This window comes from Hemiscyllium ocellatum, chromosome 38, assembly GCF_020745735.1.
Source record: "Hemiscyllium ocellatum isolate sHemOce1 chromosome 38, sHemOce1.pat.X.cur, whole genome shotgun sequence".
NCBI lineage: Eukaryota > Metazoa > Chordata > Chondrichthyes > Orectolobiformes > Hemiscylliidae > Hemiscyllium > Hemiscyllium ocellatum.
In genome coordinates this window covers 33,281,472-33,353,560 of record NC_083438.1, presented here as the reverse complement: position 1 = coordinate 33,353,560, position 72,089 = coordinate 33,281,472, and the positions used below count along the sequence as shown (strand labels likewise).

The 72,089-nt window shown below is 53.2% G+C and overlaps 1 protein-coding gene across 2 annotated transcripts; it reads left to right on the top strand.

Moving 5' to 3' along the window:
* Positions 1-23,068: 23,068 nt before the first annotated feature.
* LOC132833943 (ICOS ligand-like) lies at positions 23,069-52,591 on the top strand. 2 transcript variants are annotated; one of them, XM_060852628.1, is made up of 6 exons: positions 23,069-23,162; positions 24,461-24,542; positions 29,483-29,538; positions 42,628-42,960; positions 48,146-48,445; positions 51,888-52,591. In XM_060852628.1, exons 2-6 carry the CDS (start codon positions 24,532-24,534, stop codon positions 52,001-52,003), a joined length of 816 nt encoding a protein of 271 aa, XP_060708611.1. In that variant the 5' UTR covers positions 23,069-23,162; positions 24,461-24,531; the 3' UTR covers positions 52,004-52,591. The 2 variants fall into 2 exon arrangements, with proteins under 2 accessions (XP_060708611.1, XP_060708612.1); XM_060852629.1 differs by lacking the exon at positions 24,461-24,542.
* The last annotated feature ends 19,498 nt before the right edge of the window (positions 52,592-72,089 follow it).

Here is a 72,089-nt window from a genome sequence, read left to right as displayed (position 1 = left end):
CCAGACACAGATCCGGACACAAACCCGGACACAGATCCAGACACAGACCCGGACACAGACCCAGACACAAACCCAGACACAGACCTGGACACAGACCTGGACACAGACCCAGACACAGACCCAGACACAGACTCAGACACAGACCCAGACACAAACCCAGACACAGACCCGGACACAGACCCAGACACAGATCCGGACACAAACCCTGACACAGACCCAGACACAGACCCAGACACAGACCCAGACACAAACCCGGACACAAACCCGGACACAAACACAGACACAGACCCAGACACAGACCCGGACACAAACCCGGACACAAACCCAGACACAGACACAGACACATACCCAGACACAGACCCAGACATAAACCCAGACACAGACCCGGACACAGACCCAGACACAGACCCAGACACAGACCCAGGCACAGACCCAGACACAGATCTGGACACTGTCCCGGACATAGACCCAGACACAGACCCAGACACAGACCCGGACACAGACCCAGACATAAACCCAGACACAGACCCAGACACAGATCCAGAAATAGATCCGGACACAAACCCAGACACTGACCCAGACACAAACCCAGACACAGATTTGGACACTGACCCGGACACAGACCCAGACACAAACCCGGACACAGACACAGACCCAGATACTGACCCAGACACAAACCCAGACACAGGTTTGGACACTGACGCGGACACAGACCCAGACACAAACCCGGACACAGACACAGACCCAGACACAGACCCTGACACAAACCCAGACACAGATTTGGACACTAACCCAGACACAAACCCGGACACAGACCCAGACACAGATCCGGACACAAACCCGGACACAGACCCAGACACAAACCCAGACACAGACCCATACACAGACCCAGACACAGACCCAGACACAGACCCAGACACATACCCGGACACAGACCCGGACACAGATACAGTCCCGGACACAGACACAGACACAGACCCAGACACAGACCCAGGCACAGACCCGGACACAGACCCAGGCACAGACCCGGACACATATCCGGACACAGACCCAGACACAATCCCAGACACAAACCCGGACACAAACCCAGACACAGACCCTGACACATACCTGAACACAGACCCAGACATAAACCCAGACACAAACCCAGACACAGACCCAGACACAGACCCAGGCACAGACCCGGACACAGACCCAGGCACAGACCCAGACATAAACCCAGACACAGACCCAGACACAAACCCGGACACAAACCCGGACACAAACCCGGACACAAACCCAGACACAGACCCTGACACATACCTGAACACAGACCCAGACATAAACCCAGACACAAACCCAGACACAGACCCGGACACAGACCCGGACACAGACTCAGACACAAACCCAGACACAGACCTGGGCACAGACCCAGACACAGACCTGGACACAAACCCAGACACAAACCCAGACACAGACCCAGACACAAACCTAGACACAAACCCGGACACAAACCAAGCCACAGACCCAGACACAGACACAGACCTGGACACAGACCCGGACACAGAACCGGACACGAACCCAGACACAGATCCAGACACAGACCCGGACACAGACCCAGACACAGATCCGGACACAAACCCGGACACAGACCCAGACACAGACCCGGACACAGACCCAGACACAAACCCAGACACAGACCTGGACACAGACCTGGACACAGACCCAGACACAGACCCAGACACAGACCCAGACACAGACTCAGACACAGACCCGGACACAAACCCAGACACAGACCCGGACACAGACACAGACCCAGACACAGACCCAGACACAAACCCAGACACAGATTTGGACACTAACCCAGACACAGACCCAGACACAAACCCGGACACAGACCCAGACACAGATCCGGACACAAACCCGGACACAGACCCAGACACAAACCCAGACACAGACCCATACACAGACCCAGACACAGACCCAGACACAGACCCGGACACAAACCCAGACACAGACCCAGACACAGATCTGGACACTGTCCCGGACATAGACCCAGACACAGACCCAGACACAGGCCCGGACACAGACCCGGACACATATCCGGACACAGACCCGGACACAGGCCCGGACACAGGCCCGGACACAGGCCCGGACACATATCCGGACACATATCCGGACACAGACCCGGACACAGGCCCGACACAGACCCGGACACAGGCCCGGACACAGGCCCGGACACATATCCGGACACAGACCCGGACACAGGCCCGGACACAGGCCCGGACACAGACCCGGACACATATCCGGACACAGACCCGGACACAGGCCCGGACACAGGCCCGGACACATATCCGGACACAGGCCCGGACACAGGCCCGGACACAGACCCGGACACATATCCGGACACAGACCCGGACACAGATCCGGACACAGGCCCGGACACAGGCCCGGACACAGACCCAGACACCATCCCAGACACAGACCCAGACACATACCCGGACACAGACCCGGACACAGATACAGTCCCGGACACAGACACAGACACAGACCCAGACACAGACCCAGGCACAGACCCGGACACAGACCCAGGCACAGACCCAGATACAAACCCAGACACAGACACAGACCCAGACACAAACCCGGACACAAACCCAGACACAGACCCTGACACATACCTGAACACAGACCCAGACATAAACCCAGACACAAACCCAGACACAGACCCAGACACAGACCCAGGCACAGACCCGGACACAGACCCGGGCACAGACCCAGACACAAACCCAGACACAGACCCAGACACAAACCCGGACACAAACCCGGACACAAACCCGGACACAAACCCAGACACAGACCCTGACACATACCTGAACACAGATGCACCCTCACCTTGACCTCCTTCCACCTATCCCACCTCCATCGCCCCTCCCCCTAGTCCCTCCTCCCTACCTTTTATCTCAGCCGGCTTGGCTCTCTCTCTCTTATTCCTGATGAAGGGCTTATGCTCGAAACGTCGAATTCTCTATTCCTGAGATGCTGCCTAACCTGCTGTGCTTTGACCAGCAACACATTTGCAGCTGTGATCTCCAGCATCTGCAGACCTCATTTTTTACTCGAAGATTTTAACCTACTGCGAATCCTCTTACAAGGATGCCTTCCTTGAAGAAGCTCTCTTCCTCCCTCTACAAGGATTTCAGTGAGTCCCTCTCTCACTGCACCCCCCAGGTCATCTCCTCTGCACAGAAGCTCTTATCACCCTCACCTTGACCTCCTTCCACCTATCCCACCTCCATCGCCCCTCCCCCTAGTCCCTCCTCCCTACCTTTTATCTCAGCCGGCTTGGCTCTCTCTCTCTTATTCCTGATGAAGGGCTTATGCTCGAAACGTCGAATTCTCTATTCCTGAGATGCTGCCTAACCTGCTGTGCTTTGACCAGCAACACATTTGCAGCTGTGATCTCCAGCATCTGCAGACCTCATTTTTTACTCGAAGATTTTAACCTACTGCGAATCCTCTTACAAGGATGCCTTCCTTGAAGAAGCTCTCTTCCTCCCTCTACAAGGATTTCAGTGAGTCCCTCTCTCACTGCACCCCCCAGGTCATCTCCTCTGCACAGAAGCTCTTATCACCCTCACCTTGACCTCCTTCCACCTATCCCACCTCCATCGCCCCTCCCCCTAGTCCCTCCTCCCTACCTTTTATCTCAGCCGGCTTGGCTCTCTCTCTCTTATTCCTGATGAAGGGCTTATGCTCGAAACGTCGAATTCTCTATTCCTGAGATGCTGCCTAACCTGCTGTGCTTTGACCAGCAACACATTTGCAGCTGTGATCTCCAGCATCTGCAGACCTCATTTTTTACACATACCTGAACACAGACCCAGACATAAACCCAGACACAAACCCAGACACAGACCCAGACACAGACCCGGACACAGACTCAGACACAAACCCAGACACAGACCTGGGCACAGACCCAGACACAGACCTGGACACAAACCCAGACACAAACCCAGACACAGACCCAGACACAAACCTAGACACAAACCCGGACACAAACCCAGGCACAGACCCAGACACAAACATAGACACAGACCTGGACACAGACCCGGACACAGAACCGGACACGAACCCAGACACAGATCCAGACACAGACCCAGACACAGATCCGGACACAAACCCGGACACAGATCCAGACACAGATCCGGACACAGACCCAGACACAAACCCAGACACAGACCTGGACACAGACCTGGACACAGACCCAGACACAGACCCAGACACAGACTCAGACACAGACCCGGACACAAACCCAGACACAGACCCGGACACAGACCCAGACACAAATCCGGACACAAACCCTGACACTGACCCAGACACAGACCCAGACACAGACCCAGACACAAACCCGGACACAAACCCGGACACAAACACAGACACAGACCCAGACACAGACCCGGACACAAACCCGGACACAAACCCAGACACAGACACAGACACATACCCAGACACAGACCCAGACATAAACCCAGACACAGACCCAGACACAGACCCAGACACAGACCCAGGCACAGGTCCAGGCACAGACCCGGAAACAGACCCAGACACAGATCTGGACACTGTCCCGGACATAGACCCAGACACAGACCCAGACACAGACCCGGACACAGACCCAGACATAAATCCAGACACAGACCCAGACACAGATCCAGAAATAGATCCGGACACAAACCCAGACACTGACCCAGACACAAACCCAGACACAGATTTGGACACTGACCCAGACACAGACCCAGACACAAACCCGGACACAGACACAGACCCAGATACTGACCCAGACACAAACCCAGACACAGATTTGGACACTGACGCGGACACAGACCCAGACACAAACCCGGACACAGACACAGACCCAGACACAGACCCTGACACAAACCCAGACACAGATTTGGACACTAACCCAGACACAAACCCGGACACAGACACAGACACAGATCCGGACACAAACCCGGACACAGACCCAGACACAAACCCAGACACAGACCCATACACAGACCCAGACACAGACCCAGACACAGACCCAGACACATACCCGGACACAGACCCGGACACAGATACAGTCCCGGACACAGACACAGACACAGACCCAGACACAGACCCGGACACAGATACAGTCCCGGACACAGACACAGACACAGACCCAGGCACAGACCCGGACACAGACCCAGGCACAGACCCGGACACATATCCGGACACAGACCCAGACACAATCCCAGACACAGACCCAGACACATACCCGGACACAGACCCGGACACAGATACAGTCCCGGACACGGACACAGACACAGACCCAGACACAGACCCAGGCACAGACCCGGACACAGACCCAGGCACAGACCCAGATACAAACCCAGACACAGACACAGACCCAGACACAAACCCGGACACAAACCCAGACACAGACCCTGACACATACCTGAACACAGACCCAGACATAAACCCAGACACAAACCCAGACACAGACCCAGACACAGACCCAGGCACAGACCCGGACACAGACCCAGGCACAGACCCAGACACAAACCCAGACACAGACCCAGACACAGACCCGGACACAAACCCGGACACAAACCCGGACACAAACCCAGACACAGACCCTGACACATACCTGAACACAGACCCAGACATAAACCCAGACACAAACCCAGACACAGACCCAGACACAGACCCGGACACAGACTCAGACACAAACCCAGACACAGACCTGGGCACAGACCCAGACACAGACCTGGACACAAACCCAGACACAAACCCAGACACAGACCCAGACACAAACCTAGACACAAACCCGGACACAAACCCAGGCACAGACCCAGACACAAACACAGACACAGACCTGGACACAGACCCGGACACAGAACCGGACACGAACCCAGACACAGATCCAGACACAGACCCAGACACAGATCCGGACACAAACCCGGACACAGATCCAGACACAGACCCGGACACAGACCCAGACACAAACCCAGACACAGACCTGGACACAGACCTGGACACAGACCCAGACACAGACCCAGACACAGACTCAGACACAGACCCGGACACAAACCCAGACACAGACCCGGACACAGACCCAGACACAGATCCGGACACAAACCCTGACACTGACCCAGACACAGACCCAGACACAGACCCAGACACAAACCCGGACACAAACACAGACGCAGACCCAGACACAGACCCGGACACAAACCCGGACACAAACCCAGACACAGACACAGACACATACCCAGACACAGACCCAGACATAAACCCAGACACAGACCCGGACACAGACCCAGACACAGACCCAGACACAGACCCAGGCACAGATCCAGGCACAGACCCGGAAACAGACCCAGACACAGACCCAGACACAGATCTGGACACTGTCCCGGACATAGACCCAGACACAGACCCAGACACAGACCCGGACACAGACCCAGACATAAACCCAGACACAGACCCAGACACAGATCCAGAAATAGATCCGGACACAAACCCAGACACTGACCCAGACACAAACCCAGACACAGATTTGGACACTGACCCGGACACAGACCCAGACACAAACCCGGACACAGACACAGACCCAGATACTGACCCAGACACAAACCCAGACACAGGTTTGGACACTGACGCGGACACAGACCCAGACACAAACCCGGACACAGACACAGACCCAGACACAGACCCTGACACAAACCCAGACACAGATTTGGACACTAACCCAGACACAAACCCGGACACAGACCCAGACACAGATCCGGACACAAACCCAGACACAGACCCAGACACAAACCCAGACACAGACCCATACACAGACCCAGACACAGACCCAGACACAGACCCAGACACATACCCGGACACAGACCCGGACACAGATACAGTCCCGGACACAGACACAGACACAGACCCAGACACAGACCCAGGCACAGACCCGGACACAGACCCAGGCACAGACCCGGACACATATCCGGACACAGACCCAGACACAATCCCAGACACAAACCCGGACACAAACCCAGACACAGACCCTGACACATACCTGAACACAGACCCAGACATAAACCCAGACACAAACCCAGACACAGACCCAGACACAGACCCAGGCACAGACCCGGACACAGACCCAGGCACAGACCCAGACATAAACCCAGACACAGACCCAGACACAAACCCGGACACAAACCCGGACACAAACCCGGACACAAACCCAGACACAGACCCTGACACATACCTGAACACAGACCCAGACATAAACCCAGACACAAACCCAGACACAGACCCAGACACAGACCCGGACACAGACCCGGACACAGACTCAGACACAAACCCAGACACAGACCTGGGCACAGACCCAGACACAGACCTGGACACAAACCCAGACACAAACCCAGACACAGACCCAGACACAAACCTAGACACAAACCCGGACACAAACCAAGCCACAGACCCAGACACAGACACAGACCTGGACACAGACCCGGACACAGAACCGGACACGAACCCAGACACAGATCCAGACACAGACCCGGACACAGACCCAGACACAGATCCGGACACAAACCCGGACACAGATCCAGACACAGACCCGGACACAGACCCAGACACAAACCCAGACACAGACCTGGACACAGACCTGGACACAGACCCAGACACAGACCCAGACACAGACCCAGACACAGACTCAGACACAGACCCGGACACAAACCCAGACACAGACCCGGACACAGACACAGACCCAGACACAGACCCAGACACAAACCCAGACACAGATTTGGACACTAACCCAGACACAGACCCAGACACAAACCCGGACACAGACCCAGACACAGATCCGGACACAAACCCGGACACAGACCCAGACACAAACCCAGACACAGACCCATACACAGACCCAGACACAGACCCAGACACAGACCCGGACACAAACCCAGACACAGACCCAGACACAGACCCTGACACAGACGCAGACATGGACCCAGACACAGACCCAGACACTGACCCAGACACAAACCTGGACACAAATTCAGACTCAGACCCAGACACAAACCCAGACACAAACCCAGACACAGACACATACCCGGACACAGATCCAGACATAAACCCAGACACAGACCCAGACATAAACCCGGACACAGAACCAGACACAAACCCAGACACAAACCCAGACACAAACCTGGACATAAACCCAGACACAGACCCAGACACAGATCCGGACACAAACCCAGACACTGACCCAGACACTGACCCAGACACAAACCCAGACACAGACTTGGACACAGACCCGGACACAGACCCGGACACAGACCCAGGCACAGACCCGGACACAGATCTGGACACAGACCCGGACACAGACCAAGACACAAACCCAGACACAAACCCAGACACAGACCCAGACACAGCCCCGGACCCAGACCCAGACAAAACACGGACACAGGCCCAGACACAGACACAGACCCGGACACAAACACAGACACAGACCCAGACACAGAACCGGACACAGACCCAGACACTGATCCGGACACAAACCCGGACACAGACCCAGACACAGACCCGGACACAGACCCAGACACAGACCCAGACACAAACCCAGACACAGACCTGGACACAGACCCGGACACAGAACCTGACACAGACCCAGACACAAACCCAGACACAGACCCAGACACAGATCCAGACACAAACCTGGACACAGACCCAGACACTGACCCAGACACAAACCCAGACACAGACCTGGACACAGACCTGGACACAGACCCGGACACAGAACCTGACACAGACCCAGACACAAACCCGGACACTGACCCAGACACAGATCCAGACACATACCTGGACACAAACCCGGACACAGACCCAGACACAGACCCAGACACAAACCCAGACACAGACCCAGACACAAACCTGGACACAGACCCAGACACTGACCCAGACACAAACCCAGACACAGACCTGGACACAGACCCGGACAGAGAACCTGACACAGACCCAGACACAAACCCGGACACAGACCCAGACACAGACCCAGACACATACCCGGACACAAACCCGGACACAGACCCAGACACAGACCCAGACACAAACCCAGGCACAGGTACAGGCACAGACCCGGAAACAGACCCAGACACAGACCCAGACACAGATCTGGACACTGTCCCGGACATAGATCCAGACACAGACCCGGACACAGACCCAGACATAAACCCAGACACAGACCCAGACACAGATCCAGAAATAGATCCGGACACAAACCCAGACACTGACCCAGACACAAACCCAGACACAGATTTGGACACTGACCCGGACACAGACCCAGACTCAAACCCGGACACAGACACAGACCCAGACACAGACCCAGACACAAACCCAGACACAGATTTGGACACTAACCCAGACACAGACCCAGACACAAACTCAGACACAGGCCTGGACACAGACCCGGACACAAACCCGGACACAGACCCAGACACAGATCCGGACACAAACCCGGACACAGACCCAGACACAGACCCATACACTGACCCAGACACAGACTCAGACACAGACCCGGACACAAACCCAGACACAGACCCAGACACAGACCCTGACACAGACCCAGACATGGACCCAGACACAGACCCAGACACAGACCCAGACACAAACCCAGACACAAATCCAGACTCAGACCCAGACCCAGACCCAGACACAAACCCAGACACAAATCCAGACACAGACACATACCCGGACACAGATCCAGACATAAACCCATCACAGACCCAGACATAAACCCGGACACAGGCCCAGACACAAACCCAGACACAAACCCAGACACAAACCTGGACATAAACCCAGACACAGACCCAGACACAGATCCAGAAATAGATCCGGACACAAACCCAGACACTGACCCAGACACAAACCCAGACACAGACTTGGACACAGATCCGGACACAGACCCGGACACAGACCCAGGCACAGACCCGGACACAGATCTGGACACAGACCCGGACACAGATCTGGACACAGACCCGGACACAAACCCAGACACAGACCCAGACACAGCCCCGGATCCAGACCCAGACAAAACACGGACACAGGCCCAGACACAGACACAGACCCGGACACAAACCCAGACACAGACCCAGACACAGAACCGGACACAGGCCCAGACACTGATCCGGACACAAACCCGGACACAGACCCAGACACAGACCCGGACACAGACCCAGACACAGACCCAGACACAAACCCAGACACAGACCTGGACACAGACCCGGACACAGAACCTGACACAGACCCAGACACAGACCCAGACACACACCTGGACACAGACCCGGACACAGACCCAGACACAGACCCAGACACATACCGGGACACAAACCCGGACACAGACCCAGACACAGACACAGACACAAACCCAGACACAAACCCAGACACAGACCCAGACACAGACCCATACACTGACCCAGGCACAAACCCAGACACACACCCAGATGACAAACCCGGACACAGACCCAGACATAAACTCAGACACAGACCCAGACACGGACCCAGACACAGAACCAGACCCAGACCCAGACACACACCCGGATGGTACCATCCCCTCCGTCCTCCCACCGACGCTCAGTAACAGCAGTGTGTACCATCCCCTCCCTCCCCCACCCACCCCCCCTCAGGAACAGCAGTGTGTACCATCCCCTCCCACCCCCCACCCCCACTCAGTAACTGCAATGTGTACCATCCCCTCCCTCCCCCCACCCCCCCAGTAACAGCAGTGTGTACCATCACCTGCCTCCCCCCGCCCCCCCTCAGTAACAGCAGTGTGTACCATCACCTCCCTCCCCCCCACCCCCCCTCAGTAACAGCAGTTTGTACCATCCCCTCACTCCCCCCACCCCCCTCAGTAACAGCAGTGTGTACAATCCCCTCCCTCCCCCCACCCCCCTCAGTAACAGCACGGTGTACCATCCCCTCCCTCCCCCCACCCCCCTCAGTAACAGCAGTGTGTACCACCCCTCCCTCCCTCCACACCCCCTCAGTAACAGCAGTGTGTACCATCCCCTCCCTCCCCCCACCCCCCCTCAGTAACAACAGTGTGTACCATCCCCTCCCTCCCCCCACCCCCCCTCAGTAACAACAGTGTGTACCATCCCCTCCCTCCCCCCACCCCCCCCAGTAACAGCAGTGTGTACCATCCCCTCCCTCCCCCCACCCCCCCTCAGTAACAGCAGTGTATACCATCCCCTCCCTCCCCCACCCCCCCCTCAGTAACAGCAGTGTGTACCATCCCCTCCCTCCCCCCACCCCCCCTCAGTAACAGCAGTGTGTACCATCCCCTCCCTCCCCCACCCCCCTCAGTAACAGCAGTGTGTACCATCCCCTCCCTCCCCCCACCCCCCCTCAGTAACAGCAGTGTGTACCATCCCCTCCCTCCCTCCCCCCCACCCCCCCTCAGTAACAGCAGTGTGTACCATCCCCTCCCTCCCCCCACCCCCCCTCAGTAACAGCAGTGTGTACCATCCCCTCCCTCCCCCCACCCCCCCTCAGTAACAGCAGTGTGTACCATCCCCTCCCTCCCCCACCCCCCCCCCCCAGTAACAGCAGTGTGTACCATCCCCTCCCTCCCCCCCACCCCCCCTCAGTAACAGCAGTGTGTACCATCCCCTCCCTCCCCCCACCCCCCCCCCCCTCAGTAACAGCAGTGTGTACCAGCTACAAGACCCACTGCAGAAACTCACCAAAGACCCTCAGGCAGCACCTTCCAAACCCACGGCCACTTCCATCTGGAAGGACAAGGGGCAGCAGGTACATGGGAACCCCACCCCCCTGCAAGTTCCCCTCCCCTCCCCATCCCGACTTGGAAATATATCCTGGGTCAGAATTCCCTCCCTCAGGGACATTGTGGGTCTACCCACAGCACATGGACTGCAGCGGGTCAAGGAGGCAGCTCACCCCCACCTTCTCAAGGGGGCAACTAGGGACAGGGGGCAATAAATACTGGGCTCAGCCAGCAACATCCAAATCCTACCAATGATTCGAAAACAAAGAATTCTTTCCAAGAAGAGAGAAGGAGAGGGAGAGAATTCCCCCACCTTCTCTCAGATTCGCTCATCCCAATGCTGTCATTCCCAAGGTATTTTCCCAGCCGGAGCGGAGGCAGCCTGTGTCTGTGGAAGTATGTTGCGTGGAATGAATGTTGGGTGACACCGTTGAGTGTGAACACGCGAACAGCAGTGTTCCTGCTGGCCTAGTGTGCAACATCCGTCCAACAGACAAGCCAAAGGGATTGCGAGATTTGGGGGGGCAACTCGATGAACGACGCTTCGTATCAAAACGTACGGCAGAGCCGGACAGGGGTCCAGAAAGCGAAACTGTCTCCATTGGTTCAGGAACGAGGGGACGGAGTCTAGGAAGGAGAACTGAAGATATTCCAGCGCAGTGACCTGTGAAGTTTCATCTCAAGCCCATCTCACCTCCATCATTCCATTCTCATCTGTCCAATGACCATTTCAACGCCCTTACACCTGGCGAGTCCACTCCTGTTGCATTCCTACTCTCTGAGGAAAGAATCTACCTCTGACATCTGTCCTACATCCCTCACCCCTCAACTTAAAGCTATGTCCCCTCAAGCAGCCATTACCGTGAGGAAAGAGACTCTCACGGTCCACCCCCATCTCACCCTCTAGCTTGTATGTCTCCATCAAGTCAACCTTCTTCTCTCTCATGAAAACAGCCTCAAGTCCCCTCAGCCTTCCCTCATTAGGCCTTCCCTCCAGACCAGGCAACATGCACTTGTGAGGTGTTGGGTAGCAACTTGACACAGAGAGAGAGAGAGAGACTGTGCCAGATGTGGGACTGGATCCATCGCTGAGTTGAAAGCTGAGAGAGCCCCTTCTGTGGTAGGGGATATGGTTCAGAGGCAGCTGTATGGGGTCAGGCCACAGGTCCGCCCAGATCCCACAGTACAGGCTGGAGAGGCTGAATGGCCTCATCCAGTTCCGGTCGGACATCTTTGGTCATTCCGACCGGCAGGGAGAGGTTGGAGCACCTCTCCCTCTGGGAGTCTCCCGGGAAAATGGAAAGTCCGGATCTCCCCCTCTGCATTGGCATGCCCACAGCGCTATCACTGCCTTTATGTGACTTGGCCAATATCCGAGGGTACAAAGTTCCAAGCGAGATGTTTGAATTGCTGTTCCTCTCACAGTCCACTCTCTGAGCTGTTGTAGGGAGGGGTCCGGTAACCTGCCACAGAGTCATACACCATGGAAACAGGCCATTCGGCCCGAACTGGTCCGTGCTGACCACGGTGCCCACACACCTAGTTCCTGGTTGGTCAATGGGAGGAATGGATCCAGTTGGGGGCAGGGAGCATTGGAAGGGAGGGGGAAGGGCTGGGACGGGATTCGGGGAATGGGGAGGGAGGGGATTCGAAATTGGAGAACTCAATGTTGAACCCACCAGGCTGTAGGCTGCCCAGGCAGGCAGGTGAGATATTGTTCACCCAATTTTATTGTGGCTTATTGTGGCAATGGAGGAGGCCAAGGATGGTCATGTCAGAGAGGGAGTGGGAAGGGGGGATTGAAATGGGCGGTGACTGGGAGGTCTGGTTGCCCCCCTGTGGGCCCGGCTGTGACTGGGAGGTCCTGTTGCCCCCCCCCCCCGTGGGCCCGGCTGTGATGCTCAGTGACACTTTCCCTGAGTTTACATTCGGTCACCCAATTCTCCCATTCCACCAAACCACCCTCCCCATCCACCGTCTCCCTTCCCTGCCCCTCCCCCTCCCCCTCCCTTCCACTGCTCCCTGCCACCAACCATTGACCTCCCATTGACCAACCAGGTCATACCCTCTACCTGTCGTCACCTATCACCACCACCCCACCCTGCCCCCACCCCCCCCACCTCCCCCTTTATCTGCAGCTCCCCCCTACACCCACCCCCAGTCCTGAGGAAGGGTTAAACGTCGACTTCACCACTTCCTGGTGCTGCCTGCCTTGCTGTGTTCCTCCAGCCTCCTGCCTGTCCCTCCTGCTGCTGCCTGCCTTGCTGTGTTCCCCCAGCCTCCTGCCTGTCCCTCCTGGTGCTGCCTGCCTTGCTGTGTTCCCCCAGCCTCCTGCCTGTCCCTCCTGATGCTGCCTGCCTTGCTGTGTTCCCCCAGCCTCCTGCCTGTCCCTCCCGATGCTGCCTGCCTTGCTGTGTTCCCCCAGCCTCCTGCCTGTCGACCCCTTCCTCTGACAGTCCATTCCATACACGCACCACTCTCTATGTGATGGAGATACCCCCTCAGCTCCTTCATCAGTCTTTCCCCTCTCACCTTCGACCCATGAACTCTCCTTTCCAATTCCCCATCCCTGGGGCAAAGACAGTCTGCATTCACCCTTTCAATGCCCCTTCTGGTTTCATACACCTCACCATCTGCTTCTCCCATCACAAACATCCTGGTGTTTTTAGTTTGGGATGCCCCTAATGATTCTCACATTTGGGATGCTCTGGCTCATTCTGTCCGTGAGGAAGCCAGTCTGTGAATATCGCGGCCGCATCACTGCGTCTGGCAGCCCACCGCCTTGAGGAATCCCAGTTTTCCCGCTGCGTTACGGAGCGTGATGCCTCACCGGTCTGGGCGACCCGGAGAGACCGCCCTCCGGGAGCAGGGAACGGCGTTCGGACTCAGATTGAGGACGGCGTTCCGAAGTACCCGCCAAATGCAGTCCGGACGGATCCGTGATCCCCACCCGGATCAGGGCGCGACGGGAGCTGAGCTGTTGCCGTCCTCTGAGGACGGAGGGGCGGGGGCTGCTGGGCCTGGCGCTAGACCAATGCAGCCTCAAGCGCAAGTTGCCAGGCGGGAGTTGATGCACGCACCCACCTCCCAGTGGCCAGTTGCCACTCGACAGTTTTGCCGGGTTGGGGGTGTGGTTTGAGGAAATGCGAAGTTAGTATTAATTCCTTAGGTCTGAAAATGTGTTGCTGGAAAAGTGCAGCAGGTCAGGCAGCATCCAAGGAGCAAGAGAATTGACATTTCGGGCATAAACCCTTCTTCAGGAATCATTAATTCCTTAGGGCCTAGAATACAGGCCCTGGGCTGTACTGCTGAGGCTGTGAGAGGCTCTGGAATATTCTAGGCCCCGTATCTAAGGAGGGGTGTGGGTGGGGTGGGGACTCCAGAGGAGGTGAACAGAGGGGCTGTCCATATGTTGGGAGGACTCTGGGTCTGCACTCGGTAAGAGTTTCGAAGCATTCTGTGGAGGTGGCGGGGGGAGTCTGAGTGAAACTTAGGGAATACCAAGATGCCTGGGCAGACAGGACGCGGAGAAGATCTTCCCAGGGGTAGGAGAGACCGGGATCCCAGGGCACAGGGAATGGGAAGTCCCTTCGGAACCAAAACAAGGGGGAATTTCTTCAGCTGGGGTTGGGGTGGGGGTGGTATCTGAGGCCACGTCTTTGAGAGAGAGATGGTTCTGGGTGAGTAAGGGGAGGGGGGGAGGGTCAAGGGCGATGGGGAGATTGGGGTTGAGAAACCTATCCGCCATGACTCAATGGATGGGCCGAATGACCTCATTCTCTCCTTAGTCGCTACGTATCTGCAAACACCCTCGCTGCTCCCAGAGGTTCCGGATTGTTCCATTTGCTGCTGAATTGCGATCTGCTTTCCGGTTTGCGATGGCTAGCCTGGGGCATTATGAGACAGAGTGACAGCGTTCCCTTTGGGAAGGATTCCCATCTAGGGGTGAGGCGAAGGAACAGGGGACCCCGCCGCAAGTTGCTTATGTCAGATGGTTTACACGTTCCCTGGCAGTGCCCAGTCCTCACGACTCTGAAGGGAGGGGAGACTGAGAGAGTGGGGGTGGGGTGGGGTGGGGCACACATCTGATGGGGCAAGATTTTGAGAACAGCAGGATGAAAGCAGCCTTGAAGGAGAGACCCCTCCATTTACCTCCAGAACTGCAGGGGAGTTGACACTCCCTCCCCCAACAGCACGGAAACAGACCCTTCGGTCCAACCCGTCCATGCTGACCCAGATATCCCAACCCAATCTAGTCCCACCTGCCAGCACCCGGCCCCTATCCCTCCAAACCCTTCCTATTCATATACCCATCCAAATGCCTCTTAAATGCTGTAATTGTACCAGCCTCCACCACTTCCTCTGGCAGCTCATTCCATACACGTACCACCCTCTGTGTGAAAAAGTTGCCCCTTAGGTCTCTTTTATATCTTTCCCCCTCTCACCCTAAACCTATGCCCCTCTAGTTCGGGACTCCCCCACCCCAGGGAAAAGACTTTGTCTATTTACCCTATCCATGCCTCTCATGATTTTATAAACCTCTCTAAGGTCACCCCTCAGCCTCCGACGCTCCAGGGAAAACAGCCCCAGCCTGCTCAGCCCCTCCCTGTAGCTCAGATCCTCCAACCCTGGCAACATCCTCGTAAATCTTTTCTGACCCCTTTCAAGTTTCACAACATCTTTCCGATAGGAAGGAGACCAGAATTGCACATAATATTCAAACAGTGGCCTAACCAATGTCCTGTACAGCCACAACATGACCTCCCAACTCCTGCACTCAATACTCTGACCAATAAAGGAAAGCATACCAAACACCTTCTTCACTATCCTATCTACCTGCAACTCCACTTTCAAGGAGCTATGAACCTGCACTCCAAGGTCTCTTTGTTCAGCAACACTCCCTAGGACCTTACCACTAAGTGTATAAGTCCTGCTAAGATTTGCTTTCCCAAAATGCACACCTCGCATTTATCTGAATTAAACTCCATCTGCCACTTCTCAGCCCATTGGCCCATCTGGTCCAGATCCTGTTGTAATCTGAGGTAACCTTTTTCGCTGTCCACTACACCTCCAATTTTGATGTCATCTGCAAACTTAAGAACTGTATCTCTTATGCTCGCATCCAAATCATTTATGTAAATGACAAAAAGTAGTGGGCCCAGCACCGATCCTTGTGGCACTTCACTGGTCACAGGCCTCCAGTCTGAAAAACAACCCTCCACCTCCACCCTCTGTCTTCTACCTTTGAGCCAGTTCTGTCTCCAAATGGCTAGTTCTCCCTGGATTCTGTGTGATCCAAACGAGGCTTAACACAAGGAGACGAATTACTCAGCCTTGGGGGGGGACACCCTTGGGGTGGCACGGTGGTTCAGTGGTTAGCCTGGGTCCTCACAGGGACCCGAGTTCGATTCCAGCCTCGGGCAACTGTCTGTGTGGGGTTTGCACATTCTCCCCGTGTCTGTGTGGGTTTCCTCCGGATGCTCCAGTGTCCTCCCACACTCCAAAGATGTGTAGGTTAGGGTGGATTGGCCATGCTAAATTGTCCCATAGTGCCCAGGGATGTGCAGGTTAGGGTGGATTGGCCATGCTAAATTGTCCCACAGTGTCCAGGGATGTGTAGGTTAGGGTGGATTGGCCATGGGAAATTGTCCCACAGTGTCCAGGGATGTGCAGGTTAGGGAGGATTGGCCATGCTAAATTGTCCCACAGTGTCCAGGGATGTGTAGGTTAGGGTGGATTGGCCATGCTAAATTGTCCCATAGTGTCCAGGGATGTGCAGGTTAGGGTGGATTGGCCATGCTAAATTGTCCCATAGTGTCCAGGGATGTGCAGGTTAGCGTGGATTGGCCGTGCTAAATTGTCCCACAGTGTCCAGGGATGTGCAGGTTAGGGTGGATTGGCCATGCTAAATTGTCCCATAGTGCCCAGGGATCTATAGGTTAGGGTGGATTGGTCAGGGATAAATGTCAGGGCTTGGGTCTGGTTGGGTATGGGCAAAGATCTGCCTCCCTGCCAACCCATAATCGGCCCACACAGAACGTAGGAAAGCAAACTTGGCCAAACTATAACAAACACACCCAGAATGCCTCAGCAGTGACCGAACGGCCAATAAGCGAAACTAGACAGCACTCACAGACAAGTGAATACAATTTCCAAAGCCCACTGACAATGTCAGATCCACCACAGCTACCCCAACGGCCCGAGGGCAGTTCCACATCCCCGCAATACCAAAGCCACATAAACCACCGGTCAGACAGCGAGGCACCAGCAAAGCGCATTAGCCCCAGGACAGGACAATGGGAACACTTGACTGTGTCAGAGGAGACATGAACACCAACCCTGCAAAGGGGATTGGAATTTCCCGACCCATGATCCTGTGATAACTGTTTTCCAATTCACATCACTGTAACTGAATTACTCCCTTTCCAGATATATCACAGCTTCCCCATTTGTAACTCTTCTCATTTTCCAGGATTACTATAAAAAACTGGCTTCATCCTCAGGGTATGGAAGGGAACCTTTGCTCTGTGTGTACAGACTATCAGCTCTGCGTCAGCGTGGTCGATTTCTCTTCCAGTGACATCGTTTGTTGGCGTGTTTAGTTGGCGTGGTCTCTGTTGGGCTAATTTCTCCCAGGGTGGGTTACTCTTCGGAGGGTCGGCATGGACATGTTGGGCCGAAGGACATGTTTCCACACTGCAGGGATAGAACATAGAACATAGAAAAATACAGCGCAGTACAGGCCCTTTGGCCCTCGATGTTGCACCAATCCAAGCCTACCTAACCTACACTAGCCCACTATCCTCTATATGCCATCCAATGCCCATTTAAATGCCCATAAAGAGGGAGAGTCCACCACTGCTACTGGCAGGGCATTCCATGAACTCACGACTCGCTGAGTAAAGAATCTACCCCAAACATCTGTCCTATACCTACCACCCCTTAATTTAAAGCTATGCCCCCTCGTAATAGTTGACTCTATACGTGGAAAAAGGTTCTCATGGTCAACCCTCCTAAACCCCTAATCATCTTGTACACCTCTATCAAGTCACCCCTAAACCTTCTTTTCTCCAATGAGAACAGCCCCAAGTGCCTCAGCCTTTCCTCATACGATCTTCCTACCATACCAGGCAACATCCTGGTAAACCTCCTCTGCACCCGTTCCAGTGCCTCTACATCCTTCCTATAGTATGGTGACCAAAACTGCACACAATACTCCAGATGCAGCCGCACCAGAGTCTTATACAACTGCAACATGACCTCAGGACTCCGGAACTCAATTCCTCTACCAATAAAGCCCAGTACACCATATGCCTTCTTCACAGCACTATTTACCTGGGTGGCAACTTTCAGAGATCTGTGTACATGGACACCAAGATCCCTCTGCTCATCCACACTACCAAGTATCTGACCATTAGCCCAGTACCCCATCTTCTTGTTACTCTTACCAAAGTGAATCACTTCACACTTACCTACATTGAACTCCATTTGCCACCTTTCTGCCCAGCTCTGTAGCTTGTCTATATCCCGCTGTAACCTGCCACATCCTTCCTCACTGTCAACAACTCCACCGACTTTCGTATCATCCGCAAACTTGCTCACCCAACCTTCCAGCCCCTCCTCCAGGTCATTTATAAAAATGACAAACAGCAATGGTCTCAAAACAGATCCTTGCGGAACACCGCTGGTAACTGCACTCCAAGATGAACCTTTACCATCAACTACTACCCTCTGTCTTCTTCCAGCCAGCCAATTCCTAATCCAAACCTCCAACTCCCCCTCAATGCCATACCTCCATATTTTTTGCAGTAGCCTACCATGGGGAACCTTATCAAACGCCTTACTAAAATCCATATACACCACATCTACTGCTTTACCCTTGTCCACCTCCTTAGTCACCTTCTCAAAGAATTCAATAAGGTTTGTGAGGCACGACCTGCCCTTCACAAAACCATGCTGACTATCCTTGATCACATTATTCCTATCCAGATGTTCATAATCCCAACCCTTACAATTCTCTCTAAGACTTTGCCCACAACAGAGGTAAGACTCACCGGCCTATAGTTACTAGGGTTATCCCTACTCCCTTTCTTGAACAAGGGGACCACATTCACTATCCTCCAGTCTTCTGGCACTATTCCTGTAGTCAACGCGGACATAAAAATCAAGGCCAATGGCTCTGCAATCTCCTCCCTTGCTTCCCAGAGAATCCTAGGATAAATGCCATCAGGCCCAGGGGACTTATCTATTTTCACCCTTTCCAGAATTTCCAACACCTCTTCCCTACATACCTCAAAGCCATCCATTCTAATTAATTGTGACTCATTATTCACATCGGCGACAATGTCCTGTTCCTGAGTGAATACTGATGAAAAGAATTCATTCAATGCCTCTCAATCTCTTCAGCCTCCACACGCAACTTCCCACTACTATCCTTGACGGGACCTATTTCTACCCTAGTCATCCTTTTATTCCTGACATACCTATAGGAAGCCTTTGCGTTTTCCCTAATCCTACCAACCAAGGACTTTTCATGTCCCCTCCTTGCTGCTCTTAGCTCTCTCTTTAGATCTTTCCTGGCTACCTTATAACTCTCAATCGCCCCAGTTGAACCTTCACGCCTCAACTTTACATAGGCCGCCCTCTTCCCTTTAACAAGGGATTCCAATTCCTTATTAAACCACAGCTCCCTCACACGGCCCTTTCCTCCCTGCCTGACAGGTACATACTTATCAAGGACACTCAGTAGTTGCTCCTTTAACAAGCTCCACATATTGATTGTGCCCTTCCCTTGAAGCCTACTTTTCCAAGCCATGCATCCTAAGTCATGCCTCACCGCATCATAATTTCCCTGCTCCCAGCTATAACTCTTGCCCTGCAGTGCACACTTATCCCTCTCCATCACTAGAGTAAAAGTCACCGAGTTGTGGTCACTGTCCCCGAAGTGCTCACCTACCTCCAATTCTAACACTTGGCCTGGTTCGTTACCCAGAACCAAATCCAGTATGGCCTCACCTCTTGTTGGCCTGTCTACATATTGTGTCAGGAAACCCTCCTGCACACATTGGACAAACACCGACCCATCTAACGTACCCGAGCTATAGCTTTCCCAGTCAATATCTGGGAAGTTAAAGTCCCCCATAACAACCACCCTCCTACTTTCACTCTTCTCCTGAATCATCCTCGCAATCCTTTCTTCTACGTCTCTCGGACTATTAGGAGGCCTGTAGAAAACTCCTAACAGGGTGACCTCACCTTTCCTATTTCTAAGCTCAGCCCAAACTACCTCAGATGGCGAGTCTTCATCTATCGTCCTTTCCACCGCTGTAATACTATCTTTGACAAGCAATGCCACACCTCCCCCTCTTTTACCCCCACCTCTGACCCTACTAAAACATTTAAACCCTGGAACCTGCAACAGCCAATCCTGTCCCTGTTCTACCCAAGTCTCTGTAATGGCCACAACATCGAACTCCCAGGTACCAACCCACGCTGCAAGTTCACCTACCTTATTTCATATACTTCTCGCATTGAAGTATACACACTTCAAGCCACCTTCCTGTTTACAGGCACCCTCCTTCGAGATTGATGCCATGTTCCTAACCTCCCTACACTCCAGGTCCTGCACCCTAAAGCTACAGTCTAGGTTCCCGTGCCCCTGCAGAGTTAGTTTAAACCCATCCCAAAGAGCACTAGCAAACCTCCCTGCAAGGATACTTTAACTGGCTGGCAGCCTGACAGAAATTGAGAACTGGAGATCAGAGTCGAGAGAGTGCTGCTAGAAAAGCACAGCGGGTCAGGCAGCATCCGAGGAGCGGGAGAATCAACGTATTTATTCAGCTAAGTTTCCAGACCCCCAGCGTCCCCCAGCACACTCACGGATTTCCGTAACTCTCCACCAGCCCAGCTCTGACACAGGCAATCCCCTCTATCCCATCCCACTAGAGATACAGGTGAGGATCCTGACCAATTCCGTACAATTCCCCACAGATATTTTACTCAAGGGAAAGATTTCACTCTGTGAAAATAAACTCCCCTCACTTCCACACGTTGCTCTTTTCAGCGATGGGTCACGAAACTTTTTGAGGTCAAAGGTGAGGTTATAACTTCCCTCCCCAACTTCCCTCTGTCTACACCCCCACCCCCACCCCCGGATTCAGATACCTACCCCACCAAAAACATTACACCCTCTCAAAGTCAAGCAATTATGTTTCAGACCAAATATATTCTGTATCTAACCCCGTGCTGTCCCTGTCCTGGGAGTGTTTGATGGGGGACAGTGTAGAGGGAGCTTTACTCTGTATCTAACCCCGTGCTGTCCCTGTCCTGGGAGTGTTTGATGGGGGAACAGTGTAGAGGGAGCTTTATTCTGTATCTAACCCCGTGCTGTCCCTGTCCTGGGAGTGTTTGATGGGGGACAGTATAGAGGGAGCTTTACTCTGTATCTAACCCCGTGCTGTCCCTGTCCTGGGAGTGTTTGATGGGGGACAGTGTAGAGGGAGCTTTACTCTGTATCTAACCCCGTGCTGTCCCTGTCCTGGGAGTGTTTGATGGGGGACAGTGTAGAGGGAGCTTCACACTGTATCTAACCCCGTGCTGTTCCTGTCCCTGGGAGTGTTTGATGGGGGACAGTGTAGAGGGAGCTTCACACTGTATCTAACCCCGTGCTGTCCCTGTCCTGGGAGTGTTTGATGGGGGACAGTGTAGAGGGAGCTTTACTCTGTCTCACCCCGTGCTGTCCCTGTCCTGGGAGTGTTTGATGGGGGGACAGTGTAGAGGGAGCTTTACTCTGTCTCACCCCATGCTGTCCCTGTCCTGGGAGTGTTTGATGGGGGACAGTGTATAGGGAGCTTTACTCTGTATCTAACCCCGTGCTATCCCTGTCCTGGGAGTGTTTGATGGGGGACAGTGTATAGGGAGCTTTACTCTGTATCTAACCCCGTGCTATCCCTGTCCTGGGAGTGTTTGATGGGGGGACAGTGTAGAGGGAGCTTTACTCTCTGCCTTCTCTCGTGCCTTCCCTGTCCTTGTCCTGGGAGTGTTTTATTTGAATGAAGACAGTTCAGGGACATGGAAACGAGCACAAACTTCTTCATCAGCTTTTCATCTTTTTGGAGCCAACCTCTGTTCAATGTCAGAAGCAGAGTTGGGGAAAGGGTTAACCTGAGTGGGGAATTTCAGTTTAAACACGCCCCATCGCTCAATGAAAGCCGTGAGTACATTTGCTGCCTCTGGCCCTTTTTTGGAATGTGGTTGGCAAATTTTCTCACTCCAGCCTTCTGTCCAAGCTGACATCAGATGCAGAAACCCATGTTCTGTTCCTGTGTGTGGCCTGTCTCTCTCTTTCGGTGATTACCCTGTGGTGTTGCTGCTGTTTAGGGTAAGTTTCTGACCCACTTCATTTGCTGCATTTCTAGATTGCTGAAAACACTTTCACTGCTGAAGTATTTCAGGGACTATGCCAGCCTCAGTACACACTGTCACTCTTAATTTCTCTCTCCCTCCCTCTGCCCTGGTCTCCCTCTCTGAATATTTCATGTGTGCCTGGGTCCCTGTTCGGTATCAGTGCGTCTCCACGGGGTGGCTTAAGTGGTTGGCACTGCTGCCTCACAGCGCCAAGGACCCGCGTTTGATTCCACCCTCAGGCGACTGTCAGTGTAGAGTGTGTACATTCTGTGTGCGGGTTTCCTCCGGGTGCTCCGGTTTCCTCCCACAGCCCAAAGATGGGCAGGTTAGGGTGGATTGGCAGTGCTAAGTTGCCCCGCAGCGTCCAGGGATGTGCAGGCTAGGTGGGTTACCCTTGGGAAATATACTATTCAGGTCAGTTTGGTTTCAATGGTCTGAGTACTGTTTCCACACTGTCGGGATTCTATGATTCTATATCGCACTGTCCACATCTCTGTGTTGCTTGTTATATCTGTACTTCTCTGACTCTCTGTGTCTGTCTCTCTCTCTGTCTGTTATTGCTTTTCTGCTCCTTCGTTTTCTCTCTCTGTCTCTCTTTCTCTGTGTGTGTGTCTCTCTCTATCTCATTCTCTACATCTGACTCTCTCTGTCTCTCTCTCTGTCTGTTATTGCTTTTCTGTCCCTTCGTTTTCTCTCTGTCTCTCTCTCTATCTCGTTCTTCACATCTCTGACTCTCTCTGTCTCTCTCTCTCTCTCTGTTATTGCTTTTCTGTCCCTTCGTTTTCTCTCTCTCTCTCTCTCTCCGTTCTCCACATCTCACTCTCTCATGCAGTCTTTTGTGTTCTTTCCCTTTATTTTCAGCTTTCTCTCTCCCTCTCTCTCTCTCTCCATCTTTATGTTGCCTCTGTCTCTTTCTCCATCCGTTTCTCACCCCCCTCCCCTCCTTCATATCCTTGCTTTTACTCTGCCTTTCCCGGGATTTGGGAATGAGGACAGGAGACCAGCCCACAATCTGCGTTCCCTGTGGGATCCATGGTCATGAGATCATTCCTCATCGGACATCCACTTCTGAACTTTGGTCTTTCCCGGGTCTGTTCCTCACTGGGATTGTCACACAGACAGAGGACAAATTGTTGCAGGAAGGGGATTGGTAATGAGTGATTTTTCTCTATTACATCATTCTTGGAAGGTCAGATTCAAAAACTTTGAAGTTCCACCTCTTAAGCTTTCAGAGCTCAGTATTAATGCCAGCTGTAACTTTAAATCTTTCAGGAAGCCAGCGTTTTACAGCCTAAAACGCCAGAGAGTTAACCCTTGCATCTGTTCTGCGTGCATTAAAAGAAATGGAACTGCGGTAAGGTCCATTTAATGCCTCGTTTCTCAGTAATCCTCAGAAATAGTACTACAGTCAACATGTTTCACAATACCACACAGAACCATTGGATGCTCCTGGCTGGGCCCAGTATTTATTGCCTCCTGTCCCTAGTTGCCCCCCTTGAGAAGGTGGGGGGTGAGCTGCCTCCTTGACCCGCTGCAGTCCATGTGCTGTGGGTAGACCCACAATGTCCCTGAGGGAGGGAATTCCAGGATTCTGACCCAGGAAGGAACGGCCGATAGTTTTCCAAGTCGGGATGGTGAGGGGAGGGGAACTTGCAGGGGGGTGGTGTTCCCATGCACCTGCTGTCCCTTGTCCTTCCAGATGGAAGTGGCCGTGGGTTTGGAAGGTGCTGCCTGAGGGTCTTTGGTGAGTTTCTGCAGTGGGTCTTGTAGCTGGTACACACTGCTGTTACTGAGGGGGGGGGGGGGGGAGGGAGGGGACGGTACACACTGCTGTTACTGAGGGGGGTGGGGGAGGGAGGGGATGGTACACACTGCTGTTACTGAGGGGAGGTGGGGGGAGGGAGGGGATGTTTGTGGGTGTGGGGCCAATCCAGCGGGGGCTGCTTTGTCCCTGGATGGTGTCGAGCTTCTCGAGTGTTGTTGGAGCTGCCCCCATCCAGGGGCAAGTGGGGAGTATTCCCTCCTCCTCCTGCCTTGGGCCTTGTCGATGGTGGGACAGGCTTTGGGGGGAGTCCGGAGGGGAGTTACTCACTGCAGGATTCTGACCTGCCCTTGGAGCCGCTGTGTCGGTATGGCTGGGTCAACTCACTTTCTGCTGTCAACTTCCACCTCTCCTCTCTCCTCTCTCCTCTCTCCTCTCTCCTCTCTCCTCTCTCCTCTCTCCTCTCTCCTCTCTCCTCTCTCCTCTCTCCTCCCCCACCCGAGTCCCAACCCTCCAGCTCAATACCGCCCTCTTGAACTGTACTACCTGTCCACCTTCCCTCCCACCTATCCGCTCCAACCTATCACCATCATGTCCCACCTTCATCCACCTATCACCTTCCCAGCTACCTTCCCCCCCCAAGCCCCATCCCCAATTATCTCTCAGAGCCGCCCTCCCCCCCCAAATTCCTGAATGAGGGACGAAACGTTGACTCTCCTGCTCCTGGGATGCTGCCTGACCGGCTGTGTTTTTCCAACACCCCACTTTTTGATGAATGATATCCCCGATGAAAATTCTCCGTTGTCCTGCCTGACCGTGGCTCTGCTCTCCTCATTGGGCAGAGGAGACTGGCAGGGGTTTAGTCTGGGCCTCAAGTGAGAGGAGAGATTGACAGGAATCTGTCATGTAGGCGGAGGTGGGTACTGGAGATCGGAGTCAAGATGGGAGTGGTGCTGGAAAAGCACAGCAGGTCAGGCAGCATCCGAGGAGCAGGAAAATCGACGTTTCAGGCAAAATTCCTTCATCAGAATGAGGCTGGGAGACTCGGGTGGGGGGGGGCGGTGGAGAGATAAATGGGAGGGGGTGGGACTGGGGAGAAGGTAGCTGAGAGTGCAATAGGTGGACGGAGGTGGGGGTAAAGGTGATAGGTCAGAGGGGAGGGTGGAGTGGATGGTGGGAAGGGAGATGGACAGGTCATGGGGACAGTGCTGAAAGTTTGGAACTAGGGTGAGGTGGGGGAAGGGGAGATGAGGAAACTGTTGAAGTCCACATTGATGCCCTGGGGTTGAAGTGTTCCGAGGCGGAAGATGAGGCGTTCTTCCTCCAGGCGTCTGGCGGTGAAGGAGGTCCAGGACCTCCATGTCCTCGGCAGAGTGGGAGGGGGAGTTGAAATGTTGGGCCACAGGGTGGTGTGGTTGATTGGTGCGGGTGTCCCGGAGATGTTCCCTAAAGCGCTCTGCTAGGAGGCTCCCAGTCTCCCCAATGTAGAGGAGACCGCATCGGGAGCAACGGATACAATAAATGACATTGGTGGATGTGCAGGTAAAACTTTGATGGATGTGGAAGGCTCCTTTAGGGCCTTGGATGGAGGTGAGGGAGGAGGCGTGGGAGGAGGTGAGGGATGAGGTGTGGGCGCAGGTTTTACAGTTCGTGCGGTGGCAGGGGAAGGTGCCAGGATGGGAGGGTGGGTCGTAGGGGGGAGCGTGGACCTGACCAGGTAGTCACGGAGGGAACGGTCTTTGCGGAAGGCGGAAAGGGGGTGGAGAGAGAAATATATCCCTGGGGGAGGGGTCTTTTTGGAGGTGGCGGTAATGGGAGCCTCATTAGCTTGTGTCTGACACACAGGGGCACCAACACCGTGGATTCAACTCCCACGCAGACTGAGGGTGAGAGGGAGGACTGCAGAACTCAGTGATCTTTATTTTTTTTAATTCATTCATGGGATAAGGAAGGGCATCACTGGCTAGGCCCAGCATTTATTTCCCATCCCAGAGGGCAGTTCAGAGTCAGCCATATTGCTTTGAGACTGGAGTCACGTGTAGGTCCCAGACCAGGTATAGATGGCAGAATCCTTCCCTGAAGGACATGTGCTGGGTTTTGCTTCCCAACATGGTCATCCTTAGATTCTTAATTCCGGATTTTTGTCGGATTCAAATTCCACCATCCCGGGGATTCAAACCCGGGTCCCCGGAACGTGACCTCGATCTCTGGATAATACCACTCATTGGCTCCCCCATTGACTAGGAACAAAGAGGTAGTTAGGTTGTCTCTTATTGGAGATGGTCAGTGCCTGGGATTTGTGTGGCACGGATGTTACCTGCCATTTGTCAGACCAAGCCCGGATATTGTCCAGATCTTTGTTGGATTTGGACACGGACTGGTTCAGTACCTGAGGAGTCGCGAATGGTGCTGAACACTGTGCAACCATCAGTGAACATCCTCACCTCTGACCTTCTGATGGAGGGAAGGTCATTGAGGAAGCAGCTGAAGATGGTTGGGCCCAAGACATGACCCTGAGGGACTCCTGCAGTGATGGGGCCTGGGGCTGGGACCCTCCACATCCACAACCATCTTCCTTTGAGCCAGATACGATCCCACCCAGCTCAGAGTCTTTACCCACCCACTCCCTCCCGGATTGGTTTTTGCTCAGGACTTGACATTACACTCGGCCGAGTGCTGGGGACTGCATATCGTTTTCCAAGACCAGTCTCACCATCATATGGCCAGGCAGTGGGCTCTCCAACTGTTGGAAATCACGGATGTTGAAATCAACAACATCAGTTCCTTTCCTTTCTCTCACTCACACTCTCTCTCTCCCTCTCTCTCTCTCTCTCTCTCTCTCACTCTCACTCTCACTCACACTTTCTCTCTCTCTCTCTCTCTCACACACACACACACTCTCTCTCTCACTCTCTCTCTCTCTCACTCTCACTCTTACCTTCACTCTCTCACTCTCTCTCTCACACACACTTTCTCTCTCTCTCACTCTCTCTCTCTCTCACTCTCACTCTTACCTTCACTCTCTCTCTCTCTCTCACTCTCTCTCACACACACTTTCTCTCTCTCTCTCTCTCTCTCTCTCTCTCTATCTCTCTCTCTCTCTCTCTATCTCTCTCGCTCTCTCTCTCTCTCCTTTAACCCCCTCCCTCGACCCAGGGGCTGATGGGTTCTTCAGCTCTACCCTCCTGAGAAGGGGATATGGGAGTGAGTGAGACCTTGGGGGGGGGGGGGGGGGGGCGCGGGGTGGATATAGGGAGAGGGGAGTGAGTGAGACCTTGAGGGAGGGGTGTAGGGAGAGGGGAGTGAGTGAGACCTTGAGGGAGGGGTGTAGGGAGAGGGGAGTGTGTGAGACCTTGAGGGGGGTGGTGTGTAGGGAGAGGGGAGTGAGTGAGACCTTGAGGGGGGTGGTGTGTAGGGAGAGGGGAGTGAGTGAGATCTTGAGGAGGGGGGGTGTAGGGAGAGGGGAGTGAGTGAAACCTTGAGGGGGGGTCTAGGGAGAGGGGAGTGAGTGAGACCTTGAGGGAGGGGGGGTGTAGGGAGAGGGGAGTGAGTGAGACCTTGAGGGGGGTGTAGGGAGAGGGGAGTGAGTGAAACCTTGAGGGAGGGGTGTAGGGAGAGGGGAGTGAGTGAGACCTTGAGGGAGGGGTGTAGGGAGAGGGGAGTGAGTGAGACCTTGAGGAGGGGGGGTGTAGGGAGAGGGGAGTGAGTGAGACCTTGGGGAGAGGGTGTAGGGAGAGGGGAGTGAGTGAGACCTTGAGGAGGGGGGGTGTAGGGAGAGGGGAGTGAGTGAGACCTTGAGGCGGGGGGTGTAGGGAGAGGGGAGTGAGTGAGACCTTGGGGAGGGGGGGTGTAGGGAGAGGGGAGTGAGTGAGACCTTGAAGGGGGGGGTGTAGGGAGAGGGGAGTGAGTGAGACCTTGGTGGGGGGGTGTAGGGAGAGGGGAGTGAGTGAGACCTTGGGGGGGGGGGGGTGTAGGGAGAGGGGAGTGAGTGAGACCTTGAGGAGGGGGGGTGTAGGGAGAGGGGAGTGAGTGAGACCTTGAGGAGGTAGGAGTGATGCCCTCCCTGGGCGAATAGCTGGCCGGCCAGTCAACATGGGGAAGCAACGTTGGGAATGGCAAGTTGGATCCCCCGGATCGGTTCGGAGTTCAAGGGTCGGGATAGGGGAGGCTGGGTCAGGAGCTGAGGCTGAAAATGTGTTGCTGGAAAAGCGCAGCAGGTCAGGCAGCATCCAAGGAGCAGGAGAATCGACGTTTCGGGCATAAGCCCTTCTTCAGGAAATGATTTGTTGAGGGGCGGGGGGGAAATGTAGGGAGAGGGGAGTGAGTGAGTTTCGGCTTATTCCCGACTCGTCGAATCTCCTGCTCCTTGGATGCTGCCTGACCTGCTGCGTTTTTCCAGCAACGCATTTTCAGCTCTGATCTCCAGCATCTGCAGACCTCACTTTCTCCTCAGGAGCTGAAGGGCTGGGAGCCTTGATAAACACATTCCTGAAAAGGCCAGGCACTGACAGAGACCTGCTCTTGTCTTTCAGAATGAAGGTGGCATTGTCCCTCAGCCTCTGGCTGGTAGGCCTCAGCACCATATCAGGTCAGCTCTTCATCATGTTACTCTCTCTTTCCAAAGGTCAGCAAGCGAGGGAGTGTGCTCAGGTCAAGGAGGCTCCCTGGGGAGGGGCTGGGACTGTTCCCTCAGAGCCAGGAAGGTGCAGGGGGAGACTGAATCAGGGCGTGCAGGGTCCCCAGGGTCTCGATCGAGTTGGCGGGTGGGAGAGGCTGGTCCCGGGAGCAGGAAGGAGCGTCACCAGAGGGAGACAGATTGGAGAGAATAGGGAAAAGGAGCAGAGGTTTTGAGGGGGGTAGGGGAGGGAGAGAGACGAGGAGTGTTTGTGTTTTTCTTTGACCCAGCGAGTCTTGGATGCACTGCCTGAAAGGGAGAAAGGACAACAGGAACGTTCGAGAGGTGAAATCCTGAAAGGTGACGCGATGGGGCAGGAGGGGGAGCCAATGGGGATGATATTACAAAGAAGCAGAGCTGATCTGATGGGCCGAATGTCCTCCTTCTGCTGCATGTGACTCTCGGAGGATCCAAAACGTCTAAAAGGCCCATCGCCGTACTTAGTGTTCAAAGGCAAACGATCAGGTGACCAGGTTCCTAATCGGTTCCCGAGAAACAGATCATCTTCGGGACAGTCAGAGACTAATCGCAGTGGGATCCAGTCTGGGGACAGTCAGAGACTAATCGCAGTGGGATCCAGTCTGTGATCAGTCAGAGGCTAATCGCAGTGGGATCCAGTCTGTGGGCAGTCAGAGACTAATCGCAGTGGGATCCAGTCTGGGGACAGTCAGAGACTAATTACAGTGGGATCCAGTCTGTGATCAGTCAGAGGCTAATCGCAGTGGGATCCAGTCTGTGGGCAGTCAGAGATTAATTGCAGTGGGATCCAGTCTGTGGGCAGTCAGAGACTAATCGCAGTGGGATCCAGTCTGGGGACAGTCAGAGACTAATTACAGTGGGATCCAGTCTGTGATCAGTCAGAGGCTAATCGCAGTGGGATCCAGTCTGTGGGCAGTCAGAGATTAATTGCAGTGGGATCCAGTCTGTGGGCAGTCAGAGACTAATCGCAGTGGGATCCAGTCTGTAATCAGTCAGAGACTAATCGCAGTGGGATCCAGTCTGTGGAGAGTCAGAGACTAATTGCAGTGGGATCCAGTCTGTGATCAGTCAGAGACTAATTACAGTGGGATCCAGTCTGTGGAGAGTCAGAGACTAATGGCAGTGGGATCCAGTCTGTGGAGAGTCAGAGACTAATCGCAGTGGGATCCAGTCTGTGGGCAGTCAGAGACTAATTGCCGTGGGATCCAGTCTGTGGAGAGTCAGAGACTAATTGCAATGGGATCCAGTCTGTGATCAGTCAGAGACTAATTGCAGTGAGATCCAGTCTGTGATCAGTCAGAGACTAATTACAGTGGGATCCAGTCTGTGGAGAGTCAGAGACTAATTGCAGTGAGGTGCTTTGGGAGGTCCAGTGAGACACTAATTGTATCTTTGAGACCGTTTGAGTGCTTTTTACTGAGCTAGAATAAATCCGTTTCGCAACGCGTCCAAATTCATTTCATTGGGAATGTAAAGCCACCCTCACTCTTCAAACCTCTCCCACCCCCTCCCCCCATTGGCTAATGTGTCCGAGAAGCCGAGGCATAATGAGCTATTTAACTACAGCAGCATCGCAGCTTGTGCCAACACTGTTCCCACCCATTTAGGACGGCCGTTGCTGGAGATATTCGATACGCCTGGCACCATCAGTGGGTAGAGAGAGAGAGTGAACCTTTCAGCTCCAGTCCGCGTTCCTCAGAACAGACAGCAGCTGGGAAAATGTTGGTATTTATCTGATGTTGCCAGGGTTGGAGGATCTGAGCTACAGGGAGAGGCTGAACAGGCTGGGGCTGTTTTCCCTGGAGCGTCGGAGGCTGAGGGGTGACCTTATAGAGGTTTACAAAATCATGAGGGGCATGGATAGGGTAAATAGACAAAGTCTTTTCCCTGGGGTGGGGGAGTCCAGAACTAGAGGGGCATGGGTTTAGGGTGAGAGGGGAAAGATATAAAAGAGACCTAAGAGGCAACTTTTTCACGCAGAGGGTGGTACGTTTATGGAATGAGCTGCCAGAGGATGTGGTGGAGGCTGGTACAATTACCATGTCTAGGGGGCATCTGGATGGGTCAATGAATAGGAAGGGTTTGGAGGGATATGGGCCGGGTGCTGGCAGGTGGGACTAGATTGGGTTGGGATATCTGGGTCAGCATGGACGGGTTGGACCGAAGGGTCTGTTTCCGTGCTGTACATCTCTGTGCCATGACAGGAGGCAGCGTGGGAAAGGAGTGAGTGTTTGCGGTGGTGCCCAGAGAGAGAGAGAGAGAGAGTTCGGAAGACAGAGGAGCCGGGGAATGAGAAACCCTGCTCATGTAATTTGTTAGTGAGTGGGAATGGGCCAGTTGGAATCCTACAGGATTCTGAAGGCGGAGACATTGGCTCTGGAACCCCATGGTGAAGAGGGAAGCAATTGGAAGCTTAATGACTCGATCTCCGTCTCACTCCTTTTGTCTGCCTTGGGATAAAATCCTGACATTTTCTGGGCTGCTGTCCATCCTGAGGAAGGCTCTCGGGAACTGAAACATCTCTCTCTCTCTCTGCCATTGTTGCTGAGTTTCTCCAGCAATTTCGATCTCTGGTTGGGATTTTCACCAGTCTCTGTCTCAACTAGGGCAAGGTCAGGATTGGGACAAGCTGCGAGACCTCAGCGTCGCGTACGCATTCTGCGCTTTGTTTTCCTGTTTACATCCACTGTTGACATATTGACCGGGCACCAGGGTCCTCTGAAGAGCTTTGGAACTCAGCCCCAAGTTAATTGCTGCTTGAGAATATTTTGGTTGGGAACATCACGAGTTCTGAAGAATATTTTGTACCGTCTTGGGGAGCACTCAGAAGTTGGCTCCAGAAAAAGTTGACTTCAAGTGGTAGAAAGCAGGAAGTCGGTTTTGGTTCAGAAATAACGCTGAGTCGCCAACGCACAGCTGTGGATCTTCATCTTGCGCCAATCAGGACAGATTGCAAGAAATCAAAACTTCAGACAACCCAAACAATAGGCTGGTGGCCATCTTAGCGCAGTAGGCAGCGGGTCAGTCTCACACTCTGAAGGTCCTGAGCTCAATCCTCAGAGAAGGCAGATTTCTGGGGCGGCACGGTGGCTCAGTGGTTAGCACTGTTGTCTCTCAGCGCCAGGGACCCGGGTTCGATCCCAGCCTCGGGTGACTTACTGTGTGGATTTTGCACATTCTCCCAGTGTCTGCGTGGGTTTCCTTCGGGTGCTCCGGTTTCCTCCCACAGTCCAAAGATGTGCGGGTCAGGGTGGATTGGCCATGGGAAATTGTCCCTTGGCGCCCAGGGATGTGCAGGGTAGGGTGGATTGGCCATGCTAAATTGTCCCTTAGTGCTCAGGGATGTGTAGGTTAGGGTGGATTGGCCATGCTAAATTGTCCCATAGTGCCCAGGGATGTGCAGGTTAGGGTGGATTGGCCATGCTAAGTTGTCCCATAGTGCCCGGGGATGTGCAGGTTAGGGTGGATTGGCCATGGTAAATTGTCCCATAGTGCCCAGGGATGTGCAGGTTAGGGTGGATTGGCCATGCTAAATTGTCCCGTAGTGCTCAGGGATGTGTAGGTTAGGGTGGATTGGCCATGCTAAATTGTCCCGTAGTGCCCAGGGATGTGTAGGTTAGGGTGGATTGACCATGCTAAATTGTCCCATAGTGCCCGGGGATGTGCAGTTTAGGGTGGATTGGCCATGGTAAATTGTCCCATAGTGCCCAGGGATGTGCAGGTTAGGGTGGATTAGCCAGGTGATAAATGTAGAGTAATAGAGTAGGGGAATGGGTCTGGATGGGATACTGTTCGGAGGGCCGTTATGTACTTGTTGGGCCGAAGGGCCTGTTTCCACACTGTATGAACGCGGCTCAACTTGGCACCCAATCAGGAGACTAGCAACCCTGTCATGCAAGTTGTTGTGAAATTTGGCACTCTTGCAAGTGTCCTGATGGAGAACAGATGTCTGTTTCTTCCCAATCGCATGATCCGCGCCAGGTTTTCTGTAACAAAGACTTGGCACTGCAGATCAGCAGGGCTGCCATAAAAATGATCGTGTTGAGAGATTGCGGACGGAGGTGGGGGAGGTTACACTGAGCAATGGCTGTCAGTGATAAACTCAAGGCTGGCCGAATGACCCCATCTCTGGGAGGGGGTGGGGGATGGAGGAACACATCAGGCTAATCCTGCCAATAGGAGCAAAGAACATTCTAGACCAAGAGGGTGGCGCGGTGGCTCAGTGGTTAGCGCCGCTGCCTCACTGCGCCAGAGACCCGGGTTCAATTCCCGCCTCAGGCGACCGACCGTGTGGAGTTTGCACATTCTCCCCGTGTCTGCGTGGGTTTCCTCCGGGTGCTCTGGTTTCCTCCCACAGTCCAAAGATGTGTGGGTCAGGGTGGATTGGCCATGCTAAATTGCCCGTAGTGTTATGTGAAGGGGTAAATATAGGGGTATGGGTATGGGTGGGTTGCTCTTCGGCGGGTCGGTGCGGACTTGTTGGGCCGAAGGGCCTGTTTCCACACTGTAAGTAATCTAATCTAGACCAGGAACAGGCCCCCCCGATCCAGATCCTCGATCTAAACCTGTTGCCTATTTCCTAAGGATCTGTCTCCCTCTGTTCCCTGCCCATTCATGTATCTGTCTGGATACATCTTAGATGATGCTGTCATACCCACCTCTACCCCCTCGGCTGGCATCGCGTTCCAGGCACCCACCACCCTCTGCATGAAGAACTTCCCACACACATCTCCCTTAAACCTTTCCCCTCTCACCTTGAACCCGTGACCCCTAGTCATTGAGCTCCCCCACTCTGGGGGAAAGCTACTTGCTATCCTCCCTGTCTATCCCTCTCATGATTGTGTAGGCCTCAGTCAGCTCCCTCCCCTCAACCTCCATCTTTCTAATGAAAAGAATCCGAATGTCCACCAACCTCTCCTCATCGCCAGCGCCCTCCATCCCAGGCAACACCCTGGTGAACCTCCTCTGCACCCTCTCCAAAGCATCCACATCCTTTCGGTAATGTGGCGACCAGAACATGGCCCAACCAAAAGTCCTATACAACTGTAACATGACCCACCAACTCTTGCACTCAATACCCCACCCGATGAAGGAAAGTGTGCCGTATGCCTTCATAACCACTCTACTGACCTGCGTTACCACTTTCAGGGTACAATGGGCCTGAACACCCAGGTCTCGCTGTACGTCAATTTTCCCTGGGACATTTCCATTTACTGTATAGTTCGCTCAGGAATTTCACCTTCCAAAATGCATCACCTCGCATTTGCTCGGATTGAACTCCATCTGCCATTTCTCTGCCCAACTCTCCAATCTATCTCTATTCTGCTGTATTCTCTGACAGTCCCCTTCACTATCTGCCTCTCCACCAACCTTAGCGTCAACTGCAAACTTGCTAATGAGGCAACAGTCACCTTCCTCCAAACCCTGTATGTATCTCACAAACAACAGTGGGCCCAGCATGGATCCCTGGGGAACATCACTGGTCACAGGACTCCATTTTGAGAAGCTCCCTCCCATTACTACTCTGTCTCCTGTTGCCCAGCCAGTTCTCTATCCATCTCGCTAGTACCCCCTGGACCCTGTGCGACTTCACCTTCTCCATCAGCCTACCATGGGGAACCTTATCAAACACCTTACCAAAGTCCATGTATATGACGTCTACAGCCCTCCCCTCATCAATCAACATTCTCACCACTTCAAAGAATTCCATTCGGTTTGTAAGACATGACCATCCCTGTGCAAAGCCATGTTTCCTATCACTGATAAGCCCATTTTCTTCCAAATGGGTATATATCCTATCCCTTAGTATCTTCTCCAGTGGCTTCCCCACCACTGACGTCATGCTCACCGGTCGGTAATTACCCTGTTACCCTTCTGAAACAAGGGGACAGCATTAGCAATTCTCCACTCATCAGGACCTCTCCCTTGCTGCAAAGACATCTGTTAAAGCCCCAACTATTTCCTCTCCCTCCTCCTTCAGGAAGCTGGGGTAGATCCCATCTGGACCTGGGGTGAGATCCCATCTGGACCTGGGGACTTGCCCAACTGAATGCCTCTCAGAATACCCAACACTTCCTCCCTCCTTATGGCGAATTGACCGAGATCTAATCCTAACCTCAACGTCCGTCATGTCCCGGTCCTCAGTGAATGACAATGCAAAGTACTCTCTCCCGTTTTCTCTGACTTCAGGCATAATTTCCTCCTTTGTCCTTGAGTGGGCTAACCCTTTCCCTCATTACCATTTCACTCCTAATATACAAACCAAAAAGCTTTGGGATTTTCCTTAGCCCTGCTTGCTAAGGATGTCTCATGACCCCTCTTAACCCTCTTAGTTCCTCGTTTCAGATTGGTCCTACATTCTCGATATTCTCCCAAAGATTTGTCTGTCTTCAATCACCTAGACCTTACGGATGTATCCTTTTTCATTTCAGCTAGCCTCCCCTGTCATCCATGGTTCCCTAATCTTGCCACTTCTCTCTCTCATTTTCTCAGGACCATATCTCTCCTGAGCTCAAACCAACCTCTCTTGAAAAGCCTCCCGCATATCGAATGTGGATTTCCCCACAAACAGGAAGGGGATGTAAATCCACTTCCCTGGAATTCAGGGAAACCGGGAGGACAAACACAAGATTAGCAAAGAGTTCAGGAGAAATCCTCCCCAACCTGCCTCATCAGTCTCGGTCCGGAAGGAAAATCTGCAGTGCTTACTCGTGACTCCAGGTCACCCGAGTGACGTCATATCTTAGACTAGTGACGGTGTGGAGGGAGTTTCCCAGCCTGGTACAGTGCAATGGCTGAAATTTTACTCTGTATCTAACCCCGTGCTGTCCCTGTCCTGGGAGTGTTTGATAGGGGACAGTGTAGAGGGAGCTTTACTCTATATCTAACCCTGAGCTGTCCCTGTCCTGAGAGTGTTTGATAGGGGACAGTGTAGAGGGAGCTTTACTCTGTATCTAACCCCATGCTGTCCCTGTCCTGAGAGTGTTTGGGGAACAGTGTAGAGGGAGCTTTACTCTGTATCTAACCCCATGCTGTCCCTGTCCTGGGAGTGTTTAGGGGACAGTGTAGAGGGAGCTTTACTCTGTATCTAACCCCGTGCTGTCCCTGTACTGGGAGTGTTTGATGGGGGACAGTGTAGAGAAAGCTTTACTCCGTATCTAACCCCATGCTGTCCCTGTCCTGGGAGGGTTGATGGGGGACAGTGTAGAGGGAGCTTTACTCTGTATCTAACCCCGTGCTGTCCCTCTCCTGGGAGTCATAGAGATGTACAGCACGGAAACGAACCCTTCGGCCCAACCCGTCCATGTTGACCAGATATCCCAACCCAATCTAGTCCCATCTGCCAGCACCCGGCCCTTATCCCTCCAAACCCTTCCTATTCATATACCCATCCAAATGCCTCTTAAATGTTGTAATTGTACCAGCCTCCACCTCATCCTCTGGCAGCTCATTCCATACACGTACCACCCTCTGTGTGAAAAAGTTGCCCCTTAGGTCTCTTTTATATCTTTCCCCTCTCACCCTAAACCTATGCCCCTCTAGTTCTGGACTCCCCCACCCCTGGGAAAAGACTTTGTCTATTTACCCTATCCATGCCCCTCATGATTTTATAAACCTCTATAAGGTCACCCCTCAGCCTCCGACGCTCCAGGGAAAACAGCCCCAGCCTGTTCAGCCTCTCCCTGTAGCTCAGACCCTCCAACCCTGGCAACATCCTTGTAAATCTTCTCTGAACCCTTTCAGGTTTTCCAACATCCATTTGATCCCAGAGCATTCACATGATTTTATAAACCTCCAACCTACCATCGTTAGCAACAATGGAGGACTTCCTAGTAGGCACTAGGATCAGTCTCAAGTCAGTGGTGGGTGAGGTGGGGTGGGGTGAAGATTGATCTAAGGGATAGGTACAGGATCAGTGAGTCCGTGGGGAAATTGGCAGATTGGCTATAACAGGGCCAATTGTGAGATTGCCCATGTTACAGACAAAGAAGGAGGCCATTCAATCCATCGAGTCCGTTCCGTCCTTCAGTCAGAACACCCGTGGCCCAATTCCACACCCCTGGGCCCATATCCCTTCAGATCATGGGTTCACACAAGAAATACACCTCTCTCGGATTCCAGCTGAACACCTGACCCACTGCCGTGTGTCAAAGGCCTTCCCCATGCCTCTTCGGAAAGCTCTGGCCATCATTCTCAGACTCAAACCCAACTGGGTTTTTTTTTATCTACTCAGGAAGCATTGAGAGGCAGTGAGCATAAAATGCCCAGGGATGTGCAGGTTAGGGTGGATTGGCCATGGGAAATTGTCCCATAGTGCCCAGGGGTGTGTAGGTTAGGGTGGATTGGCCATGCTAAATTGTCCCATAGTGCCCAGGGATGTGCAGGTTAGGGTGGATTGGCCATGCTAAATTGTCCAATAGCACCCAGGGATGTGCAGGTTAGGGTGGATTGTCCATGCTAAAGTGGCCCATAGTGCTCAGGGATGTGCAGGTTAGGGTGGATTGGCCATGCTAAATTGTCCAATAGCACCCAGGGATGTGCAGGTTAGGGTGGATTGTCCATGCTAAAGTGGCCCATAGTGCTCAGGGATGTGCAGGTTAGGGTGGATTAACTATGCTAAATTGTCCCATAGTGCTCAGGGATGTTCAGGTTAGGATGGGTTGGCCATGCTAACTTGTCCCATAGTGCCCAGGGATGTGCAGGTTAGGGTGGATTGGCCATGGGAAATTGTCCAATAGCACCCAGGGATGTGCAGGTTAGGGTGGATTGGCCATGCTAAATTGTCCCGTAGTGTCCAGGGATGTGCAGGTTAGGGTGGATTGGCCATGGGAAATTGTCCCGTAGTGCTCAGGCTCAGGCGATGAGCAGTGGGAAATGCAGGGTCACAGGGATAGAGTGGGTCTTGGTGGGATGCTCTTTGGAGGGTCAGTATGCACTCAACCGGCTGAATGGCCTGCTCCCCCACTTTGTAGGATTTTCTTTTTAAGGAAGTCAGATCATAAGATCGGGCAGGTACAGCGAGTGGCTGAGAATCTGAACGATGTTTTTGACATGTCCTGTGTGAGGGAAGTGGGATGTGTGAATGGGGAAGTTTCGGTAGACCCTGTCAGTGCTCTATGGAGACCACAAGCAGCATAACGAAAACTGGGTTTTACAGAAGGAAGTGCTCGCATTGGAAACGGTTGAGCAAAAGGTTCATTTGAGTGGCCCTTGGATTCCTTGCCTCGTGAGATCTTTGGGAAAAATGTTTCCATGGTGTCATTCGCTGCCCACAGGCACTGGGTCCTTCAGGCGTCAGAACGGAAGCAGACCATTCAGCCCATCGAAACTGCTCCGCAGTTCAGCAAGATGGGAACTGATCTGACCGCCCTCGGCTCCACTCTCCTGCCTGTTCTCCGGAAGTCTGGGTTCCCTCGACTGATTGAGGGTCTGTGGGTCTGGAGTCCAGTGAAGGTCTAGAGGGTTCCGATTGGGAGATTTCCCTCCCTAAATTCAAAAACGAATTGGCTTTTGTTTCCGATGACCATTGGGCGAGCTTAGAATCATAGAATCCCACCAGTGTGGAAAAAGGTCCCTTGGCCAAACAAGTCCAACCCGACCCTCCAATGAGTAACCCATCCCCCTATCCTATTACTCTACATTTATCTCTGACTAGTCAGAGGGAAATGGCTCTGGCTGGGTTACTCTTCGGAGGGTGGGTGTGGACTGGTTAATCTAATTTAGTGCACCTATCTTGCACATCCCTGGACACTATGGGACAATTTAGCATGGCCAATCCACCCTAACCTGCACATCCCTGGGCACTATGGGACAATTTAGCATGGCCAATCCACCCTAACCTGCACATCCCTGGGCACTATGGGACAATTTAGCATGGCCAATCCACCCTAACCTGCACATCCCTGGGCACTATGGGACAATTTAGCATGGCCAATCCACCCTAACCTGCACATCCCCTGAGCACTATGGGACAATTTAGCATGGCCAATCCACCCTAACCTGCACATCCCTGGGCACTATGGGGCAATTTAGCATGGCCAATCCACCCTAACCTACACATCCCTGGGCACTATGGGACAATTTAGTATGGCCAATCCACCCTAACCTACACATCCCCTGAGCACTATGTAGCATGGATGATCCACACAGACCAACACATCTTTGGGATGCTGGAATCGAACCTGGGACCCTGGTGCCGGGAGGCAGCAGTGCTAACCACTGAGCTGCCCCAGCTTTCCTACTGGAAGAAAGTACATCCAACTATTAGAAAGTGCCATCGACTTAGCCCCAGAAGATGAGTCAGGAGTTCAGAAGAGATTTCCCAGGATGATGCTGGATACGGAGGGTTTGAGATATAAGGAGAGGCTGGGACCTGTTTCATTGGAGCTTGGGAGGTTGAGAGATGACCTGATGGAGGTTAATGTAATCATGAGGGTTATGGATAGAGTTGACAGTAGGAATCTTTTCCCGAGGGTGGGAGGAGTTCAAGTGTAGGCTGCATGTCTATAAGGTGAAAGGAGAGAGATTTCAAAAAGACGTGAGTGACAAGTTTTGTTTTTCCCCAGAGTGTGGTCCGTGTGTGGAATGACCTTCCTGAGGAAGTGAGGGGTTTGGGGACAGTTACAACGTTTAAAAGACATTTGGATCAGGACATGGACAGGAAAGGGTTGGAGGGAGATGGGGCAGGCAGGTGGGACTGGGTTAGTTTGGGGATTATGGACTGGTTAGGCCGAAGGGTCTGTTCTCATGCTGTGGGACCAACCCAGTGAGAAAGTTACTGCCTTCGCCATTTCGAGCTGCTGCCCATCGGGGTTAAGAGGAAGGAGAGGTGATCTTAGAAGTTCCTGAGGGATCCTTTGGAGGATAATCTCAAAGCAAAAGGGGGAGGAGACAGTTTCAGAATCAAGGGCTCCCCTTCAAGAACGATGGAAGTGAACAGGCATCTCTTCTCTCAGGGTTGTGAGCAGAGGGATAGTCTCATGAGCAAAGGCTGAACAGGCTGGGACTCTGGGGGTTTAGAGAGAATGAGAGGGGATCAAACAGAGGGCTGGACAGGGTCAATGCTGAGAGGGTGTTACTCCCCTCCCCTCTCCCCCTCCCCTTGGGAGAGGCTGGGACCCAGGGGGGCACCGTCTCTGAATAAAGGGGCACCAATTTCAGATGGAGATGGGGAGGAATCCCCTCCCTCAGAGGGTGGTGGGTCTTTGGAACACCACAGAGATCCGTGGGGGGGGAGTCCTTGTGTATAGTTAAGGCCGAGATAGATTTCCGATCAGTCGGGGAATCACGGGGAAAGGCGAGGTAAGGAACATCGGATCCGCCACAATCCTGTGGAATGGGCGGGGCCAGGCTCGATGGGCCAACGACCTGTTTCATATGAAGTTTTGGGATCTACCCACCCCGCCCTCCCCCCAAGAGCTGGAGGGAGTCTGGGCCATTGGAGAGAGCACTGACAATTGGAAATATTCCCACAGGACGAAGGTTTGGGGGAACTTGGTTGGCGTCTGAGAGCGTCAGCTTACCCAGAAGGAAGTGGGATCCTTCATCCCAGGAGGTGGGGTAGGGGGTGGAGAGAAAACAGCACAGCAGCGCCCAGATGGAGGGCAAGGGGGAGGGATGAGGGCGGAGTGGAGGTTGGCGCACACCGCGCACGGGTAGTGACAGGTCGAATGGCCAGATTGTGCGATGGTCCCACAGTTGCTGCAGCTGTACAGGACTCTTGTGCGGCCACAGTATTGCGCACAGTTCTGGTCACTGCATTATAGGAAGGATGTGGAAGCTTTGGAAAGGGTGCAGAGGGGATTTACCAGGATGTTGCCTGGTATGGAGGGAAGGTCTTACGAGGAAAGGCTGAGGGACTTGAGGCTGTTCTCGTTGGAGAGAAGAAGGTTGAGAGGGGATTTAATTGAGACATACAAGATAATCAGAGGGTTGGATAGGGTGGACAGGGAGAGCCATTTTCCTCAGATGGTGATGGCGAGCACGAGGGGGCATAGCTTTAAACTGAGGGGGTGATAGATATAGGACAGAAAAGACCAGAAGAAATTGGAGAGGAAGTAAGGCCATTCAGCCCATTGAGCCCACTCCACCATTCAATCACAGCTGATGGGCATTTCAACACCACTCACCGCACTCTCCCCTTAATTCCTTGTGTGATATAAGAGATGTCAGAGGTAGTTTCTTTACTCAGAGAGTAGTAGGGACATTGAATGCCCTGCCTGCAACAGGAGTAGACTCGCCAACTTGAAGGGCATTTAATTGGTCATTGGATAAGCATATAACGTCATACAGCACGGAAACAGACCCTTCGGTCCAACCCGTCCATGCTGACACAGATATCCCAACCCAATCTAGTCCCACCTGCCAGCACCTGGCTCATATCCCTCCAAACCCTTCCTATTCATATACCCATCCAGATGCCTCTTAAATGTTGTAATTGTACCAGCCTCCACCATATCCTCTGGCAGCTCATTCCATACACGTACCACCCTCTGCATGAAAGAATTGCCTCTTAGGTCTCTTTTATATCTTTCCCCTCTCACCCTAAACCTATGCCCCTCTAGTTCTGGACTCCCCCACCCCAGGGAAAACACTTTGCCTATTTACCCTATCCATGCCCCTCATGATTTTATAAACCTCTCTAAGGTCACCCCTCAGCCTCCGACGCTCCAGGGAAAACAGCCCCAGCCTGTTCAGCCTCTCCCTGTAGCTCAAACCCTCCAACCCTGATAACGTCTTTGTAAATCTTTTCTGAACCCTTTCAAGTTTAACAACATCTTTCCGATAGGAAGGAGACCAGAATTGCATGCAATATTCCAACAGTGGCCTAACCAATGTCCTGTACAGCCGCAACGTGACCTCCAGACTCCTGTACTCAATACTCTGACCAATAAAGGAAAGCATACCAAACGCCTTCTATGGATGAGAATGGAATAGTGTAGGTTTGATGGGCTTCAGATTGGTTCCACTGTGCTGGAATATTCTATGTTCTCATTCTTTCGCCCTCCTCTGTGTCCCCAACAGCTTCTGCTTGCAATGGGGTTCAGGAACAGAACGTGACGGGCCAGTTCGGGGGTCAGGTGATCTTGCCGTGTTACCAGAATGGTGCCAAGCGGGTGTACTGGCAGACGGAGGCTGACAGTGAGGTGGAACTGGTGAACACGTTTTGCGCTGGAGCGCCGTCGGCGTGTGGCAACATCAACGTCCGCTACGTCAACCGCTCACACTTCCTTGACGACCCACGGAAGGGTAACTTCACCCTCCGTCTCACGGCGCTCAGTCCCCACGATGAGCTGACCTATCTGTGCGTGACGCAGGATCCGGTCCGGTGTTACAGGTTCCACATAAATATCGAAGGTACGGGCAGCTCGGAGTCGAGTGGGGGGTGGGGTGGGGAGCAATTTGGTTTCGAAACGGCGCGGAGAGAGAAGGCCATTCGGCCCGGGCCGTCCAATCTGGGGTCGACCCGTTTCCCAAACCCTCGCCCAAACACTTTCAGAACAGAGGATGGTGACAAGGGCAGGGACAGGCCCTTCGGCCCATCGGGACACCGCCAACGCAAGGTGCCATCAAACCCGTCCTCTCCCGCCCGCCCCGCCCTCTTCGTAAGATCATGGGTTCCAAACATTCCCCACCCTTCGCTCGAATCCCCTCGAAACTTCCTGCTCTTTGCTTTAAATCGATGTCCCCACCCCTCCTCCGTTATTGACCCTGTTGCTAAAGGGTAAACATTCCTTCCTCTGCTCGATCCACGTCCCTCAGAACTTGGTACCCCCCCAGTAATAATCCACCTCAAACGTCACCTCAGATTTCTCAAATACAACCTCAACTATAACCCATAGTGCCCAGGGATGTGCAGGTTAGGGTGGATTGGCCATGCTAAATTGTCCCATAGTGCCCAGGGATGTGCAGGTTAGGGTGGATTGGCCATTGGAAATTGTCCCATAGTGCCCAGGGATGTGCAGGTTAGGGTGGATTGGCCATTGGAAATTGTCCCATAGTGCCCAGGGATGTGTAGGTTAGGGTGGATTGACCATGCTAAATTGTCCCATAGTGCCCAGGGATGTGCAGGTTAGGGTGGATTGGCCATGCTAAATTGTCCCATAGTGCCCAGGGATGTGTAGATTAGGGTGGATTGACCATGCTAAATTGTCCCATAGTGCCCAGGGATGTGTAGGTTAGGGTGGATTGACCATGCTAAATTGTCTCATAGTGCCCAGGGATGTGCAGGTTAGGGTGGATTGGCCATGCTAAATTGTGCCATAGTGCCCAGGGATGTGCAGGTTAGGGTGGATTGGCCATGCTAAATTGTCCCATAGTGCCCAGGGATGTGCAGGTTAGGGTGGATTGGCCATTGGAAATTGTCCCATAGTGCCCTGGGATGTGCAGGTTAGGGTGGATTGGCCATGCTAAATTGTCCCATAGTGCCCAGGGATGTGCAAGTTAGGGTGGATTGGCCATGCTAAATTGTCCCATAGTGCCCAGGGATGTGCAGGTTAGGGTGGATTGGCAATGCTAAATTGTCCCATAGTGCCCAGAGATGTGCAGGTTAGGGTGGATTGGCCATTGGAAATTGTCCCATAGTGCCCAGGGATGTGTAGGTTAGGGTGGATTGACCATGCTAAATTGTCCCATAGTGCCCAGGGATGTGTAGGTTAGGGTGGATTGGCCATGCTAAATTGTCCCATAGTGCCCAGGGATGTGCAGGTTAGGGTGGATTGGCCATTGGAAATTGTCCCATAGTGCCCAGGGATGTGTAGGTTAGGGTGGATTGACCATGCTAAATTGTCCCATAGTGCCCAGGGATGTGCATGTTAGGGTGGATTGGCCATGCTAAATTGTCCCATAGTGCCCAGGGATGTGTAGGTTAGGGTGGATTGACCATGCTAAATTGTCCCATAGTGCCCAGGGATGTGTAGGTTAGGGTGGATTGACCATGCTAAATTGTCCCATAGTGCCCAGGGATGTGCAGGTTAGGGTGGATTGGCCATTGGAAATTGTGCCATAGTGCCCAGGGATGTGCAGGTTAGGGTGGATTGGCCATGCTAAATTGTCCCATAGTGCCCAGGGATGTGCAGGTTAGGGTGGATTGGCCATGCTAAATTGTCCCATAGTGCCCAGGGATGTGTAGGTTAGGGTGGATTGGCCATGCTAAATTGTCCCATAGTGCCCAGGGATGTGCAGGTTAGGGTGGATTGGCCATGCTAAATTGTCCCATAGTGCCCAGGGATGTGCAGGTTAGGGTGGATTGGCCATGCTAAATTGTCCCATAGTGCCCAGAGATGTGCAGGTTAGGGTGGATTGGCCATTGGAAATTGTCCCATAGTGCCCAGGGATGTGTAGGTTAGGGTGGATTGACCATGCTAAATTGTCCCATAGTGCCCAGGAATGTGCAGGTTAGGGTGGATTGGCCATGCTAAATTGTCCCATAGTGCCCAGGGATGTGTAGGTTAGGGTGGATTGACCATGCTAAATTGTCCCATAGTGCCCAGGGATGTGTAGGTTAGGGTGGATTGACCATGCTAAATTGTCCCATAGTGCCCAGGGATGTGCAGGTTAGGGTGGATTGGCCATGCTAAATTGTCCCATAGTGCCCAAGGATGTGCAGGTTAGGGTGGATTGGCCATGCTAAATTGTCCCATAGTGCCCAGGGATGTGTAGGTTAGGGTGGATTGGCCATACTAAATTGTCCCATAGTGCCCAGGGATGTGCAGGTTAGGGTGGATTGGCCATGCTAAATTGTCCCATAGTGCCCAGGGATGTGCAGTTAGGGTGGATTGGCCATGCTAAATTGTCCCATAGTGCCCAGGGATGTGTAGGTTAGGGTGGATTGACCATGCTAAATTGTCCCATAGTGCCCAGGGATGTGTAGGTTAGGGTGGATTGACCATGCTAAATTGTCTCATAGTGCCCAGGGATGTGCAGGTTAGGGTGGATTGGCCATGCTAAATTGTGCCATAGTGCCCAGGGATGTGCAGGTTAGGGTGGATTGGCCATGCTAAATTGTCCCATAGTGCCCAGGGATGTGCAGGTTAGGGTGGATTGGCCATTGGAAATTGTCCCATAGTGCCCTGGGATGTGCAGGTTAGGGTGGATTGGCCATGCTAAATTGTCCCATAGTGCCCAGGGATGTGCAAGTTAGGGTGGATTGGCCATGCTAAATTGTCCCATAGTGCCCAGGGATGTGCAGGTTAGGGTGGATTGGCCATGCTAAATTGTCCCATAGTGCCCAGAGATGTGCAGGTTAGGGTGGATTGGCCATTGGAAATTGTCCCATAGTGCCCAGGGATGTGTAGGTTAGGGTGGATTGACCATGCTAAATTGTCCCATAGTGCCCAGGGATGTGCAGGTTAGGGTGGATTGGCCATGCTAAATTGTCCCATAGTGCCCAGGGATGTGTAGGTTAGGGTGGATTGACCATGCTAAATTGTCCCATAGTGCCCAGGGATGTGTAGGTTAGGGTGGATTGGCCATGCTAAATTGTCCCATAGTGCCCAGGGATGTGCAGGTTAGGGTGGATTGGCCATTGGAAATTGTCCCATAGTGCCCAGGGATGTGTAGGTTAGGGTGGATTGACCATGCTAAATTGTCCCATAGTGCCCAGGGATGTGCATGTTAGGGTGGATTGGCCATGCTAAATTGTCCCATAGTGCCCAGGGATGTGTAGGTTAGGGTGGATTGACCATGCTAAATTGTCCCATAGTGCCCAGGGATGTGTAGGTTAGGGTGGATTGACCATGCTAAATTGTCCCATAGTGCCCAGGGATGTGCAGGTTAGGGTGGATTGGCCATTGGAAATTGTGCCATAGTGCCCAGGGATGTGCAGGTTAGGGTGGATTGGCCATGCTAAATTGTCCCATAGTGCCCAGGGATGTGCAGGTTAGGGTGGATTGGCCATGCTAAATTGTCCCATAGTGCCCAGGGATGTGTAGGTTAGGGTGGATTGGCCATGCTAAATTGTCCCATAGTGCCCAGGGATGTGCAGGTTAGGGTGGATTGGCCATGCTAAATTGTCCCATAGTGCCCAGGGATGTGCAGGTTAGGGTGGATTGGCCATGCTAAATTGTCCCATAGTGCCCAGGGATGTGCAGGTTAGGGTGGATTGGCCATTGGAAATTGTCCCATAGTGCCCAGGGATGTGTAGGTTAGGGTGGATTGACCATGCTAAATTGTCCCATAGTGCCCAGGAATGTGCAGGTTAGGGTGGATTGGCCATGCTAAATTGTCCCATAGTGCCCAGGGATGTGTAGGTTAGGGTGGATTGACCATGCTAAATTGTCCCATAGTGCCCAGGGATGTGTAGGTTAGGGTGGATTGACCATGCTAAATTGTCCCATAGTGCCCAGGGATGTGCAGGTTAGGGTGGATTGGCCATGCTAAATTGTCCCATAGTGCCCAAGGATGTGCAGGTTAGGGTGGATTGGCCATGCTAAATTGTCCCATAGTGCCCAGGGATGTGTAGGTTAGGGTGGATTGGCCATACTAAATTGTCCCATAGTGCCCAGGGATGTGCAGGTTAGGGTGGATTGGCCATGCTAAATTGTCCCATAGTGCCCAGGGATGTGCAGTTAGGGTGGATTGGCCATGCTAAATTGTTCCATAGTGTCCAGGGATGTGCAGGTTAGGGTGGATTGGCCATGCTAAATTGTCCCATAGTGCCCAGGGATGTGCAGGTTAGGGTGGATTGGCCATGCTAAATTGTCCCATAGTGCCCAGGGATGTGCAGGTTAGGGTGGATTGGCCATGCTAAATTGTCCCATAGTGCCCAGGGATGTGCAGGTTAGGGTGGATTGGCCATTGGAAATTGTCCCATAGTGCCCTGGGATGTGCAGGTTAGGGTGAATTGGCCATGCTAAATTGTCCCATAGTGCCCAGGGATGTGCAGGTTAGGGTGAATTGGCCATGCTAAATTGTCCCATAGTGCCCAGGGATGTGCAGGTTAGGGTGGATTGGCCATGCTAAATTGTCCCATAGTGCCCAGGGATGTTCAGGTTAGGGTGGATTGGCCATGCTAAATTGTCCCATAGTGCCCAGGGATGTGCAGGTTAGGGTGGATTGGCCATGCTAAATTGTCCCATAGTGCCCAGGGATGTGCAGGTTAGAGTGGGTTGGCATTGGGAAACACAGAGCTGAAAATGTGTTGCTGGAAAAGCGCAGCAGGTCTGGCAGCATCCGAGGAGCAGGAGAATCGACATTTTGGGCATGAGGCCTTCTTCAGGAAACGTCGATTCTCCTGCTCCTCGGATGCTGCCAGACCTGCTGCGCTTTTCCAGCAACGCACTTTCAGCTCTGATCTCCAGCATCTGCAGTCCTCACTTTCTCCTAGGAAATGCAGGGGAAGGGGTGGGTCTGAATGGGCCGAATGGCCTGCTTCCATTCGAGAAGTGGAGAGGAGGGGCTCTAATCAAGGACTTGATGACAATTAAAGGGGGTAAGATGTCCTCTATCCAAGACAACGCTCTAATCTTTCACATCCTCAGGGAGATACATCCTCTGATTTTCCCATTGCTGATGAATCCTGTCTGTCTCTTGACCTGTCCAGCACAGCCACGTTTGCTAAAGATTAGTCTCCCAGCAAAGTCAGTTCATTCACCGGGAGAAGAGGTGAAGCTGATCTGTACAGTCACAGGTGCATACCCGAAACCACAGCTGACATGGGTGAACACCAGGAATAATGCAACCCTCCCACAGAGCCGAGTGAGCACGAGAGAAGAGGAGGGCGCAGACGGACTGTACAATGTGACGAGCACGCTGAGATTACAGCCAAATAACCACGATCCCATCATCTGTCAAACCATCAACAACAGGACCGGACAGGTCACTCAGTCAGACACATACACAGGTACAGGGCAGATGGGATACTGCTGGGTCATGGACACATTGACAGCAGAGGGTCTGTGCTGAGGGAGGGCCGCACCGTCGGAGGGTCAGTGCTGAGGGAGTGGGCACTGTCGGAGGGTCAGTGTTGAGGGAGTGTTGCACTGTCAGAGGGTCAGTGTTGAGGGGGTGCCGCACTGTTGGAGGGTCAGTGCTGAGGGAGTGCCGCACTGTCGGAGGGTCAGTGGTGAGGGAGGGCCGCACTGTCGGAGGGTCAGTGCTGAGGGAGGGCCGCACTGTCGGAGGGTCAGTGCTGAGGGAGGGCCGCACTGTCGGAGGGTCAGTGCTGAGGGCGTGTTGCACTGTCGGAGGGTCAGTGTTGAGGGGGTGCCGCACTGTTGGAGGGTCAATGCTGAGGGAGTGCGGCACTGTTGGAGGATCAGTGCTGAGGGAGTGGGTACTGTCGGAGGATCAGTTCTGAGGGAGTGCCACACTGCTGGAGGGTCAGTGCTGAGGGAGTGCCGCACTGTTGGAGGATCAGTGCTGAGGGAGTGCCACACTGCTGGAGGGTCAGTGCTGAGGGAGTGCCGCACTGCTGGAGGGTCAGTGCTGAGGGAGTGCCGCACTGTTGGAGGGTCAGTGCTGAGGGAGTGCCGCACTGTTGGAGGATCAGTGCTGAGGGAGTGGGCGCACTGTCGGAGGGTCAGTGCTGAGGGAGGGCCGCACTGTTGGAGGGTCAGTGCTGAGGGAGGGCCGCACTGTCGGAGGGTCAGTGCTGAGGGAGCGCCGCACTGTCGGAGGGTCAGTGCTGAGGGAGTGGGCGCACTGTCGGAGGGTCAGTGCTGAGGGAGTGGACACTGTCGGAGGGTCAGTGCTGAGGGAACGCCGCACTGTCGGAGGGTCAGTGCTGAGGGAGTGGGCGCACTGTCGGAGGGTCAGTGCTGAGGGAGTGCCGCACTGCTGGAGGGTCAGTGCTGAGGGAGCGCCGCACTGTCGGAGGGTCATTGCTGAGGGAGTGGGCACTGTCTGAGGGTCAGTGCTGAGGGACGGCCTGATTGATAGCATTTCCCTGTCGGGTGTAGCCTGTACCAGTGGTTTTCTGTTCTAAGGAAAGGCAGGAAATGCGTCTGTAAATTTCTGCTGTTGTGGTCGAAGTGGAACACATGATCTTTCAGATCGGGAAGTGTAAAAAGTAACGTTTTACTCACATGCGTGTGTGTGTGGGGAAGGGGGTGAGGAGCCTTTAAGATAAAGTTTAACGCCAAATGTTTAATAAGTTTTCATAAAGACATATTTTAACCCTTGAGACGTGGTGACCCAAATTCCTCATGAAACCCCGACAGACGTCACAATGGCGTTTGAGATGGGCAGGCTGATGAACAGGATGGAGCAAGGTGCAAGGAATGTTCCAGATCACCTGATTGTACAGTGGACAGCTGTGGGCCCCAAACACTTTCAGCGCTGACTCTCCAGCAATGTTCCGGTTGGCATAGTGGCTCTGAGCATGGCACTGCACGAGGGAGCCGGGTTCGATTCCACCCTCGGGCAACTGCGCCTGTGTGGGGTTCGCACATTCTCCCAGTCTCTGGGCTGATTGGCCATGCTATATTACCCATAGTGCCCAGGGATGTGCAGGTTAGGGTGGATTGGCCATGCTAAATTGTCCCATAGTGCCCAGGGATGTGCAGGTTAGGGTGGATTGGCCATGCTAAATTGTCCCATAGTGCCCAGGGATGTGCAGGTTAGGGTGGATTGGCCATGCTAAATTGTCCCATAGTGCCCAGGGATGTGCAGGTTAGGGTGGATTGGCCATGCTAAATTGTCCTATAACGCCCAGGGATGTGCAGGTTAGGGTGGATTGGCCATGCTAAATTGTCCCATAGTGCCCAGGGATGTGCAGGTTAGAGTGGATCGGCCATGCTAAATTGTCCCATAGTGCCCAGGGATGTGCAGGTTAGGGTGGCTTGGCCATGCTAAATTGTCCCACAGTGCCCAGGGATGTGGAGGTTAGGGTGGATTAACCTGCTAAATTGTCCCATAGCGCCCAGGGATGTGCAGGTTAGGGTGGATTGGCCATGCTAAATTGTCCCATAGTGCCCAGGGATGTGCAGGTGAGGGTGGATTGGCCATGCTAAACTGTTCCATAGTGTTCAGGGATGTGCAGGTTAGGGTGGATTGGCCATGCTAAATTGTCCCATAGTGCCCAGGGATGTGCAGTTAGGGTGGATTGGCCATGCTAAATTGTCCCATAGTGTCCAGGGGTGTGCAGGTTAGGGTGGATTGGCCATGCTAAATTGTCCCATAGTGCCCAGGGGTGTGCAGGTTAGGGTGGATTTGGCCATGCTAAATTGTCCCATAGTGCCCAGGGATGTGCAGGTTAGGGTGGATTGGCCATTGGAAATTGCCCACTGATGTCGTTGAATTCCAATCTTGCAATCACAATGACAAAACGTATTACCAGTATCTATCGCCCTCTGTCCCTAGTTGCCCCCCCCAGTAGCTTACTGAGCGTTGGTGGGGCGAGGGAGGGGACGTTACACACTGCTGTTACTGAGCGTCGGTGGGGGAGGGAGGGGACGGTACACACTGCTGTTACTGAGCGTCGGTGGGGGGAGGGAGGGGATGGTACACACTGCTGTTACTGAGCGTCGGTGGGGGGAGGGAGTGGACGGTACACACTGCTGTTACTGAGCGTCTGTGGGGGGAGGGAGGGGACGGTACACACTGCTGTTACTGAGCGTCTGTGGGGGAGGGAGTGGACGGTACACACTGCTGTTACTGAGCGTCGGTGGGGGAAGGGAGGGGACGGTACACACTGCTGTTACTGAGCGTCGGTGGGGGAAGGGAGGGGATGGTACACACTGCTGTTACTGAGCGTCGGTGGTGGGAGTTAGAGGATGTTTGTGGGTGTGGGGCCAATCTGCTTTGTCCCTGGATAGTGTCGAGCTTCTCGAGTGTTGTTGGAGCTGCCCCCATCCAGGGGCAAGTGGGGAGTATTCCCTCCCCCTCCTGCCTTGGGCCTTGTCGATGGTGGGACAGGCTTTGGGGGGAGTCAGGAGGGGAGTTACTCGCTGCAGGATTCCCAGCCTCTGACCTGCTCTTGGAGCCACTGGGTTGATGTGGTGGGTCCAGTTGGGTTTCTGGTCCATGGGGACCCCCAGGATGGTGACAGTGGGGGATTGAGTGATGGGAACACCGTTACATGGAAAGGGGCAATGGCTCGATTCACTCTTGTCAAAGCAGGCTTTTGCTCAGCAGATCTTTGCAGATCTGGTTGGCTCGTTCCCACCAACTGGGTGATGTTCAAGACGATGAGCTGGTGCTTGGACACGACAGTGTGTGTGTGCAATCTTAGTTTTGGAGGGTGCACAGAACTGGGGGATTGAGGGAACTGTGTTTGGAGTGGTCACATCGAACAATGCAAAGACCTAACACTCACAAAAATGTTTGGTTCTGTTCTTTTCCAGGGGCTAAAAATAGTGGACCATTATATACACGCGGTGCTGGCTCAATACTTCACACATGTCTGCTCGTAATCGGAATCACCATCTTCACTCAATCCTTCCTTTCACTGACTCTCTGACAGTGCCCACTCCCTCAGCGCTGACCCTCCGACAGTGCCCACTCCCACAGTGCTGACCCTCCGACAGTGCCCACTCCCTCAGCGTTGACCCTCCGACAGTGCCCACTCCCACAGTGCTGACCCTCCGACAGTGCCCACTCCCTCAGCGTTGACCCCCCGACAGTGCCCACTCCCTCAGCGCTGACCCTCCGACAGTGTGGCCCTCCCTCAGCACTGACCCTCTGACAGTGCCCACTCCATCAGCACTGAACCTCCGACAGTGCCCATTCCCTCAGCACTGACCCTCTGACAGTGCGGCACTCGCTCAGCACTGACCCTCTGACAGTGCTCACTCCCTCAGCACTGACCCTCTGACAGTGCCCATTCGCTCAGCACTGACTCTCTGACAGTGCCCACTCCCTCAGCACTGACCCTCGGACAGTGCCCATTCCCTCAGCACTGACCCTCTGACAGTGCGGTGCTCCCTCAGCAATGACCCTCGGACAGTGCGGTGCTCCCTCAGCACTGACCCTCCGACAGTGCGGCGCTCCCTCAGCACTGACCCTCCGACAGTGCCCATTCCCTCAGCACTGACCCTCCGACAGTGCGGCACTCCCTCAGCACTGACCCTCGGACAGTGCGGTGCTCCCTCAGCACTGACCCTCGGACAGTGCGGTGCTCCTTCAGCACTGACCCTCGGACAGTGCCCATTCCCTCAGCACTGACCCTCCGACAGTGCGGCACTCCCTCAGCACTGACCCTCGGACAGTGCGGTGCTCCCTCAGCACTGACCCTCTGACAGTGCGGTGCTCTCTCAGCACTGACCCTCTGACAGTGCGGTGCTCCCTCAGCACTGACCCTCCGACAGTGCGGCCCTCCCTCAGCACTGACCCTCGGACAGTGCCCATTCCCTCAGCACTGACCCTCTGACAGTGCCCACTCCCTCAGCGTTGACCCTCCGACAGTGCCCACTCCCTCTGCGCTGACCCTCCGACAGTGCGGCCCTCCCTCAGCACTGACCCTCCGACAGTGCGGCACTCCCTCAGCACTGACCCTCTGACAGTGCCCATTCCCTCAGCACTGACCCTCTGACAGTGCCCATTCCCTCAGCATTGACCCTCTGACAGTGCCCACTCCCTCAGCACTGACCCTCGGACAGTGCCCATTCCCTCAGCACTGACCCTCTGACAGTGCGGTGCTCCCTCAGCACTGACCCTCCGACAGTGCGGCACTCCCTCAGCACTGACCCTCGGACAGTGCGGTGCTCCCTCAGCACTGACCCTCTGACAGTGCGGCGCTCCCTCAGCACTGACCCTCCGACAGTGCCCACTCCCACAGCACTGACCCTCTGACAGTGCCCACTTCCTCAGCACTGACCCTCTGACAGTGTATCTCAGTGTGTGTGTGTGTGGGTATGTGTGTCTGGCCTGTGATCGGAATCTGACAGTATTCCTACTGGGAATGACGGAAACCGTGTCCCGGACTCTGAGCCCCCTCGACATGGCACCCAAACAGGAACAGGACTTGGACAGACCTCAGGACGGTACCTGCTGTGAACGCTGCTCCCGAGTTACGAACAGAGCCAACTCCCCCAATCTCCGCATCCCCGTGTGTGTGTGTGGGCACAGAAGATGACAAGGAGATGGAATGGTTTTCGAATGGAGTTGGCAATGACGAGGCCTGTGACCTGAAGCTGCTCATGCTGACTGTGAAATCCCCGCCACTCCCTCTCTCTTGGATGTGGAGATCCCCATCCAATCCACCTCCTCGCCCCCTCACCCTCTTTCCCCGCCCATTCCAGGCCCGGCCCACATTCCCCAAATCTCAGCTCAAACACCAAGCTGCTGTCTATATACATCCCAACATTACCCACAACCACCGCTCCCTGTCCTGGGAGGGGTTGACAGGGTCACTCACAGATGAACACTAACAAGAAACTCCTCCAACTCCTCCAGTCCTTACACACCCCTCCCTATCTCTGTAACCCCCCCTCCAGCCCCTACACCCCCTCCCTATCTCTGTAACCCCCACCAGTCCCTACACCCCCTCCCTATCTCTGTAACCCCCCTCCAGCCCCTACACCCCCTCCCTATCTCTGTAACCCCCTCCATCCCCTACACCCCCTCCCTATCTCTGTAACCCCCACCAGTCCCTACACCCCCTCCCTATCTCTGTAACCCCCCTCCAGCCCCTACACCTCCTCCCTATCTCTGTAACCCCCTCCAGCCCCTACACCCCCTCCCTATCTCTGTAACCCCCACCAGTCCCTACACCCCCTCCCTATCTCTGTAACCCCCCTCCAGCCCCTACACCCCCTCCCTATCTCTGTAACCCCCTCCAGCCCCTACACCCCCTCCCTATCTCTGTAACCCCCTCCAGCCCCTACACCCCTCCCTATCTCTGTAACCTCCTCCAGCCCCTACACCCCCTCCCTATCTCTGTAACCCCCTCCAGCCCCTACACCCCCTCCCTATCTCTGTAACCCCCTCCAGCCCCCAAACCCCCTCCCTATCTCTGTAACCTCCTCCAGCTCCTACACCCCTCCCTATCTCTGTAACCCCCTCCAGCCCCTACACCCCCTCCCTATCTCTGTAACCCCCCTCCAGCCCCTACACCCCCTCCCTATCTCTGTAACCCCTCCAGCCCCTACATCCCCTCCCTATCTCTGTAACCCCCTCCAGCCCCTACACACCCTCCCTATCTCTGTAACCCCCTCCAGCCCCTACACCCCCTCCCTATCTCTGTAACCCCCTCCAGCCCCTACACCCCTCCCTATCTCTGTAACCTCCTCCAGCCCCTACACCCCCTCCCTATCTCTGTAACCCCCTCCAGCCCCTACACCCCCTCCCTATCTCTGTAACCCCCTCCAGCCCCCAAACCCCCTCCCTATCTCTGTAACCTCCTCCAGCTCCTACACCCCTCCCTATCTCTGTAACCCCCTCCAGCCCCTACACCCCCTCCCTATCTCTGTAACCCCCCTCCAGCCCCTACACCCCCTCCCTATCTCTGTAACCCCTCCAGCCCCTACATCCCCTCCCTATCTCTGTAACCCCCTCCAGCCCCTACACCCCTCCCTATCTCTGTAACCTCCTCCAGCCCCTACACCCCCTCCCTATCTCTGTAACCCCCTCCAGCCCCTACACCCCCTCCCTATCTCTGTAACCCCCTCCAGCCCCCAAACCCCCTCCCTATCTCTGTAACCTCCTCCAGCTCCTACACCCCTCCCTATCTCTGTAACCCCCTCCAGCCCCTACACCCCCTCCCTATCTCTGTAACCCCCCTCCAGCCCCTACACCCCCTCCCTATCTCTGTAACCCCTCCAGCCCCTACATCCCCTCCCTATCTCTGTAACCCCCTCCAGCCCCTACACCCCCTCCCTATCTCTGTAACCTCCTCCAGCCCCTACACCCCCTCCCTATCTCTGTAACCCCCTCCAGCCCCTACACCCCCTCCCTATCTCTGTAACCCCCTCCAGCCCCCAAACCCCCTCCCTATCTCTGTAACCTCCTCCAGCTCCTACACCCCTCCCTATCTCTGTAACCCCCTCCAGCCCCTACACCCCCTCCCTATCTCTGTAACCTCCTCCAGCTCCTACACCCCTCCCTATCTCTGTAACCCCCTCCAGCCCCTACACCCCCTCCCTATCTCTGTAACCTCCTCCAGCTCCTACACCCCCTCCCTATCTCTGTAACCCCCTCCAGCTCCTACACCCCCTCCCTATCTCTGTAACCCCCTCCAGCCCCTACACCCCCTCCCTATCTCTGTAACCCCCCTCCAGCCCCTACACCCCCTCCCTATCTCTGTAACCCCCCTCCAGCCCCTACACCCCCTCCCTATCTCTGTAATCCCCTCCAGCCCCTACACCCCCTCCCTATCTCTGTAACCCCTCCAGCCCCTACATCCCCTCCCTATCTCTGTAACCCCCTCCAGCCCCTACACCCCCTCCCTATCTCTGTAACCTCCTCCAGCCCCTACACCCCCTCCCTATCTCTGTAACCCCCTCCAGCCCCTACACCCCCTCCCTATCTCTGTAACCCCCTCCAGCCCCCAAACCCCCTCCCTATCTCTGTAACCTCCTCCAGCCCCTACACCCCCTCCCGATCTCTGTAACCCCCTCCAGCCCCTACACCCCCCTCCCTATCTCTGTAACCTCCTCCAGCCCCTACACCCCCTCCCTATCTCTGTAACCCCCTCCAGCCCCTACACCCCCTCCCTATCTCTGTAACCCCCTCCAGCCCCTACACCCCCTCCCTATCTCTGTAACCCCCTCCAGCCCCTACACCCCCTCCCTATCTCTGTAACTCCCTCCAGCCCCTACACCCCCCTCCCTATCTCTGTAACCCCCCTCCAGCCCCTACACCCCCTCCCTATCTCTGTAACCTCCCTCCAGCCCCTACACCCCCCTCCCTATCTCTGTAACCCCCTCCAGCCCCTACACCCCCTCCCTATCTCTGTAACCCCCTCCAGCCCCTACACCCCCTCCCTATCTCTGTAACCCCCTCCCTATCCTGGCGTTTTAGCATCAGCTTCCCCCTCCCTGATTCCTGCTGCTCCTCCATTGGGGCTGGACCCCAGTGGCCAGGGGCTCTGAGTTCAGGAATTCCCTCCCGGAATATTTCCGGGGCTCCTCGCTCTCAGCTCCTTCGACTCAGTTTGTTTAAATCTGACCGGATTGGTCACCTGTGAATGTTTCACAATGTGCCTCTAATTCTCACACATTTGTTGCACCTTACTATGTTTTGTAAAGATTTATAAAGTTGAATTTTCTATTTTAATGCAAATGTTTCGTCTTGTTACTTCATTCTGGAAGCCATTGTCAGGCGGACAGAAACTGTGATACCTGACTCAGAGTAATCCTCCCTTTAAACACTGCCCTGAGGAGCGTTGACAGGGAGAGGGGGCTATCCAGTTGGTCAATGGACTGAATGGATCCAGTTAATGGCAGGGAGCAATGGAAGGGAGGGGGAGGGGCTGAGAAGGGAGTCGGGGGGTGGGGAGGGAGGGTATTTGAAATCGGAGAACTCAGTGTTGAGTCCTCTGGGCAGTCGACTGCCCAGGCAGAAGATGAGGTGTTATCCCTCCAATAGGAGGGGCAGATCAGGGCAGGATTTATACACTTAATGGTAAGGTCCTAGGGAGTGTTGCTGAACAAAGAGACCTTGGATTGCAGGTTCATAGCTCCTTGAGAGTGGGGTCGCAGGTAGATAGGATAGTGAAGAAGGTGTTTGGTATGCTTTCCTTTATTGGTCAGAGTATTGAGTACAGGAGTTGGGAGGTCATGTTGCGGCTGTACAGGACAGTGGTTAGGCCACTGTTGGAATATTGCGTGCAATTCTGGTCTCCTTCCTATCGGAAAGACATTGTGAAACTTGAAAGGGTTCAGAAAAGATTTACAAGGATGTTGCCAGGGTTGGAGGATCTGAGCTACAGGGAGAGGCTGAACAGGCTGTGGCTGTTTTCCCTGGAGTGTCGGAGGCTGAGGGGTGACCTTATAGAGGTTTATAAAATCATGAGGGGCATGGATAGGGTAAATAGATAAGGTCCTTTCCCTGGGGTGGGGGAGTCCAGAACTAGAGGGGCATAGGTTTAGGGTGAGAGGGGAAAGATATAAAAGAGACCTAAGGGGCAACGTTTTCACACAGAGGGTGGTATGTGTATGGAATGAGCTGCCAGAGGATGTGGTGGAGGCTGGTACAATTACAGCATTTGAGAGGCATTTGGATGGGTATATGAATAGGAAGGGTTTGGAGGGATATGGGCCGGGTGCTGGCAGATGGGACTAGATTGGGTTGGGATATCTGGTTGGCATGGACGGGTTGGACCGAAGGGTCTGTTTCCGTGCTATACATCTCTATGACTCTGTGACTCCCAGGACAGGGACAGCAGGGGGTTAGATACAGAGTAAAGCTCACTCTACACTGTCCCCCATCAAACACTCCCAGGAAAAGGACAGCGCGGGGGTTAAATACAGATTAAAGTTCCCTCTACACTGTCCCCAATCAAACACTCCCAGGACAGGGACAGCACAGGGTTAGATACAGAGTAAAGCTCTCTCTACACTGTCCCCCAACAAACACTCCCAGGACAGGGACAGCATGGGGTTAGATACAGAGTAAAGCTCCCTCTACACTGTCCCCCATCAAACAATCCCAGGACAGGGACAGCACGGGGTTACATACAGAGTAAAGCTCCCTCTACACTGTCCCCCATCAAACAATCCCAGGACAGGGACAGCACGGGGTTAGATACAGAGTAAAGCTCTCTCTACACTGTCCCCCAACAAACACTCCCAGGACAGGGACAGCACGGGGTTAGATACAGAGTAAAGCTCCCTGTCCAGTGTTGCTGGGTACAGTTTGAATGGTCCTTTTGCTAACTGAGATTGCTGGTGTGGGGAGCTAAAGACTGAGACACAGTCAGGAGAAAGGAATGTGTTTGGCAGGAAGTGAAACCGGTCCGATGGAGCAATTGACTCAGCTGAAACTGCTACAGGCTGCGGCCCAGCAGGTTAGGACAGATACCCCGCACCTCTCACAAGCGTGGGAATAACTCACTGATCGAGAGTCAAGGCACTCAGTGAAACTGCAGCTCCTCACCGTTCCTCTGTACCTCAGGAATCTGGTGGGATCCGGCAAGAATGACACATCATTCACAATGTGGAATATCGTGATGAAATGTCGCCTGTTAACCTGCCCATCCTGCAGCAGATCCACCAACACAACAGCTAATTAGCTAACCCTCCGACAGTGCCCACTCCCTCAGCACTGACCCTCCCGACAGTGCCCACTCCCTCAGCACTGACGCTCCCGACAGTGCCCACTCCCTCAGCACTGACCCTCCGACAGTGCCCACTCCCTCAGCACTGACCCTCCGACAGTGCCCACTCCCTCAGCACTGACCCTCTGACGGTGCGGCACTCCCTCAGCACTGACCCTCTGACAGTGCGGCGCTCCCTCAGTACTGACCCTCCGACAGTGCGGCACTCCCTCCGCACTGCCCTTCGACAGTGCCCACTCCCTCTGCACTGACCCTCCGACAGTGCCCACTCCCTCAGCACTGCCCCCCGACAGTGCCCACTCCCTCAGATCTGACCCTCCGACAGTGTGGCACTCCCTCAGCACTGACCCTCCGACAGTACCCACCCCCTCAGCACTGACCCTCCGACAGTGCGGCACTCCCTCAGCACTGACCCTCCGACAGTGCGGCACTCCCTCAGCACTGACCCTCCGACAGTGCGGCACTCCCTCAGCACTGATCCTCCGACAGTGCGGCACTCCCTCAGCACTGATCCTCCGACAGTGCGGCACTCCCTCAGCACTGATCCTCCGACAGTGCGGCACTCCCTCAGCACTGACCCTCCGACAGTGCGGCACTCCCTCAGCACTGACCCTCCGACAGTGCGGCACTCCCTCAGCACTGACCCTCCGACAGTGCGGCACTCCCTCAGCACTGACCCTCCGACAGTGCGGCACTCCCTCAGCACTGACCCTCTGACAGTGCGGCGCTTGAATCTGGGTTTGAAACCGTGACCCCCCCTCCCTCGTCCTCGATTCCCCCATACGATACAAATGTCTTCTCCGTATGCGTCAGGTCAACTCCCCTCAGGATCTGATACATTCCCATCACACCGCCTCCTCCTGTTCTAACCTCCAGAGGATACAAGTTCGGCCTGTCCAACCCTTCCTCAGAAAACAACCCTCCCCTTTTCCAGGTGTCAGTCCGTGAACCCTTCCCTGAACTGCTTCCATACTAACACCATTCCTTCCATCAGGAAAGCCGTCCTGTACACGGGACTCCATGGTAGTTTTACCAGTGTCCCGTCTGACTACAACACCACCTCCCGCCTCTTGTATTCAATTACACTCACCACAAACCATTACAATCTCCGAGCTCTCCTGAGTACTTGCTGTGCCTGCATACTAATACTCTGCATATTAATACGGCGCAGTACAGGCCCTTTGGCCCTCAATGTTGCGCCGATCCAAGCCCACCTAACCTACACTATCCTCCATCTGTCTATCCAATGCCCGTTTAAATGCCCATATCTACTAGCTTTCCTGAGTACTTGCTGTGCCTGCATACTAATACTCTGCGATTTCTGCACTGGGGTCTCTCTGCATCTCAGATCTCGGCAACCGCTCCCCGTTCAGCTAATAACCTTTTTTTTAAAATCTTCCTGCCAAAACAGGCAATTTCATACTGTACCCCACTTGCCCATCGTTACCCACTCACCCTGACCTCGCTTTAAGCTTTTAGAACTTGCTTCTGTCTTCTTTATAACTTCCCTTCATAACTCCTTTAGTGCCCTCCTTTAGCGTCCCATCCAGCCATTTATCCAAATCATTGTATAAACGCTACAAAGTTCAGGCTCCAGCATTGAAATCCCTCTGGCACACCACACGCTTCATTTTCCCAGCTTGGTGAAGACCCACTTATTCCTCCTCCCTCCTTCCCTGATTATCTATCCACACCAACATCTCACCCCTCACACAATGAGCTTTGATCTTCCACACTAACCCTCCATACGGCACACCATATGAAACCCGTGTCCTGGAAATCTCAGTACAGTACATCGACTGGTTTCCCCTTGTCTACACACGGGTTGTCTCCTCAGAGAACCCCAAGAGACTGGTCAAACACAATCCCCTTTCACCAAACCATGTGGCCTCAGCCCAATGACCTTCGATTTATATTGTTACAGAGTCATAGAGATGTACAGCACGGAAACAGACCCTTCGGTCCAACTCATCTATGCTAACCAGATATCCTACCTAATCTAGTCCCACCTGCCAGCACCCGGCCCATATCCCTCCAAACCCTTCCTATCCATATACCCATCCAAATGCCTCTTAAATGCTGCAATTGTACCAGCCTCCACCACTTCCTCTGGCAGCTCATTCCATACACGTACCACCCTCTTTTTGAACACGTTACCCTTTAGGTTCCTTATAAATCTTTCCCCTCTCACCCTGAACCTTTGCCCTCTAGTTCTGGACTCCCCGACCCCAGGGAAAATACTTTGCCTATTTACCCTATCCATGCCCCTCATGATTTTGTAAACCTCTATAAGGCCACCCCTCAGCCTCCGACGCTCCAGGGAAAACAGCCCCAGCCTGTTCAGCCTCTCCCTGTAGCTCAGATCCTCCAAAGTCCTCGTAGACCTTTTCTAAATCCTTCCTGTTGGGACTTACCTGATGATGGTTTCAAACATTGTCTCCTGTGGCAGTTGACAAACTAACTCAGTAACTGAGAGAAAGTGATGGCTGCCGATGCTGAACAGTCAGAATCCAAAAGTGTGGAGATCAGAGTCAAGATTAGAGTGGTGCTGGAAAAGTACAGCAGATCAGGCAGCATCCGAGGAGAAGGAAAGTTGACATTTCGGACATTAACAAGTTTTGAAGAGATTTGTAGTCAGGTTGAGGTTCTGGATGTAGGTTAGCTCGGTGAGCTGGAAGGTTAGTTTTCAGACGTTTCGTCACCATACTGGCTAACATCATCAACGAGCCTCCGGATGAAGCACTGCTCGTGTTTCCTGTTTTCTATTTATGTGTAAATGGATCCCATTTACCATCCCCTGAGAGAAAGAACAGGAAAGGACGCCATCATAGGAAATTATATCGTCACAGGAAATGACATCACCAGCCCAGAGAAACCCAAACATATAAATATGATTACATTTACATATAAACAGAAAGCGGAAAACATCAGCAGTGCTTCGTCCGAGACTCACTGAAGATATTACCTAGTAGGGTGACGAAACATCTGAGAATGAACCTTCCATCTCAGCGAGCAATCCTACATCAATATCGGGCATTCCTGATGAAGGGTTTATGCCTGAAACGTCGATTCTCCTGCTCCTCAGATGCTGCCTGACCTGCTGTGCTTTTCCAGCACCACACTTTTTGACTCTAATAACTGAGCTCATGTTTGTTATTCCACTGAGCCCCCCTCCCCTTATGATTGCGAACACCCGCAATTCCAACTCCACTTCCACCGTCGCTGGTCAATCCCAGTCTCTCCCAGCGTTCCCACGTGAATCGAAGACCCTCACCCCGAGACCGTCCTGGTACCTGTATCCCTCACCATCCGAAAGTAGAGTGCCACTATGAAGCCGAAATGGTGTAAAGCAAAACACCATTAATATTTACGGTTAAAAACTTCATTAAAACAAAACTCCTTTCTTTCGGTGAGTGAGAACAGGTTCTAACGTAGATCTCCTGTAAAAGTGAAGTGGCGTAAAGCTTGAGAAAAGCAGGGGATACCTGTAACTCTCTACCGTTTCTCTCTGAGACTTGTAACCTCCTTGCAATGTGCCCAATTCAGACCCAGCTGAACGTGTACAGTTTTACAGTCACTATACCTCAGCTTTTACCCTCTCTGCCTCGATTTAGGAAACTCAGCACGTCAACGTTCGATCGCAGCAGCATTTAAGAAGGGCCCACCTAAAATCTCTTTGGAAGAAGGCCTCGATGCATCCTGGGTCTAAATTTCTGAGGCGTCCCAAAGGGCTTGCCCCCCCTCTTGTGGCCACCTCCGTTAAATCTCTCCTCTGCCGTTGAACTTGGGGAACAGAAAGCACTCCCCCGTCCAAAGCGAAAGCTGGGCAGGTCCGGCCTGTCATATCGAAAGGGGGAGCGCTTCTGTGTCATCTGATGACATCTGTGACTCACTCTGCCAACATGAATGTTTTGTTAACCTGATCTCCTGCGTGGTATTGGTCAAAAAAATCGGCAAAATTCAGATTGGGTCCTGAGACACGGTGAGTAACATCCAGAAAAACACAGAAGCTGGGATCAGGAGGAGGCCATTCAGCCCTTTGAGCCCAGTCCGCAATTCATGGCTGACAACACAACTCAGCCCCCTGTTCCCATTCTCTCCCCACTCCCCTTCAGCCTTAAGAACCAGATCTAACCCCTGTTAGAAAACACTCAATGTCACGGTCTCAAACACTTTCAGAGAATTCCACTCACCACTCCCTCAATAAAGTCATTTCTCTTCATCTCAATCCTAAATGGTTTGTCTGTTCTTCTTAAATTCATGACAGTTGTATGCCAAGCAATGACTATCTCTAAAGAATGATCTAACCATCACCTCCTTGACATTCGATGGTGTTACTGTCACTAAAACCGCGCCTCCCCCACCCCTCACTATCAATATTGACCAGAAACTCAACAGAACTTGCCACATAAACACAGCGGCTCCAAGAGCAGGTCAGAGGCTGGGAATCCTGCAGCGAGTAACTCCCCTCCTGACTCCCACCAAAGCCTGTCCCACTATCGACAAGGCACAAGGCAGGAGGGTGAGGGAATACTCCCCACTTGCCCCTGGATGGGGGCAGCTCCAACAACACTCGAGAAGCTCGACACCGTCCAGGGACAAAGCAGCCCCCACTGGATTGGCCCCACACCCACAAACATCCCCTCCCGCCCCCCCACCGACGCTCAGTAACAGCAGTGTGTACCATCCCCTCCCTCCCCCCACCCCCCCTCAGTAACAACAGTGTGTACCATCCCCTCCCTCCCCCCACCCCCCCTCAGTAACAACAGTGTGTACCATCCCCTCCCTCCCCCCACCCCCCCAGTAACAACAGTGTGTACCATCCCCTCCCTCCCCCCACCGATGCTCAGTAACAACAGTGTGTACCATCCCCTCCCTCCCCCCACCCCCCCTCAGTAACAACAGTGTGTACCATCCCCTCCCTCCCCCCACCCCCCCTCAGTAACAGCAGTGTGTACCATCCCCTCCCTCCCCCCACCGAGTGCTGCCAATGCTGGAGGTCAGAGTCGCAAGTGTGGTGCTGGAAAAACACAGCAGGTCAGGCAGCATCCGAGGAGCAGGAGAATCGACGTTTTGAGCATAAGCTGTTCATATTGGATTGGAGGGTGGCTAACGTTGTACCACTTTTTAAGAATAGAGGGAGAGAGAAAACAGAGAATTAGAGACCAGTTAGTCTGACCTCAGTGGTGGGAAAGATGCTGGAATCAGTTATACATGACGAAATTACGACACATCTGGATAGTAGTAACAGGATCGGTCAGAGTCAGCATGGATTTATGAAGGGGAAATCATGCTTGACTAATCTTCTGGAATTTTTTAAGGATGTAACTCTGAAGATGGACGAGGGAGATCCAGTAGATGTAGTGTACCTGGACTTTCAGAAAGCTTTTGATAAAGTCCCACATAGGAGCTTAGTGAGCAAAATGAGGGCACATGGTATTGGGGGCAAAGTACTAACTTGGATTGAAAGGTGGTTGGCTGATAGGAAACAAAGAGTAGTGATAAACGGCTCCATTTCGGAATGGCAGGCAGTGACCAGTGGGGTACCGCAGGGATCAGTACTGGGAACCGCAGCTTTTTACAATATATGTTAATGATATAGAAGATGGTATTAGCAATAACATGAACAAATTTGCTGATGATACTAAGCTGGGTGGCAGGGTGAAATGTGATGAGGATATTAGGAGATTACAGGGTGACCTGGACAGGTTAGGTGAGTGGTCAGATACATGGCAGGTGCAGTTTAATGTGGATAAATGTGTGGTTATCCACTTTGGTGGCAAGAACAGGAAGGCAGATTGCTACCTAAATGGAATCAATTTAGGTAAAGGGGCAGTACAAAGACATCTGGGTGTTCTTGTACACCAGTCAATGAAGGTAAGCATGCAGGTACAGCAGGTAGTGAAGAAGGCTAATAGCATGCTGGCCTTCATAACAAGAGGGATTGAGTATAGAAGCAAAGAGGTTCTTCTGCAGCTGTACAGGGCCCTGGTGAGACCGCACCTGGAGTACTGTGTGTAGTTCTGGTCTCCAAATTTGAGGAAAGACATTCTGGCTATTGAGGGAGCGCAGCGTAGGTTCACGAGGTCAATTCCTGGAATGGCGGGATTACCTTACACTGAAAGACTGGAGCGACTGGGCTTGTATACCCTTGAGTTTAGAAGACTGAGAGGGGATCTGATTGAGACATATAAGATAATGAAAGGATTGGACACTCTGGAGGCAGGAAACATGTTTCCGCTGATGGGTGAGTGCCGAACCAGAGGACACAGCTTAAAAATACGGGGTAGACCATTTAGGTCAGAGATGAGGAGACACTTCTTCACCCAGAGAGTGGTGGCTGTGTGGAATGCTCTGCCCCAGAGGGCAGTGGAGGCCCAGTCTCTGGATTCATTTAAGAAAGAGTTGGATAGAGCTCTCAAGGAGAGTGGAACCAAGGGCTATGGGGATAAGGCAGGAACAGGATACTGATTAAGGATGATCAGCCATGATCATATTGAATGGTGGTACAGGCTCGAAGGGCAGAATGGCCTACCTATTGTCTATTGTCTATAAAACGATGTGTTTATTGATGAGTTCTGGTTAGAATGCCATGCCTCTAAGAGTTCTCGAGTGTGTCTTGGTTTCGGGTGTCCTAGGGTGTGTGTGTAGTCCCAGTCAAAGTAATGTCCTTGGTCTGTGTGTATGATAACTAGTGAGAGTGGGTTGTGTCTTTTGCTGGCCAGTTAGGGTTCGTGTATCCTGGTGGCAAGTTTCCTACTGGTTTATCCAAGGTAGTGTTTTTTTTTACAGTTCCTGTGTGGCATTTTGTAAATGACGTCAATTTTGTTGGTGTTATCTAATGGATCCTTTAGGTTCATTTGTCGCTGTTTAAGTGTGTTGGTAGGTTTGTAGGCCAAGGGGTCTGAGTAGTCTGGAAGTCATTTCTGATCGGTCCTTGATGTTAGGTAACATGGCCATCATTTTTGCTTGCGTAGTGTCCGGTGTTTGGGTTTGTTTCTGAGTATTCAGCGGTAATTATCATCAACGTGAGCTACAAATCTTCTCAAAAAATGGCGAACACACACACGGGGAACAACTCAAATAAAAAGCGTTATGGTGAAATGGGACTATAGCATGGATAGATGAGCAGGATTGGCAGCAGCAAACAGTCACATAAGGGGGATATTCAGGATTCTCAGCAAAAGTACATCCCAGTCAGAGAGGGATAAACCAACCCGAACGAACCAAGGAAGCTGGTTAAGTGGAAAGACTAAGCAAATAAGGACTCAAAAGTCAGCGCTGGGCCCACAGACCGGGATAAATTCAGAATGGAAGGAGGCCAGAAAAGGTAATGAGGAGAGAGAGAGAATAAACTCAGGGCAAGCTAGTGAGAAAGATAAAAGCTGACAGTAAGAGCTCTTTAAATATATGAAAGGGGAGAGGGGGAGAGACGATAGGTCCCTTAGAAAATCAATCCGGTGAGAGATTTGGGGAGGAAGGAGATGGCTGAGGAGTCCTTGAACATCCCACTAATATTGAAGAATACCGGGGAGGAATTAAATACCGTCGCCACCATCAGAGACAAACTAATGGGGGGGAAGGGGCTAAAGGCAGATACGTTCCCTGACCCTGATGGTTTGCATCCCAGGATGCTATCAGATGTAGCAACAGAGATCAAGGATGCATCGGTTATAATTTTCCAAAAGCGCTTAGATTCTAGAGAAAATTGAGGATCGGAAAACTGCCAGATAGATTTAAAAATGGAGTCGAGCTGCGGGGGGATCTGCAACACTGTGCAGGAAACACAGAAAGCTCGCGCACAGGTTACAGCAGGGAATCGGGAAGGGTCACGGAATGTTGGCCCCTTAATTCAAGAAGGTTGGAGTATCCAGCCATCCAGCACGGAGATAGAGCCTTTGGCCCAACCAGTCCATTCTGACCACAATCCCAAACTCAACTAGTCCCAGCTGCCTCATTCCAAACCTATCCTGCTCATGGACTGGTATCTTCGAAGCATTGTTATTGTAGCCAAGTTCACCACTGTCTTAGGAAATTCATTCTGCACGCGAATCACCCTCATTTACCTGACTGCCTTTGTAAAATCTCCCTCCTCTCCCCTTAAAAATCGGCTCCTTAGTCTGGAAATTCCCCCACCCTAGGGAAAAGACACCAGCCATTCACCCTTATCCTATACCCCTCATGATTTGACAAACTTCTATAAGGTCAACCTCCTGCGCTCCAGTGAAAACAGTCCCAAATTATCCAGCCTCTCCTTACAATGCATACCCTCCAAACCCGGCAACATCCTGGTAAATCTCGCCTGAACCCTCTCCAGCTCAGGTGTCTCCCCCCTCCCCCTGCTATCTGAAGGTAGAGCGTTCCTATGAAACATTTCGTAAGCTGCAATGAAGGAAAGCGAAAAAGCATTAATTTATAGGGGAAACAAATTTGTCTTTCCTTGTGAAAGTGAAAACCCTCTTCCGATTTCATTCAGTTAGCGAAAACAGGTCCATCTGTAGGTCTTTCATCATTGGGGTGAGGCGAACGTTTGAAAGGTGGGGGATACCTGCATAAGATTACCTCTCAACCTCCGACACCCCAGTGAACATAGTCTGAGTCTCTCCTTAAACTCAAATCCTCCATTCCTGACAACATCCTGGGATATCTCTTCTGAACCCTCTCCAGCTTAACCACATTCTTCCCATTAGACCTTGGAGTGCAGGTTCATAGCTCCTTGAAAATAGAGTCGCAGGTAGATAGAATAATGAAGAAGGCATTTGGTATGCTTTCCTCTATTGGTCAGAGTATTGAGTACAGGAGTTGGGAGGTCATGTTGCAGCTGTACAGGACATTGGTTAGGCCACTGTTGGAATATTGCGTGCAATTCTGGTCTCCTTCCTATCGGAAAGATGTTGTGAAACTTGAAAGGGTTCAGAAAAGATTTACAAGGATGTTGCCAGGGTTGGAGGATCTGAGCTACAGGGAGAGGCTGAACAGGCTGGGGCTGTTTTCCCTGGAGCGTCGGAGGCTGAGGGGTGACCTTATAGAGGTTTACAAAATTATGAGGGGCATGGATAGGATAAATAGACAAAGTATTTTCCCTGGGGTGGGGGAGTCCAGAACTAGAGGGGCATAGGTTTAGGGTGAGAGGGGAAAGATATAAAAGAGACATAAGGGGCAACTTTTTCACACAGAGGGTGGTACGTGTATGGAATGAGCTGCCAGAGGAAGTAGTGGAGTCTGGTACAATTGCAACATTTAAGAGGCATCTGGATGGATATATGAATAGGAAGGGTTTGGAGGGATATGGGCCGGGTGCTGGCAGGTGGGACTAGATTGGGCTGGGATATCTGGGTCAGCATGGACGGGTTGGACTGAAGGGTCTGTTTATATGTTGCACATCTCTATGGCTTGACAACAGAGCATAAATCGATGAGCTCTATGTTGTGGTTCTGTTCACCGAGCTGGGAGTTTTTGTTGCAAACGTTTCGTCCCCTTTCTAGGTGACATCTTCAGTGCTTGGGAGCCTCCTGTGAAGCGCTTCTGTGCTGATTCCTCCGGCATTTACAGTGGCTTGTCTCTGCCCCTTCCGGTTGTCAGTTGCTGTCCGCTGCAGTGGCCTTGGGTCCAGGTCGATATGTTTGTTGATGAGTGCCATGCCTCTAGGAATTCCCTGGCTGTTCTCTGTTTGGCCTGTCCTATAATAGTAGTGTTGTCCCAATCGAATTCATGTTGTTTGTCATCTGAGTGTATGGCTACAAATCTTCACACAAACGATGAGCTCTTTCAAAAGGGATAGCATGCAGCTATTGGAACGAATGGCCTCTGCCTACACACTGTGGTTTGGGGTCAGAACGAACTGCCTCGTGAGTTTGCTCTTCGCATTGCGTGTGTCTGATTGAGGAACTATTGTCCAGGCTGCTGGACGGGCCTAGCTGACATCACGGCAGCACACCACATTCACTCAGAGTGATGTAATAGAGACTGTGGTTTTATATATCTATCTATCTATATATATATCACAGGGAGTAGGAAGCAGCTTCCTGTGTGGTGTTTATTTTTCCACGGCCATATCACGATGATTGCAACATCCAACATTGCACCAACACGTCCGAGAGGAACAGATCAACAGGCTTCGGGCCTACGTCAGGCTTCCTCATTCTCTGTCGAGGAGTGTGGGGTCAGAGAGGCTCCGCGGGTCAGACAGCGTCTCAGGGGCAGGAGAGTCAACTTCCCGAGCATACACACGCTTTGACTCGGATCTACAGCGCCCGCACTCCTCGCTTCCTCATCCCCCCTCACCCCCGTGACGACGTTCGGCGCCCCCTTCTCGCTCCACCTCGCGACGAATTAAATCCACCCTCCGTCGAAAGGGGGGGGGGCTGTCGCCCAAGCCCCGAATCGCCATCCGCATTCGCGGGGACGATCGGCGGCTGCATTTACGTAGCGCCGTCGTCACGTCTGCGCGGCCAACAAGCTTGTCCGCGACAACAAAGACCAGGCCTTGCCGAACGACGTTGAGAGCACTGAGACAAAGGGAGGTGGCAGAGAGAGGGAGGGGGCTGAAGGGGGGTGGCAGAGAGAGGGAGGGGTCTGGAGGGGGTTACAGAGATAGGGAGGGGGTGTAGGGGCTGGAGGGGGTTACAGAGATAGGGAGGGGTGTAGGGGCTGGAAGGGGTTACAGAGATAGGGAGGGGGCTGGAGGGGGTTACAGAGATAGGGAGGGGTGTAGGGGTTTGAGGGGGTTACAGAGATAGGGAGGGGGTGTAGGGGCTGAAGAGGGGGTTACAGAGATAGGGAGGGGGTGTAGGGGCTGAAGAGGGGGTTACAGAGATAGGGAGGGGATGTAGGGGCTGGAGGGGGAGTTACAAAGATAAGGTGGGGATTTGTGACTGGGTGTAGACTCTGTGAGGAGGATACTCTGTCAATCGGATGTCCCTCCATTCCCATGATGTTCTGCTGGTGTCGAGAATGGTACAGTCCCTGGGGTTGCCCCATGCTGGAGTGAGCTGTCCATGTGGCGGACCTCATTCGGCCAATCAGCTCAGCCCAGGCTCTCGGGTGATGGCATTGATGTCCCGCTGATGTCATGGAACAGCGATGACACCATCAGGAGAATGCTATGTGTGTGTCATGTTCCCTTCTGCATTTCCTCATCACAATATCCAACATTGCAACAACACAGCCGTGGGACCCGCTCAACGAGTTCATGCCTACATTTGGGATTCCTTTCTGAAGAAATCAAACCCAGCCTCCATCTAAGGGCATGACTTAATTTCTGACTCGATTCAGGCTCCTCAGGGTCAATCAGAGCCTTGCATTTACGTAGCACCAGAAAAGATTTACAAGGATGTTGCCAGGGTTGGAAGAGGTGTAACTCAGGCTACTCTTTCAGAGATATTGCGGACGAGTGAGCGAGACCTGGGTTTAAGATGGCAATCCTTGAATTTTGACCAGATGGGCCAATGGGCTGAGAAGTGGCAGATGGAGTTTACTTCAGATAAATGCGAGGTGCTGCATTTTGGGAAAGCAAATCTTAGCAGGACTTATACACTTAATGGTCAGGTCCTAGGGAATGTTGCTGAACAAAGAGACCTTGGAGTGCAGGTTCATAGCTCCTTGAAAGTGGAGTCACAGGTAGATAGGATAATGAAGAAGGCTTTTGGTATGCTTTCCTTTATTGGTCAGAGTATTGAGTACAGGAGTTGGGAGGTCATGTTGCGGCTGTACAGGACATTGGTTAGGCCACTGTTGGAATATTGCGTGCAATTCTGGTCTCCTTCCTATCGGAACGATGTTGTGAAACTTGAAAACGTTCAGAAAAGATTTACAAAGATGTTGCCAGGGTCTGAGGGTCTGAGCTACAGGGAGAGGCTGAACAGGCTGGGGCTGTTTTCCCTGGAGTGTCAGAGGCTGAGGGGTGACCTTATAGAGGTTTATAAAATCATGAGGGGCATGGATAGGATAAATAGGCAAAGTATTTTCCCTGGGGTGGGGGAGTCCAGAACTAGAGGGGCATAGGTTTAGGGTGAGAGGGGAAAGATATAAAAGAGACCTAAGGGGCAACTTTTTCACACAGAGGGTGGTACGTGTATGGAATGAGCTGCTAGAGGAAGTGGTGGAGGGTGGTACAATTACAACATTTAAGAGGCATCTGGATGGGTATATGAATAGGAAGGGTTTGGAGGGATATGGGCCGGGTGCTGGCAGGTGGGACTAGATTGGGTTGGGATATCTGGGTCAGCATGGACAGGTTGGGCCGAAGGGTCTGTTTCCGTGCTGTATGAGTCCACGACTCAACAAGGTGGAGAGATTTGGCAGGTGAAGGAGGGAGGTGAACTTTTTGAAACACAGGCTCCGACATTCCGAACGAAGGGAGCCGAGAATCCTAGCCCCCATCCCATCGTGTGCTGAGCCAAGTCCTGTTTCCCCCTGGAGAAGCATTGACCCTTAATTTCCTGTCCCGGTGAGAGAGAGTGAGGAGTGTTGGACCGGTGACACCTTATTCCGAACAAAACCCAGCCGTGTTGTTTGCAAATTATTTTCTGAATCTCAATCAGATCTTCCATTGATCTTACTTCCTGAGTGTTGTCAGCCCACTTCCTGTCTGTGCAAAACCTGGGTGTCTCAGTCAGACTTTGATGGGGTCAGTGTGGTTAACATCTCTCCCTGCCTCTCTCTCTCTCTCTGTGTCTCACTCGCTAATCCTTTCACCTCAGAGAACACGACTGCTTTGTTGTTCCACTCGCTCTGAAAGCTGGGGTCCACAACCGAGGGAGAGAGAGAGAGAGAGAGAGAGAGAGAGAGAGAGAGAGATCCTTGGGGAGGCTCAGTGGTTAGCACTGCTGTCACATGGTGCCAGGGATCGGCTTCGACTCAAGTCTCGGGTGACTGTCTGTGTGGAGTTTGCACATTCTCTCGGTGTCTGTGTGGGTTTCCTCTGGGTGCTCTGATTTCCTCCCACAGTCCCAGGATGTGTAGGTTAGGTTGGATTGGCCACGCTACATTGTCCCATGGTGCCCAGGGATGTGCAGGTTAGGGTGGATTGGCCATGCTAAATTATCCTATAGTGCCCAGGAATGTGCAGGTTAGGGTGGATTGGTCATGGTAAGTTGTCCCATAGTGCCCAGGGATGTGTAGGTTAGGGTGGATTGGCCATGCTAAATTGTCCCATAGTGCCCAGGGATGTGCAGGTTAGGGTGGATTGGTCATGCTAAATTATCCTATAGTGCCCAGGAATGTGCAGGTTAGGGTGGATTGGCCATGGTAAATTGTCCCATAGTGCCCAGGGATGTGCAGGTTAGGGTGGATTGGCCATGCTAAATTGTCCCATAGTGCCCAGGGATGT

Coding starts and splice junctions, on each gene's coding strand:
- LOC132833943 (XM_060852628.1), top strand. Junction 29,539..42,627: donor AGGCCTCAGCACCATATCAG/GTCAGCTCTTCA, acceptor TGTCCCCAACAG/CTTCTGCTTGCAATGGGGTT. Junction 42,961..48,145: donor GTTCCACATAAATATCGAAG/GTACGGGCAGCT, acceptor TGACCTGTCCAG/CACAGCCACGTTTGCTAAAG.